The sequence below is a fragment of the Balaenoptera physalus genome, assembly GCF_965194825.1.
Source record: "Balaenoptera physalus genome assembly, chromosome: 15".
NCBI lineage: Eukaryota > Metazoa > Chordata > Mammalia > Artiodactyla > Balaenopteridae > Balaenoptera > Balaenoptera physalus.
The window spans coordinates 93,659,735-93,731,823 of NC_138894.1; the positions used below are offsets into that span (position 1 = coordinate 93,659,735).

The following is a 72,089-nucleotide window of genomic DNA, read 5'->3' on the forward strand; positions in this document are numbered from 1 at the left end:
TTATAGATATAAAATTAAATAAATAGAAAAATGTTTTTCCTTGTGATGAGAACTCCTAGGAGTTGCTCTCTGGACAACTTTCATTTATAACGTACAGAAGTGTTAATTATATTTATCGTGTTGTACGTCACATCCCTAGCACTTACGTATCTTACAGCTGGGAGTTTGTACCTTTTTACCACCTTTATCCTATTGCCCTCCCCCTCCCCTGCCTCTGGTAGCCACAGATCTGATGGCGGCCACTCTTTCAATGAAAAGACGTATCATCTTCCGCTTTTATGTGCATAAGTATAAGTGAGGTAATGAGTGAAAGCACTTCTGGCTGTAAGCGGACGTAGGTGTCATTCCCAACTGGGTGGATCTGTGACCGTGGGAAAGTTACTCTCTCTGTTTGCAAAGCAAAACCGTCAGGCTGGAAGAGGACCAAGGGCCCTCCACTTCCAGTGGCCATAGTTTCATAATTGCATAATGAATGGAATTCACCTATGACCCTAAATCCCTTATAATTTTTAACAGGATTGTAACACAGGGTGTGTTTTGTTTTGGTTTTTTTTAAATAGCTACTTTATTTATTTATTTATTTATTTATTTTTAGCTGTGTTGGGTCTTCGTTTCGTGCGAGGGCTTTCTCTAGTTGCGGCAAGCGAGGGCCACTCTTCATCGCGGTGCGCAGGCCTCTCACTATCGCGGCCCCTCCCGTTGCGGGGCACAGGCTCCAGACGCGCAGGCTCAGCAGTTGTGGCTCACGGGCCCAGTTGCTCCGCGGCATGTGGGATCTTCCCCGACCAGGACTCGAACCTGTGTCCCCTGCATTGGCAGGCAGATTCTCAACCACTGCGCCACCAGGGAAGCCCGGGTGTGTTGTTTTTATACCATTCTGTTACTGTTTGAATAACTTGGGAAAGCCTGGTGTTGGTATGTAATGTGTTACATTATGTGCTGGTTCCCACAAAACGTCTAGGTAAATTAGTCTTCTGTAAAAAAAATTACCTTTAAGTTCCTTAGGGGAGTCTAGTGTGACTTACAGTGTGACTAACGAGGATGCAGCTGTCACTCCCGCTCAGTGGAACCTCTGTTTTCCTCCTAAGAACTGCGGCCGTAACCTCGACCCTGGTGTTTCTGCTGACACTCTGCTGCCCCCTATAGTCTGCTCTTTGTGCAGCACCCAGTGTGATCCTTAAAAGTCACCTTGTTCATCACACTCAGGGGTCTTCCTTTAGGTCTCTTTTTGGTATTTCTCCTAAAAGGCCTTCCACATTACTTGATCTGAAATACCTTTCATCATCCTCTTCCGCTTAGCGCTAACTCATGACTACCTGTCTCTCTCCATGTCTGTGTCCGTGCCTGTGTGTTTGTCTACACCTATCGCATTTATATCCATACCCATAACTATATATCTGTACTCATAACCATATCTCTTTCTATGTCCACGTCTACACTTATAGCTATATCTCTGTCTATAGTATGTGCGTGTTTATCTGTACTTCTGCACTAGAATATGCCCTCTATGAAGGCAGAGGCTTTCTTTTTCTTATTGCTTTAATCCCAGTGCCTAGAACAGTGCCTGGCATATAATAGATGCAAAATAAGTATTTGTCAAACCGAGGAACAAATCTCCCGCTTGTCAGGATTTGGGTTTTGGCTTTTATTAGCTCTGTGGACAAGTTACTTAACTTCAGTGTGACTTTATTTTCTCATTTCTCCATCAAGGACATCATCATTTCTCTCAAAGATCTGATGTGAGAATGAAATGAGATGATACAAGAAAGAGGAGCTGCCGGTCCTGGCCCAGAAAAGGCACCAAGTTAAGGTTAATTCCCTTTTTCCTCCTTCTGTCTTGTTGAGCACATTCTGACTTTCACAAATCTGTGGGCCTAAAGGGAAACACACCTATTAATATTCACTGCTGAGTCATTTCCAGAGCTGGCAGACTGAGCCTTTCCAGCTCTGGAAGATTATAAACATAAACACTATTTTCCACAGGAGAGACTGCCAAAACACAGAGCTGATTTGCCCACGAGTTTAAGCATGGCAATGGTAAATATATATAGGCATATAAAGTCAATAACAATGGCAGCTTATTATTTAATTTTATTAATAGACAAAAATTAAGAGTTAAGAGCTATACTTTTGCTATCTAGGTGACATGAGCATAAGCATTTACCCCATCACCCAGCACAAGAGATCATGTTTCAAAAATGAAAAACCTTCAGGAAAGCCTCTTTCCATTTGTATTTAAAAACCAAATGTTTCCAACAGAGAATTATCTCCCTTAGAAAGAGAAATGGCTTTAGTCAATAAAAATATTAACCCTAAACATCTGCTAAGAGTCTAACATGCATTATTGCACATATTGTTCACATTAAATCTATGAATCATAATACTGTTATAATCTTATATCTATTTAGAAGTGACTTAACCAGCCCGAGGTCACAGGGCTAGTTAACGGTGGAGCCAGGAATCATGCTATGTTTGCCTGACCCTGGAACCAGCGAGCGCCCCTAAGCACTGTACTTGGAGGCCTCAGGTGAAAGCAAAGCCAGTCCCAGTGACCGTTCAATCTAAATATATAATTAAATCAAAACCAAAAGATGAAAACTGAAAAACAAATATACCCAGATTTGTATAGCTTCGTATTTGTATAGCTCTTTGTTAGTTACAAATGGTCCCTTTATAAGTCATCTCAGTCCATCCTATGTAGGATTGAGTGAGACTTTATATCACTTTATAGATGAAGGAGGAGAGGTTACACAACTTCACTGAATGCCCCCAGGTAATAAGCAGTAGAGCCTGGACTCCACCTTCTGACTGTAGATCCTTGTTCTGTCCCCTGCTCTCCTTGACTTTCTAGGGGAAAACCTCCTCTTCCATAGTTAGAGACTTGTTACCCATTGACAGAGTATCTTCTAAGTGTCAGTTCCTCTGGTAGCTGTTGTGAGCACACAGGTCTTAGATAAACACAGACACTACCCCTCCTCTCTGGAGGAGAGACACGGATAAAAAACAAATAAATACATACGATGTTAGTGCCCTGGTGGTGTTCGTGCCACAGACAAAATTAAAATGTGTGAAGTAGATAGGGAGAACCAGGCTGGGGAGAGGGTTGAAGTTTTAACTTGGGTGGTGTGGGGAGATTGCTCCGTTAAAGAGATATTTGAACACCTGGAAGAAGTGAGAAGGCCAGCCGTGTGCTTATCAGGAGCGATGGGGCTCCAGACAGACACGACTGCACGTGCCAAGGCCCTGAGGTGACGGGAAGATTCTTGATGTGTATGAGGAGTAGGAAGGAGGCCATGGGAGCTGCATCAGCTGGGCAGCAGATGAGTGTACAACTCCGAGGGCTGAGTATACAACTCCAAGGGCTGTGTCTTCCGCCGTGGGGGCCAAGGACCGGTAAGTTCAGCAGATCCGAGGCTTTGGTGCTGACAGACAGGCACGTGGAGGGAACCGCCCTCAGCCGGTGGAGAAGGGCCCCTGGAGTAGCGGGAAATCAAAAGTGATTCAGGCACAGATTATGTCCAGCCTCTCCGTAAAGGAGCCAGTTCTGTATCGTAAATGTGCTGAGCGTTTGCGGAGGACGGTGAAGCCCAACGGGATGAGCACCAGTTACGAGCGTTTGAGGAAAAGCCTCAGCAGGAAACGGCCGTCTCTCTCCACAGATTGAAGCCTTCCTGGCAGAGACCACGCATTTTTATCACATTTCCCAGAAGAGCTCAGGTTCTCTGGGTCCGCATACATGAATTATCTAGAGTGAAGTCAAATGGGGCAAAGTCACGCGAGTCTCTTTAATTAATCGGATTCATAAGTGCCCACTGGAAGGCAGCACTATGGATCCCATTTTTTCCCTATTTGACATTTATGTAGCCCTCTTTACCATGTAAAATATCTTATCCCTTTTTATTGTCACAGCAAAACTGTGAAGTAGGGGAGTAGGAGCGATATCGTCTTTCTCTCTTTCCCTCCCTCCCTCCCATCCTCCTTCCCTCCCATCCTCCTTCCCTCCCATCCTCCTTCCCTCCCTTCCTCCCTCCCTCCCTTGAGGAAATGGAAAGTTAAATGGTATTTGATATGACCGGAAGTGCTAGAACTCCAGAGACCTCAGTGGCTTCCTCTGTGTGGCCTGGTCAGACCCCTCCAGAAGGGGACACGGTGCCAGGTCCGGCTGTGACAGTGTGGGGTGGGACAACAGGGGCCCTTCCGGAACCTGCAGGCCCTCTGTGCGGCCCTGTTGGCTCCCGGGCCACATGGGTGGTGGATGGAGAATCTGGAGACCAGGGTCCAGGGCCGGGAGGAACACTGAGCATCTGAACAAACTTGGGGACATCACGCTACCGCTTTAGCCTGCCCTTCTCTCATCTCTAAAGGGAGGAGTTAACGTTTCATTTATTTAAGTAATATTTCTTTAGCTCTTATTTCCGGCCGGTCGTGGTTATAAGCACTCTACAGACATTAACTTGTTTAATTCTGCAGGCAGCCCCCTGAGGAAGGTCATACTATTATCCGCATTTTACGGATGGGGAAAGGAAGCCACAGGAACGTGAAGCAGCTTGCTCAGGGCCGCAAGCTAGTGCCTGGCAGAGCCGGAATTCAAATCCGGGCAGGCTGGCTCCATCGTCTGGCTTTAAGCTCTCACTCTGCCGCCTCCCAGTGCAAGATCTGTACGTTCCCTCCTAGCCCTCCCATCTGACGAGTGTAATTTTATGAGCTGAGATTTCAGCCCATACGGGGAACGCGTGCTCTAATCCATGACATCAAACTGCACGCTCTGATCTGATCACCCGGCCTCCCCTTGAGGCAGTGTTGCCGCCGGAAACGTCCACTGTGTGAGCTGAATGGGATGCTGACTTACACAGAGGTGAGAACTCAGGGCCTCTGTGTACGCTGATCTCACCAATGATTTCTAGTTTTAAACTAGGAAACGGTAGGTGCTGATGTAGGTGAGGTGCCTGGCCCTGGGACCCCCTCTCCCTTCTCATGAGTTCACCCGCTCCCCTGACGGTTCCAATCACCCCTGCTGGGATGACCCCAAACTGTGTCGTGAGCGCTCACTCCCTTCAAGGGTAAGTTAGGTTAAGGAGGAGCCACAAGCATACCTCCTCTCCTGCTCCCCGCTGGCCCGCTCTCCTCCCCTGGACGCTGGAACCCGCTCACGGCGCCCCACAAAGAAGTAGAGCCCCCTGCACGTAAGTCTGCAACCCACACTGAGGCTGGACCTGCCGGGGGTTCCTTTCCAGCCCCTACTTCAATTCACCTCTCGAGGGGCCCACGGGAAGCTCCACCCCTCCTCTGGGGGACCTCTGGAGACAGTTCTTGGGGTTCTAAGGTTCCTTTTTTTCTTTTTGCAGACAAAAATACATCTTATTCCTGAACCGTAGCTGCAGATTTGAATTTCCTTTGTGCTGCCAGCCTCTTTCACCCGCAGCCCTGACACAGCTGAATCTCATCCTCACCTCCTCTCAGGTCGACTCAGGTCCACGTGGTCAACGGCCCCTCCGTCCTTGGAGTCCGGGATGCTTTGCCCGTGCGGTCCGGGATGTCCGTGATTATGGTCCCTGACGTTCCTCCTCTGAAGTGACCCCGTGTCTGTCTCTCACTCTCTGTCCCCTTGTCCTCTTTCCCGTGTTTTCCACGGGAAAACGAAGCCACTGTAGCCTCTTCCCAGTTACAGGAGTAATCTCTCCGAAAACAGCCTCGCTAGTTAAGAGCTCTCGTCAAAGCCCTTTTCTTTTTCCATGCATAAAATAGCTACACAGGGGTATGTATTCTGTTTTATGTTTGTTTTGCTAAAACCCATGGCAGCTTACAATGCATAGTTTTTTACACCTTGTTTTTCACAAGGTGAAAAATACATCTTGTAATTTTTTCACATGAGAACACAGATATCTACTTGGTTCGTTTTTACATCTGTATAGTGTTTTATTGTATACATAAATCATAATTTATTGAATGGATTCTTGATTGATGGAGAGTTGCTTCCCGTCATTAGCTATATTAATTGATGCAGCAAATGAACATGAGTGTGTGTGTGTATGCATGTGTATGTGTACGGGTGAATATACGTGTATACCTACCTATATTTGTGCAACTCTGTGAGTATATCTGTGGAATAAATGCATAACAAAGTAACCACTGAGTCAAAGAATACATTCATTTAACTCACTTTTAATTTGCTCAAAATCGATTCATTTGGCATCCAAAAAAGTTGCATCAATTTAGTCACCCAACAATGTTTAATATTCCCTCATTTTGTTTTTCAAGTTGCATAGGTAAACAATCTTATCACATTGTTTTAATTTGTATTTTTTTAAATATAAGTGATTCTAAGGATCAATTTATATTTCTAAGTCTTTTGTCTTTTTCTGTCTGTTCGCATACACTGTTGAGTACTCTGTTGGGTCTTTGTCTTTTTTGAATATTGATTTGTAAGATTTCTTTATATATTTAGGTGCTAGTCCTAGGTTATATGTATTGTCTTATGCTATTTTTTTTTCTGAAAATGTGTTAAAATTTTAGTGTCTTGAAATCTGTTCCTTAATAGCTTCTGTCTTTGTATTTTTTCTTAAAGGCATTATATTCTCAGAGAAGTTTTTGGTTCACAGCGATATTGAGAGGTGGGCACAGCAGCTGCTCACATAATCCTCCTGCCTCCACACAGGCACAGCCTCCGCCATCATCAGCATCCCCCGCCAGAGTGGTCCATTTGTGACAACCAAGGGGCCTCCGTCGACCATCATGATCACATCAAGTCCATAGTTTACATCAGGCTCCGTTCTTGGAGTTATACATTCCATGGGTTTGACAAATGTATGATGACACATATACACCGTCACAGTATCAATCGGAATAGTTTCACTGCCATAAAAATCCTGTGTTCTACCTCTTCATCTCCCCACCCCCTTCTACCCCGACTCCTGACAACTCCTGATCTTTTTTTCTGTCTCCACAGTTTTGTCTTTTCTAGAACGTCATACAGTTGGAATCATACAGTAGGTAGTCTTTCCATATTGGCTTCTTTCACTTGGTAATATGCGTTTAAGTTTCCTTCATGTAGTTTCATGGCTTGATAGATTATATCTCTTTAGTGTTGAAGAATATTTCATTGTGTGGTTGCACCACAGTTTACTTCTCCACTCACTTACTGCAGGACATCTTGGTTGCTTCCAAGTTTTTGCAATTATGAATAAAGCTGCTATAAACATCTGTGTGCTTCTGCCTTTCTTGTTTTGCTTTGAAAGTTTTTCTCATTTCCAAGATAAATTAAAAAAATTTTTAATATCCTAATTTTCTTCTAATTTGTGATTTTACTATTTGCTTCTATTTTATAATCCATTTGAAATTATTTTAGTGTTAGAATATATATTAATGTTTCTCTTCAGCTGTCTTTTGAGTTATTTTGATGGCAAGAGTTACATTTTGCACTTCTTTGAAATTTACCTAAGATGTACCAAAATGCTTGGCATGTACATAGCACTAAATACTTATTAGCTGTAATGATACATATTTGCTTTAATAAATATTAAGCAGTACCACTAACATGTAAAGGCTGCTAATATAGTAGTAATAGCTACCATTTATCGAGCAGTTGTTATGTGCTAGGTAGATTCTATAAACTTTACCCATTTTAAATCCAACAACCTGGCAAAGTATGTATTATTGTCTCTACTTTATACATAAGAGAACGGATGATCTTGAGATCACACATCTTAAAAGTAGCAAAGCTGGGGCTTGAACACAAGTTGATGTATCTTCAAAACACCAAGGTTTTCCAACACCTATTGCTGTCGACAACAGTGGAGAGAGGAGGTGAGTGATGTATGGAAATACAGAGTAACCTCTTTCTGGTCCACTAACTGGAATTTATAGTCCTAAAGATTTAGTCTTAACATCAAATATTTTATTGAACTGGATTTAAACCTCTTTACCATCTACTGAGCCCAATGAGGTAATACTTAGTAAATGCTACATGTTGGCTTCTGCCCCAGTGCAGGGGATATGAGCACTTTGCAGTGATAATTTTCTCCTAATTGCTTGTAACTAATGCACTGCCATTCTGGAATTTGTCACTTACCTAAATGTACCGTAGAAATGGACCATGGTCTCCACCTAAATGCACATTTACACACACTAGAAACAGCTTGGTGAGAGGCAAGTGGGCTGAAGAAGGATGTGCCTGAGTGGGCAGTAGGTGACCTGGTGGACCGCCACATTCTACGAAATCTCTTTTGGATGAGGAAGGATGGCTGGAAGAACAGGAATTGGGACTCGAGAGGCCAATGGAGAGGCAAGGCTGAGCCAAAGTCACTGTGTCTCCTGGGCTAGTCTTCCTTCTTCAGAGGCTTATTTTCTCAGAAGTAAAATGGAGAAGCTTGGTTAGATCTGCCACTTCAAGCTGTGCTCTGTGGAGGTTACTTGGGGTCATCGTAAGTAAGAAACGAGAGCCGGAGGGATCTGAGTTCTCTGCTCCCGCTCAGCCCCAGAGCTCTCTGCTTTGCCCATCTTACGGTTTCTGTGGTGAACAACATGCAAACCGCTGGAAGTGAGCCTGCCCCAGGATGGCTCCAGGGAGGATATTCTGAGAGCTTACCGCTTCTCTCCCGTCTCCAAGAGCCCCCAGTGCACGTGCTCTGATGAAGGTTGGCATGACGAGCACAGAGGACGCTGCCGGTGTGGCTTCCCAGGAACCCCCACCGGCCAGCGCACAACAGAAGGCAGGGAGGGTGGCAACAAAGAGAAGCCGGTGGAAGTAACCTGGGTTAGTCTCGGCCCCCATGGGAGCAGGTAGGCAAATGTTCACCAGTAGCCATCTGGTCCCCTGTGAAAGGAGCTAATGTAGTAGAGAGTGGTCAGGGCATCTGTGTCCCCATGAGGAGCTCCCAGGGCTGGCAGGGGTTGAGGACATGTGGAGTGCCCACCCACCTGCCCAGCTGACCCGCTTCAGGCAGTGCCAACTGCAGCCAGGGGCAGCTGTCCTGGGCCACGGGGACATCTGATTCCTGGAAGGACAGACCAGGAGCCTCAAAGGGAAGGCATACAAGACAGATCCAGGAATTGAGGTGACATGAAACTTTCAGAGGGAGAGGCACCTTTAGCTTTCTTTTTGTTAAAATATCAATGAACTCATCTCTCTGCATATCTAAGTCCCCCCCCTTCTTTCTCTGTCTCTGTCTCTGTCTCTCTTTCTCTCTGTCTCTCATCTGTATTCTTTTGAGCTGTGATTTTCAGTACTCCAGGGATCTTAAAGTTTCCACACCAACCGTAGTAAAATTGCGTAAGACGTCTTGATGGTAGTGTGAATTCTCACTGCCTTGGGGCCAGGCTGAAACCCACAAGCTTGAAAGATCTGGACTTTGTAGGAGAAGCAGAATTGGAGAGAGAGAGAGAGAGGAAACAAATGAATTCAGGAAGATCCACAAGGAACCTAATTTCTGTCTTTGTCGAGCTGGTGGGAAATTAGCAAATGACTTAACCTGTCTGAGTGTCATGTTCCACATCTGTTAAAAGAGAATTTAGATTAACTTTAGATTGCTAAAGCTAATAGTGCTATCTACCTTCCAAATTTATTTTGAGAATTATTAGGAAAGAGCTTGACTAGTCCAATATTTCCAAAATGAGCTCCGTAGATGGCAGCTGTAATTGTACACAGGTTAACACCAGCTCTGATGGCTGTCTTTGCCTGTGTGGCCCTGTGATCATGATTGTATTGTGTTCTGTTCCTTCTAAGCAGACGGAACCCACCATGCACATGTGGTATTGTGCCAGCATGTCGCTTTCTTGGGCTTGTTGAAAAGGTCAAAGAATACAAATTTGGAGAAAAAGTTAAAAGATTTAGTTAAGTCTGAAAAAGCAGTTGTCTACCTTCCAATTCTTATCTTTCCTCATTGCCTTTTCCACCAAAATTCCAGCCTTTCCAGGAAACCTTTCCAAATCAAGCAGAAGTCAGAAGTGTGTGCTGGTATCCCCAGAATGTGAGATCCAGAACCATCATTCATTTCTTGCCTGGTTTTGGGTACCACTTCCGGTCTGGACTGGCCACTTTCCTGTTCTGGAAATTCAGCCTATTGGACTTCATGGTTCTGAAGTCCATTCAACCCGGGTAAGTTCTGCGATACTCTCCCTCTTCATCCTGAGACCAGGGTTTCTACACTAAAATTCAGAGACCTGGTCTGATAACTCCAAAACTTGTGATGGAGGAATTAAAAGAATATTTTAATTTTAAAATATTGAATATTTTAATATTTGAAATTGAAATGGTTTGTGGTTGGCCCCTTCTCAGAATCTTTCTGATGAAATTTGATTATGTAGATCCAACATTTTATCAAAAATGAGGAATATTTTCTATTTTATTATTTTAGTTGGAAGCCCTTTGGCTCTAAGCATCGGAGGAAGTGAAGAAGGGACGTGAAGCTGTTACCAGGATGGACTGCATGAAATCTCATTAACTGAGAACACAAGGGACCAGGCAAAACAGATTTTGAATTAATTAGTTTGCAGTATGTGAAAGCATTGCTGAGAAATATAGGACATCTTATTGGCTAAGAAATTCCCATTCATTATATTACCCGATGCAATGTGAAGTCAAATGATAAATGGGAATGATGTTTCCTATATTTTTGGGCAAATGATAGGTGGTTTGGGAAATACCTTATTCGGTTCTCGGCTGACTGGATGAAATTTATCAGATTCTTGTTTATTGTCATAATTTTAGGTTGTATCCTGACAGGTCTCAAGTTCTGTTCTTTAATAACTTTTTTCCTTTCCATGTGAATCCCGAGTGATCTCATGGATAACCAGACATCCCATGTTTTGTTTTATTTATTTTAAAAAATATTTATTTATTTATTTATTTAGTTAGGCTGTGCCAGGTCTTAGTTGCGGCACGCGGGGTCTAGTTCCCTGACCAAGGATCGAAGCCGGGCCCCCAGCATTGGCGAGCGCAGAGTCTTACCCACTGGACCACTGGGGAAGTCCCCCCATGTTTTGTTTTAAATTTATTGATTCCTAAAGATTCAATACTATTTTTTCACTTAAGATCTTTCTTTTTTTCTTCAAGCGTGGCTCACAGTCATCAGAGAGAAGCTTGGCTTCTTCACCTTGTGTCTGGAGGCACTTGCGCTTTGCATTCCATTTCCAGCTCCGAGGTGCCCGGACCCTGGGCTGCCCCTGGCTGTGCTCTGGCCGCCTCAGCAGCGCGGCTCTCAGTGCGTTTTGGTTGCTGTCTCCTGACTCACGGCGTGTGTGGCGAGGTCTATGAGGAATTTCCACGTCTGTGCTTGTTAACCTTTCCTCCTTGTGTTAGAGTCGGCTTAACCCAGGGCCTTGAGAAGATGAGGCTGTAATGAAATACTCAGAGTAACAGGGAGGAGAGCGTCGCCCGGCTGGGCGTGGGGCAATGGGGCTGAGCGAACGGGCCGAGTGCGATGGGGATGTTTGGGGCGAGCCGGTGCGTGTCCCCCCAGCTCCTGTTAAGTCCCCTCCCTCCCTCTTGGGCGGGGCTTCCTCTCTTCCCTGCTCACCCTCCTCCTCCTGGCTAAGCCTCCACGTGGCCTGGGACTGAGCCGAGGCCCGGCTCAGGCTGCCCCCCTGCTCCGCCCAGCGCGGGGCTGGGCTTGCCGCCGGATGTCTCTCTGTCTCCCCACGAGAACCCCTGCTTCCCAGTTCCACAGCCCCCGGCCCTGGCTCCAGGCTTGAAAAGCACCTGCCAAATCCAGCCTGTGACCAGATGGGTAGGGAGGGGCATGGTGCTATCTCAGCAAGGAGACGCGTAGACGCAGACTTCCTTCTCTCCTTGACGGGCCCTGACTGCGTCTGCTCCTCTCTTCACAGCTGTTTCTTCCGGCCACGTGCCCCACACCTGGCTGTCTCTGCAGATGTGGACGAAGCCCTGAGAGGAGCAGCTGGGCCTCGGTCACCAGGACAAGCTGTCCGCAGAGCCGGTGAAGCTGGCTTTGGGGCCCCGCCTGCCCCAGGGCCTGGCCTCTCAGCTCCAGCCTCCTTGCCTGGGCTGCTCCTGATCTTCCCTCCTCTGACCATCTTTCTAGAATGAGAAGGAGGGAGAGGGTGACCAAGGCAGAATGGAAGGTGGTTGAGCTCCTTTTTCTTTTTTTTAATTAATTAATTTATTTATTTATTTATTTTTAGCTGTGTTGGGTCTTCGTGTCTCTGCAAGGGCTTTCTCTAGCTGCGGCAAGCGGGGGCCACTCTTCATCGCGGTGCGCGGGCCCCTCACTATCGTGGCCTCTCTTGTTGCGGAGCACAGGCTCCAGACGCGCAGGCTCAGTAGTTGTGGCTCACGGGCCTAGTTGCTCCGCGGCATGTGGGATCTTCCCAGACCAGGGCTCGAACCCATGTCCCCTGCATTGGCAGGCAGATTCTCAACCACTGCGCCACCAGGGAAACCCCGGGGTGGGATTGTTATAATGAATGGGGGAGGGACTCGGCTGGACAAGAAAAACATCTACTGTGTTCTGTTGTGTCAGGAGAGAAGGGACAAAAAAAAAATCATTATTCAGAGAAAATTTGTGTCAGGGCTTATGTTTCTTTATCTTATTTTAAAATCCAGGCCAGTTTATCATTTTATCCATTTCTCACTCACTCTCTTTTGAACACTTAAAACTATTTAAATTTTTGATTATTTCCTTGCTTTGGGTTAATGGCTCTCAACAACAGGTCACATGACCTGCCCTAGGACACCCTCTCACTGCTTTACCCTGGGCTGGAGAGGGAGGGGTTTTTCCCTCTAAATCTTCAACGGGTGCTGCGTGACCCAGTGGATTCAGAAACGGGAAAACTGATTGGCGTCTTAGCCTGAATGAACAGGATGTTTGATGTTGTTGCTAAAGAATACTGTATATTTAAATGCAAATTACCTATGATTTTTCACAGCCTAGAAATAATGTCTTCTGAAAGCAGAGAAAGAAAATCTATTAAGCTTTCTGAAAGATATTGATTAAATGGGCACATGCTCCAGCCCTCCCCGGGGGGGCAGGGGCAGGGAGGGCACTGAGGCCTCCTGGAAACTGCAGAGCAGGGGTTTAGTTTGGACGATGTCATCACTATATGTTGTGCCTCAGTTTCCCTCCTTTGTCAAGGGAGAGATGTACGTTCCGGGTGGGCTTGAATGGACAATGCTGTTTGCATGTCATCAACTGGATCATCTTAAGCCTCCTTACTGGCTCGAATCTAGTCTGTGTAGAACAAATAATCCTGAAATTTTCCAGAGCCCGTGACTGCTGGATGGGCAGGGACCCTCCCTCTGTGACACTGAGACAGCCTGTGCTCTTCCTCATCAATCCTCCTCCTCCTCCGAATCATTCTCGTCCCTGGCATCTTCAGCTCCATCAGCCTGTGACTGCAGCTGCAGCTCCCTGGAGTGGCCCCAGTTGCTGAGCAAACCACTCCAGCTACTAGAAAACCACGTACCGTGTCCCTCTCACCTGCTCGCCTCACTCTGTCAATGCCTGTTGCCATGGAGCTGTCTGAAGGACATTGCTCATTGCTGTCTTAGTATCAAGTCCTTGTGCAAAGAAGTCCAACGTTTGTGCAGATGTGCCAGTAGCCAGATGTGCACAAGCCACCAGAAGGAGGGTGTGGCAGGGAGGTGCTGGAACTGGCCCAAAGCAAAAGAATGACCGCTGTCCCAACCCAGCACCAGTCTTGGTTAGCTGGGATTCTAATTAGTTTTTGCTTGTGTCTAGACTCACAAGGTTTCTAGCAAAGACCTCTGTCTTTCCCTGGCTCTACCTCTGACCACATTGGGGCGAAGATATGCTCTGCCATATCTCTCAGCTACATCGTCTTCACTCCCAGCCCTCAGTTCAACCAAGACTCCTCTCTCTCTTTCCCACTATTACACAGATTCTCCCCTCTGCATCAGTGCCTGCCAACAGTCCCCAGTGGTGTTGCACTGTCTATACTAGCAGGTCCTGGAGGCTCTGAAGGCCTCTGCTGTACAAAGTCCTCTGGGCTCCTTGAATATGAACAAGTTGTTTTCTGAACAAACAATCAGGAAACCCGGGCAAACAAGTTTACTGATGGGACGAAGGGACAGACAATTTGTAATTAGGAGTCTCCAGAGAAATCCTGAAATCTGGGCTGATGCAGCTGAAAACTCTGCCCTCGGGAGGGAAATGGCTTAAAGCACGTTCGGAAAACAGGCTAAGCTTGGTCACGGGAAGCCCTCAGACGATGCCAATGACATGGACAAAATGCAAGCATCCCACTATGCGCCAGATGCTGTAGGAGGGGCTCGTGTATGTTACCTGATCTTCATAAAACCACAACAAAGGCAGGATCATCTTCACATGGAGATGACACCATTGCGTCTCCCCGAGGTGATCTGCCCAAACACACACGGCCAGCAGAGGGTGCAGACATAGCTCTAACCCAGTTGAGACAGGTTACGAAGCCAGATCTTGTCACACTGCCATGTGCCAGGGACACATCCGGTCATCCTGATCCCTTCTCTGGTCCAGGCCATCCCTTCCAAGGACCACACGGTCTGTACCCCATAAGAATCAGATTCAGATATATCAGCCCTCTTCATGGCAAGACTGCTGATTGCTCTTGCCTTTTTAACTTGGGATCTCATCTTGAGTTTCGTTTTCCAGATTTCCCTGACTTTGGGTTTGTGCTTTACCCTCTTACTCTTATACGAGAGGATACGTTTGTTTTCTTTGATCTGATGTTCTCTGATCCACCTGCATGAAGGTCTGAGCTCACCCTCGAAGCCTCTGGCTCTGACTGACCCAGCTCAGTCCTGGGACCTAACCTGTCACAGGACATCTTGACCCCCTGCCCCGTCTGCATTCTCTGCCATCCTGCAATGTCAGCAGGCGGTCAAGTGCGAGGTAGGATTCCTCCAAGAGGCACCTAGAAGAGGGAGAAAGTGGACACAGAGCGGCTAGAGCTGGGCTCGGAGGCCCCGAGGTGATGCGCTTGGCTGCGGAGTGAGAGGAGAGGAGGTCTGTCACACAGTGCGTCCCCGGCAGCCATCAAAGGGGAGCTCTACCCTTACTGGGACAGAGCCTGGGACATCTGGGCTGCAGATGTGCCTTTACTGACTGCTCGACCCACTGTTGCACATGGCCACCCACTGTCCCAGTCAGAGGCTTGTGGTATCTTGACCGGCCCTCGTGGGCTGACTGTCCTGGCATAGCCTGTGACGTTATGAATGGCTCACGTCGAATCTGACCTCTTAAGTGCTTCCAGCTTTTGTGATTTGCCTAATGGAAGCAGAGAAGACCAGCTATTTCAGAATATGCCAATAAAATTGCTCATGGATTGAAAGAACCACTGGACCTTTTGATTTATATCAACACACAATGCTGTTTGTCAAATGTGCTTGGAGGTTCTCCTCTTGAAATTTCAAGCTGTAAATAAGATAAGCATATTTGCCTGGGGAGTACCTGCCTCCATATACCCATTTTGATAATTAGTATAATAAAATCAATATGGTGGAAACTGATAGCCTGACAAGAGGGAGGAATGTTGTGGCTGGTGCTCTGAATTAAACCTGGCATATGCTGGATCAGGAGCTCTTAGATGGTGCGGTAGAGGTATTTTGACAGCTATTTGTAAAGAGTTGATCGATTATTATTTTAAGAAAAATTCAGGGAATACCCATGCTCTTTGTAGCTCCAAAGGGAAGAACTAAATCTTACTTTTGGGCAGTGGAGGGTACAAATTTCAGCTCACTATAAGCTTCATTCAACAATGGAGAGTTCTATTTTGAAATGAGTTAACCATCACTGGACTATCGCGTCCTAAGTATATCGTGGGTTGTTGTGTTTGGATAAGATGACCTCAAATGTCACTTTGAACTCTGAGATACCGTGATTGTTTTCTAGACACATTCAACAGAAGAGGAGAAGACAGAAGGCAAGGTGTGAGGAGGTATATTTCTTTTCGTTTTCCCACAATTTTTATCAAGGAAAGCAGACCACTCTGAGTAAGGAGAAAACAAAATTTTAAAAATGTATATAGTTAATAATTCACACCATAAATAAAAATTTCAACATCTCCCATAATCTCACCATCCTCACATAACCACTATTTTCACTGCTTTGTAGTCACAGGAAACATACAATTTTCAGGGTTTGTGATTTTTGTGCAGTTGTAATCATGGCACAAAGAAGATTGGGTAAAAATCAAGTTTTTTGAGCTTCCCTTCAGATAATTAGGAATAGAATCATTCCTTAGTCTCATTTTATGTGGGAACTAATAATATTACAAATCATAATATTTATTAATAAATGTATATCAATAATGGAATTTTGTACACAGTTATGAATAAATAATATTCCTCTTTAGATATGTCTGTTTCCTGCTAGCGATTGTTTTTGGTTTCATGTTATCTACAGCATATTTTTATAGACTAGGAGTCCCTGGATGGGCCTCAGAGGGACTGCAAACCCCTTGAAGTTATATATAAGATTTGGCAAGAGTGTCTGTATGCTATTTTTTCCCCTGAGGGAGAGTTCGGCATGTTTTTCTCAGTCTTCCCAAGGTGTGTGTGTGGCCCCTTAAGCATCACTGCATCCAGAATGAAGTCCAAACTTCTTAGTGCCTTTTAGGAAGGACACACCCCCAAGCCCTCCACACACTGAGACCCTTCCTCTCATCCACTTTGCATTCCTCATCTGCCCTCCCCTCCTCTGGCACCTTGGTCTACAGCCTTGTCAAACTTCTCTGTTCCCCTGAAAGGTTAATATTTTTACAGAAGGTATGCTTTATGCCCTTGAAAAAGCCGCTGCCTTTGCCTTGGACAAATGCTTCCTCTGCTGAGATGCCTTTTCAGCATCCTTAGGCAGAGGGCGTGCCTGCCCCGGTGCCTCTGAGAGGACCTATCTGTGATGCTTGGGCTGACTCTGATCTACCACAGGGCCGCCCCCTTGTCTATCATGGTGCATTACGGGCTCCAGCTGCATAATCAACATTGTGCAAGAGAGAGGGGAGCCAAGGATTCAGTCACAGCTGCCATCCTCTTAGTGCTCATATTGAAATATGTATCTCTTTACCTTGCCTATTACTAAACTACATAAATAAAACTGACCTCTATTTTTGAAGAGTGAGGGAAGCCAAGAGGAAAGCCTTCTCCCTTCTGTGAGTCTAAACCAGCGGTCCCCAACCTTTTTGGCCCCAGGGACTGGTTTCGTGTAAGACAGTTTTTCCACGGGCAGGGGTCGGGGTGATGGTTCAGGCAGTAATGCCAGCGATGGGGCGCGACGGGAGAGGCAGATGAGGCTTCGCTCACTCGCCCGCCCGCCGCTCACCTCCTGCTGTGAGGCCTGGTTCCTAACAGGATGTGGACCGCCACCGGTCCGTAACCTGGGGGTTGGGGACCCCAGGTCTAAACGACATTCTATCTCCCAATCTCTCTGTTTTCTATTTTGAAGTTTCATGAGGATGCTTTGATCAATCATTTTATAAGTTGATGTGTGCTATTTTCCATGATTTTGTACACCCTCAATCTGCTTTCTAGTTATCATTTGTTCAGATATATTCTATTGATTAGTAGGATTCAGAGCTCATCATCATGCCTCTTGAGAATAAGATATTACTTAACCATCGCACGATGGCACCCATCTTGATGGAATCCATTTGTTTGGAGACTGTGGTGTTTTGCTTTGGCATCCACAGGACATCCCCATTTCTTAATCTGGCAGAAACAGTTGACACGTCTTCTGCATGTACTCTTCTTTTTCTTTTTAAATTTTTAAATTTAATTTTATTTATTTATTTATTTTTTAATTAATTAATTTATTTATTTTTGGCTGTGTTGGGTCTTCGTTTCTGTGCGAGGGCTTTCTCTAGTTGTGGCAAGTGGGGGCCACTCTTCATCACGGTGCGTGGGCCTCTCACTATCGCGGTCTCTCTTGTTGCGGAGCACAGCTCCAGACGTGCAGGCTCAGTAGTTGTGGCTCACGGGCCTAGTTGCTCTGCGGCATGTGGGATCGTCCCAGACCAGGGCTCGAACTCGTGTCCCCTGCATCGGCAGGCAGATTCTCAACCACTGCGCCACCAGGGAAGCCCTATGCATGTACTCTTGATCTGGACTTGACAAGTATTCTCTGGGGATTGGATTTTGGAAAAGAAAAAATAAGTTTGACAGTGGGGAACTGGGCTTGCAGATGGCTGGTGTACAAAGTACAGCCTTAGAGAAAGAGATGAGGTCAAGTTTGCAAGATGAACCTACATGTAAAACAAGGACACTGTGATGAATGAGCGTGTGTGTGTGTGTGCACGCATGTGCACTTGTGCACACTGGTGGTAGAGTTGTGTGGAAGGGGATGAAAAATCAGAGCAAGATTGGGAGAATGCAATGGCTGTGTTTCAACTTTGGGTTTACCAGGACAGCAGCAATTTGCCTGACACATATTCCTGTGTATAAAGTTTGCTGAATTGATTTCATAGGTATAAACAAAATTCATAGGACAGAAATTAAAATCTAAAATTCTAATTGAAGAATTAAGGGAGATCACAGGTAAAGCACTTCATGGAGTGTTGACCACATGTCAGAGCTCGCGTCCCCAAGCTCCCCACTCTTCTTGGTGATGCTGACAGTTCAAAAAAGCCCTATCCTAGATAGGGTGTTTGTGGCTCTTCTTTCTTGGTGCCTAGTGCCTTTAAAAGGGCATTTCCTGTCCACAAAACCCCATTTAAGGAGCACGTGGAACCCAGCGGGGAGCTCACTGATGTGGCACAATTCTGGGTTTTGAAGTGAAAAGACCTGGGTGTCAATTCCAGCTCTACCATCTACAAGGGGTCCCTCAGTGCCTTCTCCCCATCTGTGCACAGGGATAATAGTCACTGCTTCATGAGGCCACCCTGAGGATTGTATGAGATGCTGTGATCTGCAAACTAAAGTGGAAGTGAGGTAGTTTTCTGGTTCAAATGCCTCAGGAAATTCCTTATGTTGAGACTTTGGGCAAATGCATCATTTCAAGCCAGAGTTTGCTCATCTGTAAAATAGGGATGATTTTATTCCCACTTGCCTCCCAAGGTGGTGACGATTAAACAGAATCAGACTCAACAGATTCAGATTCTTAAACAGAATTAAACTCATGTAAAGTGCATTAGGCAGAGGAGGCACTTAATAAGCAGCTGCTATTAGACTTGCTGAGAGACAGGGACCAGTTTAGTCACGTGACCTGGTATAGGATCATGATTCCAGGACCAGAAAAGCACCGAGAAACAGGAGCTGACTTCTCTACTGCCTGTGTCCCTAGAGCCTTCCCAGTGCACTTACTAAATCAACCAAAATATACGTAGAACCAAAGAGGCAGAGGGAGAACGAGCGCCAGACATACAGCCATCTTGAACCTGTGGTGGACCAAGCCCAGGCTCCTTCCGGGGCACAGAGACATGAACCAGACATGGGTGGTGATTGCCTGCAACGGCTCAAGGACAGCTTTGTGTTTATGCCCGACAGAAATACACCCAGTTACACATAGACATATATCCACTCTTTTTAGATTCTTTTCCCACATAGGTCATTACAGAGTATTGAGTAGAGTTCCCTGTGCTACACAGTAGGTCCTTATTAGTTATCTATTTTATACATAGTAGTGTGCATATGTCAATCCAGTCTCCCAATTTATCCACCTCTCCTCCCCACCTCCCCGGTAACCACCATAAGTTGGTTTTCTACATCTGTGACTCTATTTCTGTTTTGTAAATAAGTTCATTTGTACTATTTTTTTTAGATTCCACATATACGTGATATCCTATGATAAAATCAACTCTACTCCAATAAAAAAAAAGAAATACACCCAAGATGCATGTGGATGGCAGAAGGGCCTTTCGGGTGGGTCATGTGTTCTCTTTTCATCAGACACAGAATACAGAGATGTTTCTTCTCCACTGTGAAGTTTCATGATATTCAGTGAGCATGGTTGGTCTACTACCTCATACTTTGTAGCGTCAGAAATACTCAGGAGATCAGCCAAAGGAGAACATGAACAAAGTGGTGCGTACCTCCTGTGTGATCTCATGAGAGTTGCATGGTAGGGCTCTTGGGGAAAGGTGGATGGCTGTGTGGTGTTGGAGAACGTGCCCTTGGGGGTCACTGTGCCTTCACTGGATGTGAAATGATGACAAGCAGATGATCCCTGTGTGCTCCGATTTCCCCCATCCATTGATACCTGTAGGTCTGCTTTTGCTCTTCCCAGTTCCCTCTTGGATGGAGGAGGAAAGCCGGGTGGCACTAGTATTGGGTGCTCATGGAAACTCTGACCAGTCTGTCCAACTGCCACGACTGCTCCTTCGAGGCTGGTGTCATTCTCAGCACTTTAGCAACGAGAAAACTAAGACTCGGAAACCTTGATTTGTCCAGAGCCACAGATCAGGAGGCAGGAGAGACAACATTTAAATGCTGTGCTTTATTCATCGCAAATCAAAGCCCTTTCACAATCTATGAAACTCTCCTGCTTGGCTCACAAGCAATTGAGTTTTAATAATAGATAATGTTTATTGAGTCTTCACCCTGTACACTCACTATATATGCTGTACTCCTTCAATAATCTCACAAGGGAAGATTTATAATACACTAATGTGATGTCTGTCTTACAGATAATGGAATGGTGCCCCATAGCTGAGTTAAGTAACTTGCTTAAGACTACAACTCATCAGTGATGGAGTTAGCATTTGAACTAAGGGATGGGGCCATCTTTTTAACTACGAAGGTATGTAATCCCCCATTTTTCTTTGATTTTTGTCTCAAATCTTCTTGGTCTGTTCACAAGTTGCATCTCTATTGAAAAACTGAAACAATTACCCAGAGTTTCTGACCTGCATCCTTAATAATTCATGCACAACCTCAGTCTGTTACGGAGGATAACACATTTGTCACGTTGAACGTGAAGTAGGAGCCCATTCATTAAAAATATGAGCTCCTGAGAGCCAATCCCCAGTAATTCTGCAGGAATTGACACCAGAGGAGACCCTGTTTATAAACTTTGCTCATAGCTGTGTACTGCTCACACCTGTGGGATCCCTGGTTGAATGCAATTCCCAGATGGACTTGACTTCTTTCTCTTCACCGTTCCCAGTTCAAGGCAGACAGTGACAGCAACAATTGGAAAGATCCTCATCTCATGTAATTTAGAAACAGAGACAGTCTGAAGGGCTTGCTGATTTAATTACGCCGTGTAAAGTGGGCGATGCATGGCACACGACTGACAGCTGATGGGAACCTCGAGTGGATATCCTTGTTTTCATCTCCTGAAATCATGCTGACAAACCTCAGGGGGCGATTCTGATAGGACAATCGTAAACAGACACTCTTCTTTAACTTCCAAGGTAAATTACCTGGTAATTTTGGTGGAATCTTTTGTCAATATAACATGATCTCTCTTCCTGTCTTTCTTTCCTTCTTTTTTCCCCTTCTGTCTTTTCAAGGTTGTCTGCCTGCCAGTAGGATGATGAGAGGAACAGATGAGTTCTCTTTGATCAGGTATTTTTTGAGGATGCAGTTTCTCATTTATAGCCCGAAGCATTCTGAGCAGGGTGGTGATGAGTGCATGCCCCTCAAACCTGAAGACTTGCCCTGTGTGGGGAGTGATTGTCAAGCCAGAAAGGGAAACATGTCCCGGGCTTGCAGAGATGTCACCAGTCATGTTTTTAGTTTGGTGGCTGGTCATCCAGAAGATCTGATTCATGTTGGAAACCTATGGTAACTGTATTCTCTGTCTTTTATTTTGGCCTTTCAGATCATTGAAAAACAAAAGCACAAGACTTCATTCCACCCCACAGCAATCCCTCCTCCCATGCACACCTCTCCTAGCTCCCCTGACCTCATGCAGCACACCTGGACCACACATTCTGGCCCCACCAGGGGCTGCCGGCCGGTCCCTCCCCACCACACTGGGCTTGCTCTTGACCTTGGTTGGAGGGTTCCCTCAGCAGCTACAGGACTTAGTTCTTCAGCTGGAGCTTTGGATCTAGCCAGGAGGACACAGGTCTATGGATAACCCATAGATCAATGACTTCATGGGCAAGGGTAGTCACTGATGAAAGTGTCACTGAGGTCACCAGAGGAGAAGCACTGGAGTGACAGCAGAAGAGGAGCTGTGACAACCATTGGGATAGATGTCCTCATCTCCTTCTGCATTTTCTTTACAGAACCTCAAGTACAGCTGACTGACGCCCTTTGCTTCCTTCAGCTGCCTTCCTTCTGATCAGCTTAAACCTGAGCACGTAGCCCTTCTCTTCTCCTCCCACACACAGGTCCACCAAGGCTGCCTTCCCCGGGTCAGGGGGGTCAAGTCCTCTGTAATCCGGCCGCATCTCATTCCTCCTGTCAAGCTGCTCTGATGACATCACTGGTCATCTCACCCCATTGGCCTCCTGGGCCCTGCACTCCCTTCTGCCCTCAGGTGATGGTATCACAGCGGATGCATCCAAGGGTCCTTCATGATGGTTTGCTCTCCTGGAGGATAAACCCCATTACCTTTCTCATTCTTCAAGATGAGGTTGGAATCTTCCATCCTCCAGAAGCTCGCCTTGACCTCTCATCCCACAGTGGTACCAACAGCAATGGCCAACATTATCATTTTCTGTCCTCAGAGTAATGCTGTGACCTAGGTATTATTATTATTCCTACTTTGTGGATAAGATGATTGAGGCTCAAAATGGTTATGAGTTGCCTACATTTCAACTCAGTAATAGTAAAAATAACAAGCATTCATCACGTGTCTACTATGCACTCTACACTGACCTAATTCCTATGCATTTTATCTCATTTAAGTCTTGAGAAAACCCATGCAATAGACACTGCTTTAGCCCCATTTTACAGATGAGGAAAGTGAGGCAAAGGGAGAAGACCAGATGACCCTGTGGTGGAGCCAGGATTTGAACATTCATGATGATAGTCCAGCTGCCCACCTAGCTCCATAGTCCATATTCCCAGACTGTGTACTAAAATATTTCAGTAACTGGCAGCTGTTGTCTTTTTGTAAAAATTTGTTACAGGTATTGGGAAAAACTCCACCTTTTTCCCAATCTGGCCCCCAGACTTGTATCTTTCTTGTAAGGAAATCTACATAGACATGCATCAGAGGAGGCAGAGTCACATTTACAGCATTTCTCTGTGATGGGGCCATCGTAATGCATAACTTGTACAGGTGAATTCAGATCCAGAATTGACTAGACAATAGTTAAAATGGAAATAAATAAAATAATTTGTCTCACTTTATGTTTGCTAAATTGCCCCAGTCCACGTGTGAATGTGTAGCTAAAAATATAGCTTCTACCACCTCGTGTTCTGCATCTTGCTTCCCTGGTTCAGCTTTTTCTGCACCTAAGTAACTTTTACATACTTCAGTGCTTTAGAAATAGCTTTATCTGAGCTAATGACATGAAAATTGGAGTAATGTATACTCAGTTGTACATAATAGGGTTGTAATTCCATGGAGAGATGCCTGAGTGCTTTGCTAATGTCATGAGAAATTCAACACGGAATTCCAGGCTCCAGTTAACAGGCGTGATGGTTTGATGGGTTTGTCTGTGAGGCGATGTGAGCTGACTTCCCTTCAGGATGCTGCTTTCAGTGGGGTCCCTCTAAAGAACAAACCGAGTGGAGAAAGAGAGGCGGTGGTGGGGTCTACCAGCTCCTCGCATGGCATTAGAATACTCTGCTCCTGACATTGCCGTGTCTCCTGCTGGACTCCCACCCTGTCTGTGCAGAATACCACTCCAGAGTCCTTCCTGGGGTAAAAATAAAGTGTGTTCAATGGAGATAGACATTCTCCAATCATCATAACATGGTGTTATTTTCAATATGGGTCATTTGCCAAGATTTTTATTAGTGATAAGAAACCATGGGCTAGGCATCACACCTCAGTAGAACATCCCTATCTAACTTTTTAAAAAAATTTATTTATTATTTATTTATTTATTTTTGGCTGCGTTGGGTCTTTATTGCTATGAGCGGGCTTTCTCCAGTTGCGGTGAGTGAGAGCTCCTCTTCATTGCAGTGCGCGGGCTTCTCATTGTGTTGGCTTCTCTTGTTACGGAGCATGGGCTCTAGGCACGCGGGCTTCAGTAGTTGTGGCACTCAGGCTCAGTAGTTATGGCGCACGGGCTTAGTTGCTCCGCAACATGTGGGATCTTCCCGGACCAGGGCTCGAACCCGTGTCCCCTGCATTGGCAGGCGGATTCTTATCCACTGCACCACCAGGGAAGTCCCACATCCCTATCTAACTATTAACAGCCCTCTTCTTCTGCCACAATTGTACTCTACAAATACTAAATGACTGCAAGACTGCACGCCCAGCTGCAGTGGACATCTTGGTGTCCCCGCAGGCTAAGGGTTCCTCAAAGGAGCCCACTGTGAGTGCTGGTAGAGGGCTGGTAGATCTGAGAGGTTTCTTGATCGGAGGTGGCAGGGTCAGTGTTGCTGGATAGCAGGACCAAAATCATGGTCAGGAGGACCCAAGGTACTAGCCAGAAGCTTACGTGGAGTCTGGTGGGGAGTCTGGAGTGGAGCTGAAAGAACACGGAGCAAGGATGGGGGAGGAGAGGGTTGGAACCAGGATGAGATGTGATGCCTCGACTGGCAAGTCAAGGGAGAGTGGTTCAAGGCCAAAGGTGAGGATGGCCAGATTCTTGAAGTAGTAGAAATGCCCGTCCCCCCGAAAAAAGGCCCAAATGATACTTGATCTGGAGGAAGAGACTGACACGTGATTAGCTAAGCTGCCCTCACCCCAGAAGGCAGCAGGAGACACAGGGGTTCCAGCGCAGTGGAGGCAGGATGGGGAGAGAGGGCTGCAGGCAGTCTGCACCAGGAGATGGGAAAAGGGACTGCTGGGCTTTCTCACAGGGAAGGGTGGGGACCAGCACCTCTGAGGGCTTGCCGCGTGCCAGGCACGGGCCTTATTCACTCCCCAACACCGGAAGGGCATGTTCCATAGGTCCCCTCATCTTACAGAGGAAGAGTTGACCTCACGGAGCTCAAGGAGAAGACAGGAGCTCCCAGCTGTGCTGGAATCAAAGCCCACATCCTCCGGTTCTCAGGGGAAAGGCTGTAACTTCGAGGCAGAGGCCATGTTTGAATCGGGTCTCGCAGCTTCTTTAGGATTTGGGCGAGTAGGGAGGTGGAGTGGAGAGAGGGTCAGGGCAACACGGTGGAGGCGCTGCTGGGGGCTGTCATGGCAAAGCCCAGAGGTGGGAGGGGAGACCGCAGAGACCTAGGGGTCATTTGGTGGGATCGGGGCACAGAGAGGTGGCAATGGGTGGGGCTGCCCCTCTCTTTCCCTTCTGTTTTCTGCTTTGCTTCACCCTCAGCATCTCCTGAAAACACAGCTTTTCCTATTAGGTCTTCAGGCTTTTGGTCGTGAAGGAGGTGAGGGGTGTGTGTGGGGTGGGGACGGAGGAAGTGAGGGTACATCCCGGAGTCAGGACCCCTCCGTGTGTGGCCTCTTGTGCTCCCAGGGCTTGTCTCGCTGCGGAAGAAAGACCCCTCTGGGGTGGGACTGTCTAGGCAGTGCTGGCTGAGGGCCCCCGTGCAGAGCCCAAGGAAGAGCAGACACCCTCGCTCTGCACCTCAAGCCTTGGGCCCCCCTGGCCAGACCCTGCCATCCATTTCATCTTCACTGTACTCCCCTCACCTGCCCCGGATTACACTTCTTGATGCTCAGGGCTCAGCCAGCTCGAACCGTCATAAGCACCAGGAGTCCGTCCGCATTTGTCAAGTTCAAGGATTATGGCTCAAGTCTTCTAATTGCCTTTATCATTTTTTACTTCAATGCCTCAAAGTGTGACTTCCCAAGCTTTTCTGTTAAAGGAGGTTTCTTCAGAGGAAACATTCTTAACCTCATTGGCTTAATTTTCTTCTCAAAAGGTGTACTGTCCTTCTGAGATTTAGGCCACCATTTCAGCGAGTCCCTGCTGACATTTTAGAGTTCCTTCTGTGAGCTTTCGTGGGGAGGAGATTCCTGTCCCCTCTGTTGAGCTCCCCCTGGGCCTATTGTGCCGCAGCCTGGGAGGAAAGACCCTCCTCCTACGGCCCTCCGCATTTTTCAGTGTGTCAGGAGTCTCCCTGGGCAGAGGATGGGGAGTGGAGGAGAATCCAGCATGGGGGGACTTTGTGAAGGGGTGGGAAGAGCCTTGTGATGGGGGCTCTGTTTGCTACTCTGCCTGTGCGACTTCCATGCATGAGTTGATTTCACTTTCCTCCTGTGTAAAATTAAAATAAGACAATCCTACTGCCCTGAGCTGTAGCCAGGATTGAAAGAGATGCTGTTACATCAAACCCCAAGCCAAGAGGTGAAGGCACGCCCGGCACATTCAGGCATCACCACATCTGTGCGCGATCTTGTCCTGTCTTTTCGCTTGAGCTCAGCGGCACTTTCACTTTCTCACTCTCTTTTCTCTCTGCAGCTTGTCTTTGTTTGTTTCTGCATATCTGAGTAACAATGATAGTGTGGTCTACCGTTTCATCTAAATACAAAGACAGAAAATCAGTTTTAACAGCGGATATACTGATTTCTTCTGTTTGTTAAACATCGTACAATTTGGAAATGAGCTTCTTGTTGGTTATTATTACTTCAGCATTCATTCAACAGATATTTCATGTCTGGATCTCCCGTTCTGATTTTGTCCAGCAATATCTTTTGAAGTGTCAACATGAGGACTTTTCCTTCACAGGGGTGGATGCTGGGACCCAGGGTCTTACTCAAGGTCACAGCCGGGGTCTCTGGTTCTCTGTCCAGTGTTTCTTGGTGCCCAGCACACTGAATGAAGCTGGTTAGTGACAGAGATCGCCTTGGTCAGGAAATGAGGGGAAGCTAAGTGCGCTATAAAAAGCCTGGTGCCTCCTAAGGAGGGTTCTTCTCATTAGGATGATTTACAATGCGATTTTCATTCTAAAGAGCTGCCAGCACCTGAATGATATTTGTGAAATACTTAACCCTATGGGGGTTCCTTCGGATATGCAGAAAAAAGTACCATAAATCATTTTGTCTTATTTTTCAAATGCAAAGACATGAATTATGTCCTCATGAGGTGTGCCAAATTACACGCACAGGAAGCTGCACTTTTATTAATAATTTTAACTAAAGAATGCATTAGACTAATGAGGTTACTGATCCTGTCTGCCCAGTTTCCTGGAGAGGGGCTGGGGAAGACCAGGCTGGGCCATTGGCCAAGGAGACCAATTTCAGGCGGTTTCTGAGCAGGGTGCACAAGTGCCCATTGGCTGGTGGGGTGTGTGCCCAGGGGTGTAGATGCTCCGGGATGCGCCAGCACACACTTGCCATCAGATCAGTGCATCCACGTGTGCTCTCCCCCAAGGAACAAGCAGAGAGAAGAAAGCCTATGGAAAGTTAGGACCCTGGTGCCTGCAACAACTGTGCAAGAGGCAGGAACAAGGAAGAAGAAAAGCTGACCAGCCTCGGGTTCTTTCCCCGTGGAATGGCCTTCACTGCACACGGTTTGTCCAGTGGTCATGGTGGAACGTGATGGTATCTCACGAGCTCAGGATCTGGGACAATTGGAACTTTGGTGAGATGGGGCTTTGGCTGTTCCACAACCTGTCATCCTTCCTTCCCCGCCCCCATCCTGTGGGACGTTGAGCTCAGGGCAGCTGCTCCCACCAATGTACCTGCTCAGGTCAGCCCACTGCCAGGCAACTTGGGTCCACAGGGCTGCCCATCAGGCCATCTGGCCAGTCCCTCTGTGGGCTTTAAGGACACCAGAGCTTCCATAGGCTCTCTCCTGATGTCACCTGACTGGGAGGTAATGGAGGGAGAATCCATTTCATCATACCCCGTTGCCTAAAATAATGGGTTGGTTTGGGCAAGTGACTTAACTTCTCTGGGTCTCTGTTTTCTTTTTTCTAATATCCCTTCTCTAATAGCCTATGATTCTCAGTTCCAAAAAAGGACTCTTCCTGTGTGAGCTGCATCATAGCAGAGTGATTCAGCTGGAGTCTTCTTATGTCTGTGCTATAGAGGGGAGAAAGCACAGGCATACATGCTTGCACACACACCACACACACACCACATACACACACCATACACATACACACTACACACACTGTACACACACACCATACACATACACACACCATACACACAACATACCATACACACACACATCCACACTCATACCCACAAACCACACACCATACACACACACACGCCATGAACAGACAAACATGAAAGGAGAAGGGGCTGATACGGATTAAGTGCCTTTATGGCCACACTCTTTTCATATCTTATCTCAATTAATCCTCAGAACGATGTAGAGAGGCATTGATTCTATTTTCTGTAAGAGGAACCGAAACTAAGTCAAAGTGACTTCCTCAAATGCACACAGCCAGTGCCTGCCACCACGTGGGAAGATGCTGCCAAACTGGGCAGCAGCCAAAGACAGACATCTGCTTCAGCGGAGGGAAGTGCTGGGCGGGGTGAGAGTCCTTGTCAGGGCCAGCTCTTGGAAGCAGCTGGTTCCAGGTGTTGTTGCCTCTCTTGGAGCATCCTCTGGGAGCTGCTTCTGGTGGAGGCCACCCCTGATAGTGGCCACCAGGCAGCTGCAGTGGGAAAAACTGGTACCAGGAGCTGTTGTCTGTGAATCTCTAAGTGCCTCCACCAGGACCTGCCCCTTTTGTGAACTTTGCAGGAAATGTGCTCCTCAGAGCCACCACTGGTCACAGTAGGGAGGAGGTCAGGGTGGGTAGACCAGATGGCTCAAACATCTTTATCTCCTCACCTTGTTCAACTTTGCTGGTGGGTCTTTCTCTCCCTGGAGGAGGTGACAGCTCACTTGTCCTTCAATATACTTTTCTCTGAGGAGCCAGGGGCCCAGATTCCTATTAGGACATCTGGTGGAGCAGAATTAGGACGGGACACTCCAAGGGGAACTGTGCCAGCCAAGCACGATGGAAAGATTGAGGGCACTGGTGTCTGACAGCTGCAAAAGATGCATGACCTTCAGTCAATCTTTGATAACTCAGGGCTCCTTTCCCTCTGTCTAAAATAGGGATTCGAATGTCTGGCTCATAGGACTGTTGTGAGGATTAATTGAAATTATGCACATAAAGTGCCCCAGAGAACATCAATAGAGTTTCTGTTTCCTTGGTCTGGCACCCTCTTCCTACCCATCCTTCTGCTTTTCACTTGGGTGCCACTTTCTCTGATAAGCTCTTCTAGCTCCTTACATCCCATTTAGATGCCTGAATATGTTAGGGATGTTTTTGGCTGCAGATTGATGGAAGAGACAAGAAAGAAAGAAGTTAAGTTACACAGTCAGTTCTGTTACAACAGGATGCATATCTCCCTAAAAGTCACCAAACTATGCCAAATTGGGTAATCAATTAGTCAATTATGGGGAAAATGGATCTAGGGGCACAATGCTTGAACGAAATCTTTGTCAGTGACATAAAAAAAGGATAAGAACCTAATAAAAAGAGTCATACAGTTTTAAACTTTGTTAAATGATGAGGACGGGCATCAGTACTGCAGTAAACACGGCACTTAAACTTGAGAAAGGCCAGAGGTTTGCTTGAGGACGTGGGTGCTGAGGGATCCTCTTGTGAGCTGTGGTGGCTCGGAGGAAGGATGGAGATGTGGAAGGGGAGGGACAGTTCTAATGGAACGGTGGGTGTGGTTCGAGAGACACCTGGTGATGGGTGGTACCTGGGAGATGACGGAGGGGTGTGTGAGTGTGTGTATGTGAGTGCACATGTGTGCATGCTCCTAGGCTCAGATCGGCTGGGTGCAGTTTATCGCACTCACCTAGTGTTTCTTGCAGGAGAAATCATGCATCTGCAGGCACAACATCTGCATCATTCTCAAATTGTTCCTTAATATTTAACCTCGTTGAAACAAACGTGCGCGTCAGAACAAGCATTAGAGTGGAGCCGACTGTGCCCACATTCACGGCTGTCGGGGTGTGGGAGACCCTGGGGCTCTCTCTGTTGGGCGATGGACAGTCATGCAGGAGGAGTGGGCGATCTCCAGGGCAGAGGGTCTATGGCGGCACCACATGCACTCCCACATTTTAGGGTTTTGAGCGACTGTAGTTTACTTATCTCTGGTCAAGTGCATTTATTATAGATTATTTTGTCTAGTGTTAACTTTGCTAGCCCTTCAAAGTGAATAAATACATTAGAAGTATTCCTACAAAACCACGGATTGAAAATACTAGTATTGCAAGTACAAGTGAACAAAAAGGAAATAACAGAGCTGCTATATGTCCCATTCATGATTCAAGGGCTTCCTCTGTCATAACCAGATTAAAAGGGCGATAAGGTAATAAAATCTGAAAATAGCAAACACCAGTTTCAACATTATAAAAATGATTTGAAATGTAGATTTAAGTCCACCGTGATTAACCACGATCCTCACTTCTGGTGGGCCGAGAGCTGGTGCCTTGGCGTATTAACTCACAAAAGTGCAGTTCCATCAGAATTAGGAAGACATTGTACTCTAAGAATTCAAATATGAAGACAAGAATATATAACTCTTATGCTACAAGTTTTACATTATTTAGTCCTGTACTTTGCAAAATTCCATAAACTCAATGATAATTCTTTAGAAGTCTCTCTTGAGTTTTTTTTCCTTAGTGGGAAAAGATGAAAAGCCATATCCATTAAGAAGACAGCACTTCTCCTCCTTTGGTGAAAATGGCTGGAGCAGCAGAGAAAACAATATGTCATATATGAAATTGCACCCTTGTCTTTTTATTTATTTATTTATTTATTTATTTATTTATTTATTTATTTTTGGCTACGTTGGTCTTTGTTGCTGAGCGCGGGCTTTCTCTAGTTGCGGTGAGTGGGGGCTACTCTTCGTTGTGGTGCACGGGCTTCTCATTGCAGTGGCTTCTCTTGTTGCGATGCACGGGCTCTAAGCGTGTGGGCTTCAGTAGTTGTGATGCACGGGCTTAGTTGCTCTGTGGCATGTGGGATCTTCCCGGACCAGGGATCGAACCCGTGTCCCCTGCGTTGGCAGGCGGATTCTTAACCGCTGCACCACTAGGGAAGTCCCTGTACCCTTGTCTTCAAGTGCTTTTGGAAGATGCATAAAAATATTATGCAAGGTTGGAAGAAACCAATTTGTGATTAAATTAGTGTGGAAGGTGTGCTCTACAATTGGGTAAAATACAGATGTTTATAATATATCCAACTTTCTGGTACTTCCTAAATTCAGTTTCAATAATGAAATACACTAAGAAAAACTTCTTTGTGATCTGAACAGCACACAATTCCATTAACAAAATGAGAGTTCATGGAAAAAACTGATGTAAAGGTAACCAGGGTTGCTCTGCTTAACTGCCAATGACAAAGGATGCTGGCACACGCCTTTCACTCTCCACATTATTCCTAGTAAGGGATCCTTTAAAATGTTGCAACACTTTTTAAAAACATGGGAAATAAATACAAAAATCTTTAGTACACACGTTTACTGTTTATTACATTGCAAAGTTCTTAAGAGTTGTCAAATGTGAAATGGAGTTATAAAAATTATTTGTTCAAGTTATGCTTTGGAGGAGTAGTGGTAAGAATTAGCTGTCATGCAATGCTGCCAACCAGGTATTTTTTTAATGAAGAAATTGAAAATGAATAACTAAATGAGTAATCTTAAGTGTATACTGCAACCCATAGGTGTTTTTTAAACAATGAATGGGAAGGTAACTCCTTTTTGAGGGAAATTTACACTACAGAGAGCACGCAACTTGGAATTAGATATCTGGAAGTGATGCTCTTGTGCTGTGATTTTTATTATCAAAATATACGTCAACAATGACAACAAAACTCTTAAATCTGTGCATTGTAAAAACAACAAAAATATATATTTTAAGACATTTTCTAAAATGAAGTATAGAGCTGTGAACCACTTGGATGAAATTATAAAAATGACAACATGTAAGCCTGAAAGAACAATTCAGGAAAAAGGAAATTTAGTACCTGGATTCTAACACCCACCTTTGCCCCCTCAAGTCTCCATGTAATTGCTGAATGGGATTGAAACGTGGCACCCAAATTTAGAAAGCACGGCGCATGATTCATTTCCATTTGGATTTATGTACTTCCATGAAATATACTTTTCAACTATGGCAATAATTTAATATAAAAAATAAACTGAACTTAGAGCTTTATTGTATCACAAAGTGTCAAACCAACATAAAAATATAGCAAATCATATTTAATCATATTTCTTTCACTAAAATATAATCTTATTATTAATAAAATATTTCTTCTTGATGGTACAAAAGTTTTTGTTTATTTTTAAACGAAAATTTAGAGTTCATCCAAAACATTATTTGTTTTCTCTTATCTCACCTGTACTGTACACATCTTCTTCAGAAGTATGTGTATGTAATGAATAAGTACATAAATAGGCACAGATGCTTTTTAGTTTCTCAGATTGGTTTCCTAAATAGATGCATGATCAGAGAAAACAAAATTGGACAATGCTATTCCAGATAAGAAACGAGAGCTATCGTAATATACCTGAACCATAACAGAAGAGGATTGGGAGGAAAAAGAGCCAGTATAGAGGGAAGAACACTGAAGGCCATCAGACGTTCTTACCACTAACGAACCCGATTTTGTCAATATACAAACTCCTATGAAACGACTATGAAGTGTTAGCTGTCTGCAGATGTGCTTTCTAGAAACCATCTCAGTACGTATTTAGAGGAGATGATATTTACACTGCCTCACATTCTGACCTCCAGCATTTGTTAAAACTTTCCTTCACACTTTTACCTTTTTATTCTTAATACATTTTAATGTTGAAATGATTTCACATATGCCTGGCAAATACTAAGACAATGTTGTTCAATCCTCATAGACCCTGATAATCCAAGAAAGTAAAGACAATGGCGTGGCTGTTTCCTCAATCACCTTGGTACTAAAATGCCTGACAGAGAGAAGAAGCTCACTTAGGATCATCTAATTCTCCAGGAAAAGACATTTTAGTTATATCTTATAAAATTTCTCATATTTGATGATTTTAGCCCATACAAATAGCAACTTTACATGATTTAATCTACTAATTCTCAGCACTCACTAAATAACCTTTTCTGAAACAACTCACCATGGGAGATTATTAAAGGCTTCAGTAAGTAATGAGTTGAAAACTTCCAAAAACTAATACTATTATTTTTTCCAGTGCAACCTTTTGCTTTATAGATGGAAAAAACATTCTCAGAGGTTGTGACTGCTCAGTGACACAAAGAGATAAATCCAGTGATGGAGTTAGATTCTGGATCCAAAGATTTTGTCATTGTGCTTTCTGCCTCGAAATTCAGGCATTTTTAATATGAGAACCAACCTTTTCACCAATAAGGATTTTTAAGCATCCACTGTGTGGCTGAGGAACTGAGGGATAGAAAACGAGGATATCTGAGGAGACACAACCTGAGGACATGGATGGTCAGAAAGGAACTGAGTCGTGGACACTCGTGCACATGCTGGGAAGAGGTTTCCCGGGAGGAGGGCAGGATGGAGGTGAGACTTTCAGGTGAAGAAGAGAAAGCGTGAGGTCGAAGGAGAGGCAGAGCAGGAGGAAGGACATCAGGAATACGGGCAGGGATTTGAAAGGAAGCTTAGGGCTTCCCTGGTGGCACAGTGGTTGAGAATCTGCCTGCCAATGCAGGGCACACGGGTTCGAGCCCTGGTCTGGGAAGATCCCACATGCCGCGGAGCAGCTGGGCCCGTGAGCCACAACTACTGAGCCTGCGCGTCTGGAGCCTGTGCTCCGCAACAAGAGAGGCTGCGATGGTGAGAGGCCCGCGCACCGCGATGAAGAGTGGCCCCCACTTGCCCCAACTAGAGAAAGCCCTCGCATAGAAACGAAGACCCAACACAGCCATAAATAAACAAATAAAATTAAAAAAAATAATAATAAAGGAAGCTTAACCCCCATCGTATTGACTGCAGCATTCAGAATCACTGTCTCGAATGATTTCATTTCACAGATGTTCCATTTCACAGACGAGAAAACCAAAACACCAACAGCAAAGTGACTAATCTAAAGTCATCACCCATGTACCGTCCACATCAGGGCAGGAGTTTTATCTGCATCTGCCTGACTCCCGGTTCTCTGATACTTCTGTCCTCTTTTCCTGCTTTGGGGTGAAGGAGGTCCTCCCTGCACCCCGCCCAGCGAAGTTTCCGTTGTTCAGATCCTTGAATTGGATCGTGGTAGATAGCCACAAATTAATTAAGCAACTAAGTAAACGTATTTAATTTTATTTTCTTGTGGAATATGTAATTGCCAGGATAGCTGTTTGGGGGATGGGGGGGGTGGGGGAGGGAAGCGCAAAACAAAGCAACAGCAAAAAAAAAAACATTCCTCAGTTCTGTGCGCTCCTTTTTATGGGCATTCCCAGATTTTCCCATCAAGGTGGCTTTGAATCAGTCCCAGGCCTTCTTTCATGTGGATAACTATTTAAAGATGTGATGTTCAGGCCAACAGTTCATAGCAACTCATTTTCTCTCTGTCATCTCCCCGTTGGCGGCGACGGGGAGGAAGAGAGGGAGCTGCGAGGGGCGACCGCTTGGGGGCACCGTTGCTCCACGGAGGGCCGCCCCCGGCTCCCCGAGGACCGGCCAAGCTCAGCACAAAAGGTGGCCTTCCCAAGGTGTGCGCGGTGAGTGTCTTCATACATTTCCCTCTTCCGTGGAATCCTCCTTTCCAGGCATCTCCTCGCGTTGGAGGTCAATCTCTGACCCTGGACGCTTTTGAGCACCTGGGTCCAGTGTGGGTCCAACCAGCCTTCCCAGCTCTTCCGCCCGGAAGTACCGACTTCATGTGCCACCTGGGTGGCAGCCCTTACGACATCACTTAGAAGATTAAAAATAAATTGAAGCACATGCCACTTCAAAGGGAGCACAAAAAGGACATCGACATGATTTGATGCATTAATGAGAAAGAGGTGCTGGCTCTTGATTTGAACTGTATGGAGAGAGAGAGGATTTTGAAGCTTGTGAGTTGCTGGTATTTCCAAAGGAATGGTTAGATGTATTTTATTACTTAACTAAGGAAGCAGCTCCCTCCCCCATGTCTATACTTTAATCCTCCCTGGCTTTGACTTGGGGGATATGAATATGGTAGCACGGGGAGCCTGCCTTTCCACCCCACGCTGGAGGGCCCCCCCCCAAGAAGTGCAAGGAAGGTAGGAACAAGGACCCTAATTTCCCAGGCCAAGATGGGTGGGGTCCGCCGGCTGCAGGACTAACAGCTCCCTCTGGGCCAGGCCGGTTTTATCATCCAGGACTATCTGTGTGTCCAGGCCACCTACCGGAGGAGTGGCCTCGATCTGTAGACTCACCTAACAATCATCCACCTCCCGCTGGCCTTTTGTTTCGAAGACCCCTCTCCAGCAGCCTGGCCCCTCCAGAGACTGAAATCCCAGGCTCCTAGCAGCCACTTCCTGGCTAATGGGGGCCGAGCCCAGTCAATCTCGTTTTTCATGCCTTGTCAGGAGGCCTGAATGCAGAGGGGGGCTGGGATGAGGGCAGCTCCAGAGGAGCGAGGGTGGGCAGATGTCCTCATGAAAAATTTACAAGGAATAATCAGAGGCTCCTGTTCTTCCCCTCCGGGCAGAGTCCCCCTCGGCTCGTTGCCCAGGCCCCTGCAAGAATATTGGAAAATGCCCCATCGTTCCGAAGGAAATCTGGCTCTGGGCGGCTAATGCCTGGCATTTGATGCACTTGGCCGTCCTCCTGAGACCGGGTTGCAAATGTAGTTCAGGCGAAATTGATGAAGTATCAGTTAATCTGAGGCTGACAGTTTAGAGAGGTCACGGCTGCGAGGGGCTGCCAGGGTCTCACAGAGAACGGATGGAGAAGAGTTAAAGTGACAGGACCCGCAGGGAAGGGAGCTCGTCTTCTCCACGTGGGCGCCTCCCAAACCTCTGCGTGTTGCCAGGTTTCCCATCCTCCGCCACAGTAAGTGGTTCGAACCCGGACGATCACACCCCATCCCCCTCGCAAAAATCCAAACCCACATCCCTGAGGTTCCTCTCTTCTTCGGAAGGAAGGAGGAGAAAGCTGCTCTTCTCAATTGAAACAGGCAGTGAGAGCGCCTCATGCAAATTTCCTTTTTTAATTGGAGCTCTGAGTCATGTCTGCCCGGCCCTGCATTTCCTGCTGCAGGAAGGTTTGTCTAGGTAAATGGCATATCGCAGATGGTGGGCCAGGCACCGCTCAGGAGGAATTTTCTGGGAGTGGTAGCAACTCTGTGGAAGGAGATAAGAACAGATACAAATCCACGTTTATCCTGAGTTGTTTCATATGTGAAACCTAGGACTCCAGGACTCAGAGATGTTGCAGGATGGCTTTGTCATATGGGTGCCTTCTAAAGGACGCCGTGGCTTTTTAAGATTAGATTCACCAATAATTGGCTTTGATGGGATATGAAGCAGCAAGGGTTTTGGAGTCAAACAGCCTTGGGTTTGGATCTTGGCTCCCCTGTGCTTAGAGAAAGATTTCATCGTTGTCGCCATTTGCTTACAGGGAAATAGGGCAGGAGGTGATCATTGACTTTCTATGATTAAATGGCTAAGTAGGTCTCATAGTTGGGATTCTAACCCAGTTTTCCACGCTTCTCCGTATAGTCTCTTTCTTCTCATAGCAAGAGTAAAAGTAGTAATAGCAACAATGATAATACCGGCGTAGCCGAAGTCTCAGTATTTACAGCAAGCAAGCTCTCCTGAGCATAACATATGTAAGAACTCATTTATCGCTCCCTGCAAACTTTGGAGAAAGATCTCATCATGATCATGTTAGTATTATTATTACCATATTATCTCTTTTTAAAAGAAAGGGAAATTGAGGTTTGGCAAGTAGGTAGCAAGATCCACTCCCTCTGTTTCTGTTTGGCTGGGAAACTTTTCCTTTCCCTGGGGTGGGGTGGGGTGAGGGTCTGCTTGTCCAATGCTAAGGCTGCTGATTTACACATCAAAAAATATATAAATACCAGTGATTACAGCCAGATTGAAATTACCACTATTTTCAGTCAGTAAGAAAAAGTCTATGTATTAACAAGATTGCAAGTACTTTTCCCCAAAATTACATGGGGAAATTGTACGCCAAGAGAATAGCCTTTCTAGAGAGGAGATATTTTCTCTGAAACAGGAAATCATTGTATCTTCGATGCAATGTAAGCAGATTTCCAACGTGTCCGCCCCACTTGGAGGCGAGGGGCCAGGGCTCGTGCCTCCTGCCCCCAGGACAGCATCTCTCAGGCTGAGGGCAGAGCATCGCGCGTGCGTGAACTGGGCTGTGCAGGACGTGGAGGTGCGGGGTCCATCACGATGACGCAAGATGTGCTGCGTCCTACCTCCTAACTTGGGGAGGTGCCTTCCTGGACACACTTGGGGCAGCTGTGGAGGGGATGGCAGCCCCCCACTATCCTGTCTCCAGAGCCCTGCACGCCCTGCCCGAGGACCAGCGTCTGAAATTGCTGTTGCTGAGAACTTGTCTGGAGTTTTGATGGTTTCAGGTGGAAAGGTAAATCCAGTCACTCTGACTCCATCTTGGCCAGAAACAGAAGTCTCAATGCATTTTGATTTAACCAAAGAGAATCTAGTGGAACTCTTTATCATTTACACACACACACACACACACACGGAACGACACACACCCAAATATACTTCCCACACATACCCTTTTAAAAACAGTTCCTGGGACTTCCCTGATGGTGCAGTGGTTAAGAATCCACCTGCCAATACAGGGGACACGGGTTCGAGCCCTGGTCCGGGAAGATCCCACATGCCGTGGAGCAACTAAGCCCGTGCGCCACAACTACTGAGCCCGTGTGCCACAGCTACTGAAGCCTGCACACCTAGAGCCTGTGCTCCGCAACAAGAGAAGCCACCACAATGAGAAGCCCACGCACCGCAACGAAGAGTAGCCCCCGCTCGCTGCAACTAGAGAAAAGCCCACGCACAGCAATGAAGACCCAATGCAGCCATAAATACATAAATAAATTTATTTAAAAAAAATAGTTATTTTTCATATGTAAAATAATTGACATATATTAGCGGCTTATTAGTTGCCACAGGATAACTTAAATGGGTCTCATCCTGGAGGTTTTGGCCCTTGGAGAGTGTTTGGAAAAGTCGGGAGACGTTTTTGGTTATCACACCTGTCAGGGCTGGTGCTACTGGCGTCTAGCAGGAAGATGCCAGGATGCTCTAAACATCCTACGGTGCATAATGCCACTTCCCCCAACCAAAGACATCGCTGTCCCAAAGGTTCACAGTGCCCAGATTCAGAAACCCTTATATAGTTTCATAGTAAGGAGAAAAAAGGGACATAGTACCTAATAACTCCGATGAAATAGAACAAAACCATACATCTATGTATCTTCCTTCCCAGGACATCAGCCTGGAATGTGGTGACGCGGAATTCAGTCTGGTCCTCGAACTGATTTTCTTACCTGCCATTTGGAAAACGCTCTAACTTATTTGGCCTCAGTTTCCTTGTCTGTAAAAGAAATGTTTGGACTCTGTAGATGTGTTAGCATCAAGGGGCAGAGATGCTCTCTGCCGGCCCGCAGAAAGGGGAGAAGAGGGGAGAAAGTGATGTTGAGGGAGAGCCTCTGTGAGGGGGGGATCTCGAGGGAGGTGGGCCTCTGGGGTTCAGTTGTCAAGCCCTCCCCTAAGGAGACAGGTCAGTCAGCGGCCCTCTCTCTGAGTCTCTGAATCAGATCCCAGGGCTGAGAGCCCCCTTCTCACTAGTGGGGAAGCTGGGAGGCCGGTGGCACCAATGGTTAGATGAGATGTTTCACGGGGGCTCGATTGTCGTCAGAGCCCAGACCCCTCTCCTGCACCCCGCACTGCTTTTGCAGCTTCCTATCACCCTCTAAACTTTAACACTTACTTGCAGGAAAGAAAGAAAGAACCTGAGAATGACATCTCGAAGCATGGTTCTAAATGTGTAAGCTAAAATACGTAACTGTTGGTATGTTACATACTTAGTTCTGATCCTGCAGCAACATATCGTGCAGCTATCAGGAGAGAGACCTTCCTCCTGCACAGGGAACTGAGCCTCGCTTGGGTGTGAGAAGCGGCCTCCTGTTCCGGCCGAGGAGACCTGCGCACACAGGGTCGCTGGGAGCGTCACATGTGATTCCAGCTGGAAGTGGAAAGCATGCTGGGCTTTCGAGGGATCTCGTGTGCTTCCCTGGGTTTCTAAGGATGGAGAGGGAGACATCCCTGCACATTTTTGTCACGTGGTAGGTGGTCTTTGGAAAACCCCCTACTCTTACGGCTGCTCCCAGAAGCTGCACTATGGGAGGAGGACTAAGAAAATGTTCCCAGAGCTGCGGCCTCTCTCTGCCTGCGTGTGGTTTGGGGTATAAGGCAATACTATCATGACTGCACATGCCCCACGCTGCCTGCCTGCCACGGTATTGCTAAAAACAATATCTGTTCATGGTAGAAGATGCTTCTGATAAGTAAAGATACGTTCCTGACTTTAGGAACCTTACTTAGGCTTTAGAGAACTCTCTTCAAAAAGGGAAAAAATCAGAAAACCCCTAAAGTGACTCCTAATGATGTTAAGTTAGTGTTGGAATTAGATAGACACACAACACTAGTGATTCTCAAAGTGTGGGCCCCGGACCAACAACACCACCTGGAACTTGTCAGAAGTGCAGATTCTTGGTCACGTTCAGACCTACTTTTAAATATTACAACTTCTCCCACAGTTTCAACCTCTAGCACACCTAGTTTTTTTGTTTGGTTTTGCTTTGCTTAATTTTTACAAGAATACAGTCAGAAGTTCAATGAGATACAAAGAGAAAAGCAGGAACTCTAATTCGATTTCAAAGGACTTAAGACCCTACAACTTTGCATCCATCACTGTCAGTACCTAAGTGCCATTCTGGTTTTCTCTAAATGAAAGTGATAATTAGTTAGCATTACGCAAGATATGAACATTTAAAAAATATTTAAAATCCCCTAATCTTACAGATATGATATAAATATAAATATTTACAAATAAATAAATATAAATATAAATTGAGGCCAAGAGAGGTCCTGGGGGTTCTCCTGGGATCCCCGAGGAAAGCCAAGCAGATATGCACCCAGGTCTGTTGATTCCCCTTCCAGAGCTGTTTTCCCATCACAGCATGTTGCCCTTCTTCCTACCGCAATGTTTAAAATTATCAAAAGAGTGGGAATTAGATATGACGAATAGCATCATAAAATATTTCCAAAGAAATTTCATAGACATTGAAGATCAGCATTTGCTTTATTTCACCTTAGAGAGACCTGACCATTTTCCGCAACTAATACATTTGTATATTTCCCTCATTGAGGACATATCGATCTTAAAGTTTTTAAAAATGATTTCATAAGGTTGGGTTCTTTCTCAACCTACCCAGTTTTGACAGATGTTTGAAAACCAACTCTGATGAAAATAGGCTTCACAACTTGGTCACAGGAAGTCTGAAGTCACACGATGCTGCTAGTTGCTGCCTTTCGAGGAGGCACTGAAACAGGAAAGTCAGGCGACCTCAATGGACAAGGGCAATTTGCCTGAAGGCATTTAACAGACTGCTTAGGGGCTGCTCTCCCTGCCCCAAGGCCTGGCACTGGAATGGAGTTTGGTCCAAGCCTCCTTGGGACACACCTTTCTGAAGTGACAGGACTTGTGATGGGCACAGCCTTACTGCCATCATGGAACCAGATTTTTCATCATAATTGGTCTAATGTATAAACTCTAAAACACAGATCTTCAAGTGTCAGTCATCTGAGCAGGACATAAACAGTGATATTTGGGTGTCTGGTAATGAAAATGCTGCAGGGGAACCTTGTCAGCAGGTGTGCACGTTGGCTTGATCGACTCTGCTCGATGATACACAGCTGGACATTTTAATGCAGAAATCAGAGGCTCCCGACCCCAAAGATGTCTTTAAGGCAGTGATTTCTTTTAAAAGAAAGATAAATAGCTTCAAAACATACTTTGCATGTGAATAAACTTATAAAGTACATTAGCCTATATTACTAAGTTGGATTCAAGCATATCCATTTCAGGGAGTAAATTTTTAACATGTGTTCAGGGGTGATAAGACTTGTGCTTAGTCGCTGATTTCTCTGTGTACATAAATTACAGAATAGTCAGGTATTGACATGTAGATCAGGGACAGAGCAAGCATAGTTCCATCACTGATTCATTTACATGTCAATGCCAGACGAGGGCTCTTGTATGAGCTCCCAGAACAAATAAAAACAGATAGACATATTTGCGGCTCTAGAATATCTTTTGTTCAGTTGTGTGTGTGTGTATGTATCTGTGAGTATGTATATGTATATATATTTTTCAACACATAATAATATGAGAATATGAGATTCTGGAATTCTTTTCTTATTTTATCATGCATTTTATGTAGTAATAACCGTAACAATGGTTTCCCACTTGGATAGCAACGTGAACTAATTAAAAAATTGTCCGTGAGGTCTCTTGTAGAATGTCTTAAGTGTTATTTATCGGTTCTGAAGGAAAATATCAAAACTATTTCAGCAGGCTGGATTCTTTTTAAGCCAAATCTTATGTCCCTACTGCCTCCACCTAACGAAATTAACTCAAGAACAGCCTCTATTGGAGGCTGCTGTCTTTGCATATTAACGCCCCAGGAGAAGAGAATCTACTTTTCAGCTGGAATTGTTGTCACTATTAAAATTTACTTGGTAGCAAGTGAGAAGACTGAATTGTCCTTTGATTGGACATGCATTTGTTGACAGGATAATGCATTTGCTGGCTGTCTGCAGTGGACAGCTGGTGCTTCCTCCACTCCCATCCCTCCCGGTCTTTTGCTGGAAAGAGGACCTCCTTCCTCTGGGGAGTGTAGCCCCTCCTCTCCATGGGAGTCCAGGATGGGTCACTCCTTATTCTCTGTTCTGTCCCAAGTGGTCAACAAAGGGGTGACATAGGTCCCAGGGAGACGATCCTGTGAATTTCCTATGTGGACTCCAGGAGGAAGATTCTGTCCTTGTTCTAGATGCCTGAGGCCGAGATATTGGATACCTGCATCTTTCTGGTGTCATACCTCACTGTCCCCTGACACAGAGAGACGGACGATGACAATGTCCATTACCAGGGAATGATGTCGACAGATGGAAGGACTAATGCTGAGAGACACAGGGAGAGAATTCTGACTGTATCCGAACTTGGGTCCCTGGGATTCTGGACTCAGCCCCAGTCCAACTTCTTACTGAATGTGAGTGAACAATTTCCAGTTTTTGCTTCAGCAACTTTGAATCGTGTCAGGCACTTGTTACTGAAAGAGCGCGGAACAATGGACTACCTTACAGTACCATTTATCTTTGTGTATACAGTATTTGTAATACTAATTATGTCAAATCATTAGTTCTAGAACATTACGGAAATTTATGGAAACCTTTAAAAGCAATCAATAGCAACTTCCCCTCACGCTTTTTCTCCTGGACAATACCCCACAGCTGAATGTGAGAGCCCTGGATCTTTCAATACTCAACTACTTCTCTTTGATGATGTCATTTCCTTCCTCCCTGGACCCTAATTTTTTTTTTTTTTTTTTTTTTTTTACAGCGTTGAGACTGTCCAGAGAGTCCATTCCCTTTCTTGGAAGCTCTTCTCCACCTCCTTTGCTATTTCATCCTCCTTCTCTTATTCCTAAAGGATGAAGTCACTCATTATCAAAAAGAAAACAAATAAGTGTTGGCAGGGCTCTGGAGAAAAGGTAAACCTTGTGCACTGTTGGTGGGAATGTAAATTGGTGCAGCCACTATGGAGAACAGTATGGAGGAGCCTCAAAAAACTAAATAGAACTACTGTATGATCTAGCAATTCCACTTATGGGTATTTATAAGCAGAAAACAAAAACAGTAATTTAAATAAGCACAAAATTTAATAATTCAAAAAGAAATATGCCCCCCATGTTCATTGCAGCATTATTCACAATAGCCAAGATATAGAAACAACCAAAGTGTCCATAGATGGATAAATGGATAAAGAAGATGTGATACACACACACACACACACACAATGAAATTATACTCAGTCATAAAAGGAATGAAACCTTGCCACTTGTAACAATATGGATGGACCTTAAAAGTATTATGCTAAGCGAAATAAGTTAGACACAGACAAATACCATATGATCTCACTTATATATGGAATCTAAAAAACAAACAAACAAACAAAATAAAACAAATCCAAACTCATATATACAGAGAACAAATTGGTAGTTTTCAGCAGGGAGGAGTAGTAGGGGTGAGTGAAGGGGGTCAAGAGGTAGAAACTTCCAGTCATAAAATAAATAAGTCATGGAGATGTAACATACAGCATGGTGACTATAGTCAATAATATTGCACTGCATACTTTGTAAGTTTGTATGGCGATAAAGGGTAACTTAGACTTTATGGTGGTGCTCATTTTTTTCAGTGTATACAAATATCAAATCTTTATGTTGTACACCTGAACCTAAAATAATGTTTTATGGCAATTATATCTCAGTGATAAAAAGCAACCTTCTCCAAGTAGAAAAAAAAAGGATGGAGTCGCTCAGTTTGGCCCTGCAGCTTTCTCTCTATGCTTTCTTTTTGGTGATTACATGCAAGACTGCAAACTTAAATGGGTTCAAAGGGTGACTCACACACTTTCATCTCCAGATCTCACTTGGAACTCCAGGCTCCCATCTCCAGCTGCCTTCTTCACACCTCCACCTCACCGTGGGTCTCCAAGGTCACGATGCCGATTTCCCAGACCCCAAGCTGGACACCTACCTTGTCATCATCAACTCTATCGCAGAACCATGGTCTGCTACTTCCACCATCAAAATGAATCCCACATTAGAAATGTATCTCCACCTCTGCTACAGGCATCCTAGTCAAAGCTACTATCCTTTCCTGCCTGGCAGCTGCAGTAGCATAGCAATTAGTGCCCCTCTTTTCACTTTGTTTCTACTCTTTCTTTTTTTTTTTTTTCTTTTTTATATGATTTTAAAAAAATTTTATTTAATTTATTTTTTTATACAGCAGGTTATTATTAGTTATCCATTTTATACATATTAATGTATATATGACAATCCCAATCTCCCAATTCATCACAACACCACCACCCCCCTCTGCCACTTGGTGTCCATACGTTTGTTCTCTACATCTGTGTCTCAATTTCTGCCCTACAAACCTGTTCATCTGTACCATTTTTCTAGGTTCCACACATATGCGTGAATATATGATATTTGTTTTTCTCTTTCTGACTTACTTCACTCTGTATGAGAGTCTCTAGATTCATCCACGTCTCTACAAATGACCCAATTTCATTCCTTTTTATGGCTGAGTAATATTCCATTGTATATATGTACCACAACTTCTTTATCCATTCGTCTGTCGATGGGCATTTAGGTTGCTTCCATGACCTGGCTATTGTAAATAGTGTTGCAGTGAACATTGGGGTGCATGTGTCTTTTTGAATTATGGTTTTCTCTGGGTATATGCCCAGTAGTGGGATTGCTGGGTAATATGGTAATTCTATTTTTAGTTTTTTAAGGAACCTCCATACTGTTCTCTATAGTGGCTGTATCAATTTACATTCCCAGCAACAGTGCAAGAGGGTTCCCTTTTCTCCACACCCTCTCCAGTATTTGTTGTTTGTAGATTTTCTGATGATCCCCATTCTAACTGGTGTGAGGTGATACCTCATTGTAGTTTTGATTTGCATTTCTCTAATAATTAGTGATGTTGAGCAGCTTTTCATGTGTTCTTGGCCATCTGTATGTCTTCTTTGGAGAAACGTCTATTTATGTCTTCTGCCCATTTTTGGATTGGGTTGTTTGTTTCTTTAATATTGAGCTAAATGAGCTGTTTATATATTTTGGAGATTAATCCTTTGTCTGTTGATTCATTTGCAAATATTTTCTCCCATTCTGAGGGTTGTCTTTTCGTCTTGTTTGTAGTTTCCTTTGCTTTGCAAAAGCTTTTAAGTTTCATTAGGTCTCATTTTTTAATTTTTGTTTTTATTTCCATTACTCTAGGAGGTGGATCAGAAAAGATCTTGCTGTGATTTATGTCAAAGAGTGTTCTTCCTATGTTTTCCTCTAAGAGTTTTATAGTGTCTGGTTTTACATTTAGGTCTCTAATCCATTTTGAGTTAATTTTTGTGTATGGTGTTAGAGAGTGTTCTAATTTCATTCTTTTACATGTAGCTGTCCAGTTTTCCCAGCACCACTTATTGAAGAGACTGTCTTTTCTCCATTGTATATCCTTGCCTCCTTGTCATAGATTAGTTGACCATAGGTGCGTGGGTTTATCTCTGGGCGTTCTATCCTGTTCCATTGATCTATATCTCTGTTTTTGTGCCAGTACCATATTGTCTTGATTACTGTAACTTTGTAGTTTGGTCTAAAGTCAGGGAGTCTGATTCCTCCAGCTCTGTTTTTTTTCCCCCAAGGCTGCTTTGGTTATTCGGGGTCTTTTGTGTCTCCATACAAATTTTAAGATGTTTTTTTCTAGTTCTGTAAAAAATGCCATTGGTAGTTTGATAGGGATTGCACTGAATCTGTAGATTGCTTTGGGTAGTATAGTCATTTTCACAATATTGATTCTTCCAATCCAAGTACATGGTACACCTCTCCATCTGTTTGTATCATCTTTAATTTCTTTCATCATTGTCTTAGTGTTTTCTGCATACAGGTCTTTTGTCTCCCTAGGTAGGTTTATTCCTAGATATTTTATTCTTTTTGTTGCAATGGTAAATGGGAGTGTATCCTTAATTTCTCTTTCAGTTTTTTCATCGTTAGTGTATAGGAATGCAAGAGATTTCTGTGCATTAATTTTGTATCCTGCAACTTTACCAAATTCATTGATTAGCTCTAGGAGTTTTCTGGTGGCATCTTTAGGATTCTCTATGTATAGTATCGTGTCATCTGCAAACAGTGACAGTTTTACTTCTTCTTTTCCAATTTGTATTCCTTTTATTTCTTTTTCTTCTCTAATTGCCATGGCTAGGACTTCCAAAACTATGTTGAATAATAGTGGTGAGAGTGGACATCCTTGTCTTGTTCCTGATCTTAGAGGAAATGCTTTCAGTTTTTGACCATTGAGAATGATGTTTGCTGGGGGTTTGTCATAGATGGCCTTTATTATGTTGAGGTAGGTTCCCTCTATGCCCACTTTCTGGAGAGTTTTTTATCATAAATGGTGTTGAATTTTGTCAAAAGCTTTTTCTGCATCTATTGAGATGATCATATGGTTTTTATTCTTCAATTTGTTAATATGGTGTATCACATTGATTGATTTGTGTATATTGAAGAATCCTTGCATCCCTGGGATAAATCCCACTTGACCATGGTGTATGATCCTTTTAATGTGTTGTTGGATTCTGTTTGCTAGTATTTTGTTGAGGATTTTTGCATCTATATTCATCAGTGATATTGGTCTGTAATTTTCTTTTTTTGCAGTATCTTTGTCTGGTTTTAGTATCAGGGTGATGGCGGCCTCACAGAATGAGTTTGGGAGTATTCCCTCCTCTACAATATTTTGGAAAAGTTTGAGAAGGATGAGTGTTAGCTCTTCTCTAAATGTTTGATAGAATTCACCCATGAAGCCATCTGGTCCTGGACTTTTGTTTGTTGGAAGATTTTTTAATCACAGTTTCAATTTCATTACTTGTGATTGGTCTGTTCATATTTTCTATTTCTTCCTGGTTCAGTCTTGGAAGGTTATACCTTTCTAAGAATTTGTCCATTTCTTCCAGGTTGTCCATTTTATTGACACAGAGTTGCTTGTAGTAGTCTCTTAGGATGCTTTGTATTTCTGTGGTGTCTGTTGTAACTTCTCCTTTTTCATTTCTAATTTTATTGATTTGAGTCCTCTCCCTCTTTTTCTTGATGAGTGTGGCTAATGGTTTATCAATTTTGTTTATTTTCTCAAAGAACCAGCTTTTAGTTTTATTGATCATTGCTATTGTTTTGTTTCTATTTCATTTATTTCTGTTCTGGTCTTTATGATTTCTTTCCTTCTACTAACTTTGGGTTTTGTTTGTTCTTCTTTCTCTAGTTCCTTTAGGTGTAAGGTTAGATTGCTATTTGAGATTTTTCTTCTTTCTTGAGGGAGGCTTGTATTGCTATAAACTTCCCTCTTAGAACTGCTTTTGCTGCATCCCATAGATTTTGGATTGTCGTGCTTTCATTGTCATTTGTCTCTAGGTATTTTTTCATTTCCTCTTCGATTTCTTCAGTGATCTCTTGGTTATTTAGTAACGTATTGTTTAGCCTCCATGTGTTTGTGTTTTTTACTTTTTTCCCCCTGTAATTGATTTCTAATCTGATAGTGTTGTGGTCAGAAAAGATGCTTGAAATGATTTCAGTTTTCCTAAATTTACTGAGGCTTGACTTGTGACCCAAGATGTGATCTATCCTGGAGAATGTTCTGTGTGCACTTGAGAAGAAAGTATAATCTGTTGTTTTTGGATGGAATGTCCTATAAATATCAATTAAATCTATCTGGTCTATTTTATCATTTAAAGCTTCTGTTTCCCTATTAATTTTCTGTTTGGATGATCTTTCCATTGGTGTAAGTGTGGTGTTAAAGTCCCCCACTATTACTGTGTTACTGTTGATTTCCTCTTTTATAGCTGTTAGCAGTTGCCTTATGCATTGAGGTGCTCCTCTGTTGGGTGCGTATATACTTATAATTGTTATATCTTCTTCTTGGATTGATCACTTGATCATTATGTAGTGTCCTTCTTTGTCTCTTGTAACATTCTTTATTTTAAAGTCTATTTTATGTGATATGAGTATTGCTACTCCAGCTTTCTTTTGATTTCCATTTGCATGGAATATCTTTTTCTGCCCCCTCAGTTTCAGTCTGTATGTGTCCCTAGGTCTGAAGTGGGTCTCTTGTAGACAGCATATAGATGGGTCTTGTTTTTGTATCCATTCAGACAGCTTGTGTCTTTTGGTTGGAGCATTTAATCCATTCATGTTTAAGGTAATTATCGATACATATGTTCCTGTTACCATTTTCTTAATTGTTTTGGGTTTGTTTTTGTAGGACCTTTTCTTCTCTTGTGTTTCCCACTTAGAGAAGTTCCTTTAGCATTTGTTGTAGAGCTGCTTTGGTGGTGCTGAATTCTCTTAGCTTTTGCTTGTCTGTAAAGCTTTTGATTTCTTCATCAAATCTGAATGAGATCCTTGTTGGGTAGAGTAATCTTGGTAGTAGGTTCTTCCCTTTCATCACTTTAAATATATCGTGCCATTCTGTTCTGGCTTGTAGAATTTCTGCTGAGAAATCAGCTGTTAACCTTATGGGAGTTCCCTTGTATGTTATTTGTCATTTTTCCCTTGCCGCTTTCAATAATTTTTGCCAATTTGATTACTTTGTGTCTCGGCGTGTTTCTCCTTGGGTTTATCCTGTATGGGACTCTCTGCACTTCCTGGACTTGGGTGGCTATTTCTTTTCCCATATTATGGAAGTTTTCGACTATAGTCCATTCAAATATTTTCTCGGGTCGTTTCTCTCTCTCTTCTCCTTCTGGGACCCCTATAATTTGAATGTTGTTACGTTTAATGTTGTCCCAGAGGTCTCTTAGGCTGTCTTCATTTCTTTTCATTCTTTATTCGGTTCCGCAGCAGTGAATTCCACCATTCTGTCTTCCAGGTCACTTATCCATTCTTCTGTCTCAGTTATTCTGCTATTGATTCCTTGTAGTGTATTTTTCATTTCAGTTATTGTATTGCTCATCTCTATTTGTTTGTTCTTTAATTCTTCCAGGTCTTTGTTAAACATTTCTTGCATCTTCTCTATCTTTGCCTCCATTCTTTTTCTGAGGTCCTGGATCATCTTCACTATCATTATTCTGAATTCTTTTTCTCGAAGGTTGCCTATCTCCACTTCATTTAGTTGTTTTTCTGGAGTTTTATCTTGTTCCTTCATCTGGTACATAGCCCTCTGCCTTTTCATCTTGTGTATCTTTCTGTGACTGTGGTTTTTGTTCCACAGGCTGCAGGATTGTAGTTCTTCTTGTTTCTGCTGTTTGCCCTCTGGTGGATGAGGCTATCTTCTACTCTTTCTTACTCCCAACATGCTCGACCTCACTTTCCTGGATATATTAGATGAAATAATCTCTTTTTAAATACAAAGAGTCATATCACATCACTTCCATCCAAGCCCTCTGGTGGCTTCTATTGCAATCGGACCAAAAGCTAAATGCCTCGATGTGGTCCACAAACACACTGTCTTCTGTCTTCTTGGCCAAGCTCTGCCTCTGTCCTGGTTTCCTGCACATCCTCCAGGACCCCTTTATAGCCCAAGCTTGTTAACATCTCAGGCCTTTAGAGGAGATGTTCTCCTGGCCCCCAAAACTCTGCATCTACTTTTTTTTTTTTTTTTTCAGTTCTCAGATTAAAGTATCCATTGCCCAGAAAGCCCTCTTGACCTATACACCCCACCCCCATTTCTAATTTGATCTAATGCTATCTCCTCCATCCCCATCTGTTATGCTTTCACTTCTTTACTTCATTTGTCAACATAGGGAATGATCTTCTTGATTTATTTAGGTATTAGTTCATTATCTGTTCTCCCACAGAAATATAAGATCTGTCAACACAGAATCCATGTCTGTCTTACTCACTGTTGTATCTTGGAACCTTGCCTGACACAAGCCTGGCTTTCAAATGCATGGGGGAATGAATTAGTGAATGAACGAGTGAAAAGAATAAAATTGTGGAGTTGGATGATCTCTAAAAGCCTACACAGCACATATAGTGCATGCATGTGTGTGTACACATACACACACACACACTCACAGCTGTCATTTCTTCATTAAAATGAGATGTTGTGTCTTTAGTACAGTTTTCCTTTCACACTGCTGGTGTGACACATCTAGATAGGAGTGCTTCAGTACCACAAAATCTGTTGACAGATTGGAGGGGGCTTAAAGAAGAACGTAGGATGAAGGGACCAAAGAGATTAATTTATGAGCCAGATTACACATGCTGAATGCATCCTACTTGCCTACAGCACTGTGAAGCAGGGGCAGGAGATACTGTGTAAAGTTTGGAAAATTCACAGTTAGAACAGAGATGAATTATTTGTCTTCATGCTTGGATTTGTCATTAGACGACAGAGGCTGAACAGAACCTTGACTGTAGATTGGGGAAATGTCCTCGTGGGACTGTCATGGTGGTCCTTGTATCACTGGACAGGAAATGCTACCAAAGAAAACATGAGAATTAAGGTTTTCTCCTTCCAGCACTTCCTAATGAGGTCAATACTCTAAAAGTCTTTGAATGAGAGGAAGAACATTCTGGAAAAGTGTCATCACTTTTTATGTTCATTCTAATTCCTTAGCAACTGTCTGTCTCAAACTCAAATTTGTATGAAGCTCAAGGTCAGCATAAATGATCCCAAGTTCAGATTAAATAAAGTTTTTCAGGGGATGAAGTGTGAGTGGGTAGTTTCTCCACTTGTTTTATATGTATATAATATATATACATTGTTTTATATATGTTGTTATGTATATATATTGTTTATATATATGTACACTATATGTATATACACATTATTGCTACTGTAACAAATTACCACAAAAATTTAGCAGCTTAACAACACAAATTTAAAGTCTGTAGGGTAGAAATATGGCACAAGTTTCTCTGGGCTAAAGTCAGTGTGTGGGCAGGGCTCTGTTCCTTTCTGGAGCTCTGGGGTGAACCCTTTTTCTTGCCTTTTCCAGCTGCTGGTGGCTTCCTGCATCCCTTTTCTCATGAGACATCTTCAAAGTCAACAAGGTTGATCTGTCTTGCCTTTCTTCAGTGGTCTCTTTTCCCTCTAATTCCTCTCTTCTGCCTCACTCGTCCACTTTTAAGGACCTTTGTGATGACAATAGACTCGTTTGGGTAATCCAGGAAAAACCTCCTTATTTTCAGGTCAGCCGTTGAGCACCACTGGTTCCAACTGAAACCATCCTTTTGCTTTGCCACGTCACACAGCATATTCACAAGTTCTGGGAATTAGGACGTGGGCGTCTTTGGGTGGGTTTCTGCTGACCACACACATTGAGAAGTCTGTGGAGATGAGGTGGGTGGGCAGGGGAAGCAGAGGCTGAAGGGCGTCCTTCACAAGCTCCACAATCTGGCTTTTCCATGGACAGATTTCACTTTAAACCATGTGGAGCACATATTAGTGCTATATGCCAGCCACAGTGCTCAAGAATTTGCATACATTCTATTACTTTATTTCAGACACATACTCACACACATTAAACAATACAAAAACAAACTATGGGGCAGTTGTTATCTGTCAGGGTCCCAGAGGAAACAAGGGCACGCTTAAATTAGGAGTTTAACAGGCAGACCTCATTTTGTTGTGCTTTACTTCATTGCATTTTGAAAATTGTGTTTTTTACAAATTGAAGGTATGAGGCAACCCTGTGTTGAACAAGTCTATTGGTGTCGTTTTTCCAACAGCATTTGCTCACTCACTTTGTGTCCTTGTGTCACATTTTGATAATTCTTGCAATATTTCAAACTTTTTCATTATTATTATTATCTTTGTTAGGGTGATCTGTGATCAATGATCTTTGATGCTATTATTTCAAAAAGATTATAACTCACTGAAGGCTCAGATGATGGTTAGCATTTATAGTGTAGACATAACTTTTATATGCACTGGGAAACCAAAATATTTGTGTGAATATCTTTATTGTGATGTTCACTTTATTGCAGTGGTCTGGAACTGAATCTGAGATATCTCCAAGGTGTGCCTGTATTTACAAAGGGAGTGATCATACATCTGCTGTTAGGTGGAAGTTTGTAGGTCTAGAAGCAGCTGTGCTGCCACCACCTGAAAGGGTGACATATACACACTATTATATATAAGATAGATAACTAGTAAGGACCTACCATATAGCACAGGGAACTCTTCTCAATACTCTGTAATGATCTATATGGGAAAAGAGTCTACAAAAGAGTGGATATATGTATATGTGTAACTGACTCACTTTGCTGTACAGCAGAAACTAACACAACATTGTAAATCAACTATCCTCCAATAAAAATTTTAAAAAAGAGTGAGGCTGGTACAGCCTACTTGGCGTCGTAAGGACGGAAAGTCTTACAACACCGGAGGGCTTGAGTCTAACAAGGACTTTCTGTGGAGAGATGATTTAGCCCAAAGAAACCTCAGAGTTTCTTCTGGAAGGAGCCAGAAAAACAAATACCCAGACACCCCTCTTTCTCACTCTCTCTCTGACCTGCCAAGTCCTACCAGGAGCCAGGGGCACGGATGGCCTGGGAGGGACCTCCAAGGGACACAGGTGGGGAGGGGACCTGAAGAGCGTCCTGCACACCAACTTAATGTGTGAGGTAAGGAACCTGAGGGGGGGAGATTCAAGTCAGTTGTCCATGTTCACTAACCAGTGAGCTTTGGAGCTGGGGTTAGAACCCAGGCACTTGAATTCCAGAGCTTTATTTGCGGTTATATCTTATTAGCCATGATATGTGCGTCCTCTTGGCCAACCATGACCACACAGAGAGGGAGACAGTGAGGGGGCTGGAAGCCTAGCCCCCTGAGGCAGATGGATCGATGCTGAGTGAGAGCCAGAACCAGGGATGTGACATGAAGAGACAGGTGAGGAAGATCATGTCTCCTGGAACTGCAGTTTTTGGAAAGTGATAAAAGGGAGCATGTAATGCTCATGTTCCCAGTGCAGTGGCAGCGAATGGTGAGAGAGGAAATCAGTTCTATGGCTTTGTGGGACAGCCACCAGCCCAGGCATTACAGGATGCAGTTTGCTTCTCTGAGACATAGTGTTCATGGCACAGGATACAGGATGGCTGGTGGGGGTGACTGGGGCTGAGGCCCCATGAAGAAGGGACTCCCTTCCCTAAAACAGACCCTAGCAGTGCCCTTGACTTAGATCCCATGTAACAACTGTGTGAGGGCACAGAACATATATGAATTCCACTGGTAGCAAAGTAGGAATCGCTTATGATGATTTGAGATTCTAATATATTTACATTTCCTTTAAATGGATTAAAGCTCCCAAAAAACCTCCTACAACCACATACCATGTTAATAAAATTATATCTTGATTACCAATTAAAGATGCTTTTTGATTGAAAAGCTCTGAATAATCCTCCATCATGGCCTGATTTGTTGTGAAATTACCAGCTGTGATTTGTCTGGGTAAATATCACCTCTAGCTCTTGCATCTTCACTTCAATCTTGATAAAATCAGAACTTAATTATTTCAAATCTTGTACTTCTGTCATGGATGTCAAATTAAAAATTTCAACATTACAAATCTGCAAGGCAACATTTAAAACTGTGGAGCGTTTTCTTCTTCCAGCTCGTTGCATGAATGTACATTCCATAATGAACAGAAAATATCATGTTCCTATAACAACAATAATCTTCCTGTGTATTTTGTTTTGTTCTTGAGCCTGTTTGTTTTGATGGAAGGTGTTTCTAATAAGTTGTGTTTGATACGAATTTTGGAAGGGATCAATCCAACTTATCTTCTGCATTAAAGTTCTACATACATGCTCTCCCTTCTAGTGTAGAAAGCAATGTAGGTATTTTCCCGGAGTAATCAATAAAATGAAATCTTAAAAAAAAAGAAAAAAATTATGAAGATCTTTTTGTTCAGCTGCTGTAGGCAGATGACTTTTCTTACATAAAGAGAACATTCCTGGAAACAGATTTCATTCATTTCAAACAGCAAATGCAGCATTTTTTAAAAGAAAAAAAAAAGATAATGTTACCCACCCAAGCCAACAACACTACAGCACTAGGTTATTCATAAGATAGTAGATCTAGTTATTCCAATGAGCATCACAAAATCTAATATAAGGTGTTATTGCTACTTAAGTTATAAAAGAGTGCATGCGCCATCAGGCATGGGGATTGTCTGAGACTACAAGATGCACGACCTCTGTTTCCTTTAAAAGAAATCACTTTCAATATATCTTAAGATTTCAAAAGAATAAAATGCAAAAATGGCTCACATTTCAAGGTGAAAGGTCTCTGTTGACTAAAGATGCTTCCATTTTTATTGCAGTTGAGGTTCTTGCTTTTTTTTTTTTTTTTTTTGGTAAGCTTTTTTCCATCACAAGCTGATGTATGGATATATTTATAGTTCAGTTTCATTTAACTATGTTCATTTGTACTGTTCTGTGACGGATTTATATGATCATAGATCCCTGGTGTCACTGTTGTATTATTTATATTTCTATAAATTAAGGCCATTATTATCCAAGATGGCTCCCGACAATAGGATGCAGTAGTTGGAAACAGCATTTAATTTTTCCTCAGTCCTGATGAATTCTCTATGGATTGCATCCTGACGCAGACTAAGAAATCATTGTCTTTGCTGGAAAAAGGGAGGTCTTGTGTAATAATAATGTCACTAATGAAAGACAAAAATTTCAGGACTATTTGTAGACTCTGGTGTTTAATCTTCCTAATGATAGCCCTGATGATAAATAGATGAGAGAGATAATACGAGGCTGATAAGCTGATAACACCAGCAGACCAGGCTTCTCTTCCTCCCGCTGCATGTGATTAGCCTCTAGGACAGATTCACATCATGCATTTTAAATCTTCCTTTTATCTCTGTATTGGAGGATGACGTCTCCACCAAGCGATTTTTAAGCAAGGGTTTTATGACAGATGGGGGTAGATGAGGGCCTTTCTCTCCCCAGCACCAATAAAACAAACTTAATTGGTGACTTCAACATAAAACAGTTTATTTCTGGCTCTAGGATACAGCAAATTAATAATCAGATATAGAGGATGGGCACAGAAAAAATGATGGGAAAACTGTTGCCTCAGATTGCTTTGAAAGATCTCTTTATAGAACCAATCTGGTTGTACAAGCTCCTTTTCTATCTGTGAAACTGAGGTGCTTATGTCACAGAACGTGAGGCTTAAATGCGATAAATTAAATGGATATAGGTTAAATTAAGATTGCTAAAATATATAAATTTGCCAGTTGTCTGTCGAGCACATAGTAACATAATGAGCGTTTATTATGTGAAAGTTAGGATATGGAACTTGGAGTGTGTTTGCTCCTGGTCACTAACATGATCATATCTTAGGAAAGGAATCTCTGTATATTATCTGTGTGTGTGTTTTTTAAATTTGCATTTCCCTAACGACTATTGAGGTTGAGCATCTTTTCATGTGCTTATTGACCATTTGTAGATCTTCTTTGGAGAAATGTTTATCCAAGTCCTTTGCCCATTTTCAAATTGGGTTGTTTCTTTTTTGTGTTGTTGAGTTGCAGGAGTTTTAAAAAAATATATTCTGGCTATTAATCCCTTATCAGATATATGATTTGCAAATTTTTTTTTTCCATTTTCTAGGTTGCCTTTTCACTCTTGTTTTAAATTGAAGTAGTTAATTTACAATGTTGTATTACTTTCTGGTATATAGCAAAGTGATTCAGTTACATATATATATGTATATATATGTGGATATATATATATATATATATATATATATATATATATATATATATATATACACTTTTTCTTAGTCTTTTCCACTATAATTTATCACAGGATATTGAATATAGTTCCCTGCACTGTACAGTAGGACCTTGTTGTTTATCTATTATTGTTTTGTTTTTTTCCTATTCAGGTTAAGCTACTTGAGCAACAGTTCATTAACAGTTGGCAATGCTCTCTGGTTTAAATGTTGAAAACATCACAACTCCATAAATAAGGGAAAAAAAAACTACTTTTATGCACTTTGTGTTTATTAAAGTACCACAAACCATTAAATGAATTTCAAACACAAGATGTGTGCACCAAATGGGTCAAACTGCTCTGAGTTGATAAAGCAAAGATTGATGACGGTGCAGGTGCTTGTGGCCAAGAGGTCAGGGAGGAGACAGGAAACATCAGGAGGTGTTGGGGTCAGGTATGACTGCATCTTACCCCAGTTCTGCCTTCTTGAGCCCTATGACCCTGGGGATGTTATTTAGCTTTTTCAAGCCTTGGTCTCCTTATTAATGAAATGGGAGCAGTTATAGTTGCTGGAGAGTGTTGAGTGGGAGCACAGGTGTGAGACCCTTTGTGCAGGGCCAGCCCTACAGGGGGTCCATTCTCCAGGGATTCCCCTCCCCACCCCATGACTTGAGAAGTTTCCTGGAGTCATAGAAAATCGAGAAGGAACAATTAACTCACTGCAAAGGGAAAGAGTCAAGAGGTAAGGGAGACTCCAGCATCCCCAGAGCATTGCCCGTGTCTCACCCTCACCTGGTTCCAGGTGTTGTCCCAGACTTAAGGTGACATCTCAGGGGTACCCCAAGCTCAGAATGGAAAGACTGATATAAGGGGAGAGGCAGCCCTATTGACGTCTCTCTCTAAGGGGTTTCGATTCTCACTTGGGAATTAAGAGAGGAAGTGGAATTTATGTTGAAACATTCTTATCATGGAAATCTGGACCCATCCATTGTGACTGTTTGGAACATCAGCAGAGGACGTGGAGGGTCTCTCTGGTGGCAGCTCCTCTTCTCAGAAACTTCTGTTCTCTCTACTGCAGGAAATTGCCTGCACTCAACTGCCTTTCCACTACAAAAATGGCAATTTCATTCAGATAAAACATGTTTGAAGTATTAAAATGTCTTGGAAAATAGTCCCTATAACTAGTTTTCATCTTTAAGTATAAAGTTTATTTTTCCCTTATATTCTTCACAATCTAAGATTTCTCTCCCTATTTGGTTGTTGGTCACAATCTACTAAGGTTTAACCCTCTGGGGGGATACATGAGAATTTAGAGGCAGAGGTTAGTAGGAAAAGTGTAAAGATGTTGGAAACTTGCATTTAAGAATTAGCTTTAGAAAAGTGGATACATCCAAAATTAAAAAGTAAATCATATATATTATTTCAATAATCCCATTCTGCTGTAGAGGCTGATCACTGTATAGTGTTTCTGCCTAAGAATTTATCCATAAAAGCTGATGTGGAATTTGCATTATAATTATACTCAGAGCCTCATGGATCCCTGTGGGTTAACTGGAAATGCAAAGAACATCTAGTTAGTGAGGGGCTGGGGGCAAACCATCTGGCTTGTACCTACCTTGGTTAAAAATATGATCTTGCAAAAAATGTGCAAGATATTCTGTGTCAGGCCACTGGGGAAGAAAACCTGAGATCCAGCATATGGCGCCGCATGAACTGGTGAAACCAGTATGATCCTGGTCCACACCCCCTCCCTGCAGTACAACCTCGACTCTCTATTTTTGACAGCTTCCAATCTCATCCTCCTGCATCTGGTATGCTCTTCAGAAGCAGGCTTTGGACCTCCTCCTGGGGCGTCCATGGAGTGCACGTGCCTCTCACTCTTGTCTTGTCCTGCTCTCCCTCCCCTGCCATCCTTTTTTGATTCAGGACCCTGGTCACTGCAGCTCCTGCTCTGACCATTGTAACTGTCAGCACCTCATCTTTCCAGGGTTTGAAACTCAGTTTGAACAACCGGGCTTTGGCTTGCTTCACCCTGGATGAATTAACATCCTTTGCAGCCTTAGGAGTCTGCATCTCCCGATCCCCGACAGGGACCTTGCCAGCCCCCAAGGGGAGCAGCAGTTGGAAAGTATAACGGGCAAGTGAAATATGAACTTATGTAACCTCTCCCTTTACTGCAGCATCCTTTAATCAGAATGGTCGCCATCACTTTCTGAAGATGTTGGCTCTTTGGAGAACACTTTTCACAAGCTAAACTCACAGAAACTGTCCAGCTATACTCCTCCTTGAGATTTTCTTTCCTGGATTGCAGTCCACTTCCCTAAAGGAAGTTATTCAGGAAGATGTAAAACAAAATCAACTTTTAAAATAGTGCAGAGCGAGCCTTAATTTCTCATCTCTGTTTTTATAAATTCTTTCACAAGGATTTATTCTACTAGTTTTTTTAGGGGGGGCACTAGGTTGGGAATTACAGCTTGAGGGAAAAAAACCCTGAAAATAATTTGACTTTAAATCAATAATGCATGTAGAAACATCAATTGCACATTTTTTGCTCGTTTTAACTACTTCATTTTTGCTTTACTTCTTTTTATTTAATCATCACTTTTCTTAACATCGAAGAGTTAAATAAGATATAAGAACTTATCCGTTAGGAGAAAACTACCACGTAGGATCCTGAGATGTTAAGTGTGAGAATGGCCTTAGAGCGAAGCCCGTGCTGGGGGCCCAGCTCCAGGGTGGACACCCCATCAGAGGCTCATGGGGAGCAGTGATGCTTTGCTGTCACATGTTGTATGAGTGAGGACCTCCTCCCCAACCCGCCCACACCAGGCATCAAGTCCACAGCTTTCACTGGAATTTCAGAGCAACCTATGACCCGCAAAGTTTAAAAACCACTGATCTAAAACTTTGGACTTGCAGTTGAAGGCTCTGGGACACAGAAGCATTAAGTGGAGGTAGGACTGGGGTCTGTCTCTGGGCTTGTCAATATGCCATCAACCCAAGGACGTGTGCTCAAGTAGCAAACCTACAGCATATAGGGAGGTAGAAGGATCTGTGCTCTGTCTCTCCATTTTAGCTGGTTAATGTCGGGCAAATTCACTTAAAAGCCTTAGCCCAAGTCTCTTTACTGTGTAAATGAAGATAATAATGATAACACCCCCTTTAAAGAGCTGTTCTGAGGATCAAGGAGATACTGTGTGTGAAAACGAACTAGGAGCTTCTAACCCTCCAGGAAAGAATCATCTTATGAATCATCTTGGTTTTCAAACCCCATTTAGATATGAGAAAACTGAGGTCAGAGGCTACATAACCAGGCCCTATGCCTTCTAAGTCCTGAACCCCGGGCCTTGGCAGGCAGCTCTCAGCCTTCCCGGCTTATTTCATTCGTTTCTGTTTCCTGAGGAGCTTCTCTTGTTCACATCATTAGAGAATGGAGGAAGGATGCTGGCTCATGGATACTCTTTAACATGTGTTTTTGTCCTTATCTTATTGACTCAACCTGCAGATATCTCTGCCAGAAACATCCAATTGCTTCTTTGTCTAGAGACAATTTTATATTGATTTTAATCTAATTAGCTGGTTTGAACTACAGTTTGTGTCAAGATTCCTGTCTTGATCTAATTAGGTACTGTAGTTGAAGCTGTGTGGATCTGAAATCATAATTGCTGGTGTGCAGAAGCCTTTCCTGTCGGGGTCGGAGCGCTGGATGGAGATGTTTCTTAACATTGCACACCACTGATGGTGTAAATACGTCTGCTACCTTGGCTCCAAAATCTTCTAGAAATGCCACTGGACTTGAAGCCAGAAATACCCATGACCTCAAACCTTGGCTCCTCACTTTCAAGCTGTGTGTCCTTAGGCCAGTGAGTTAATCTCTTTAAACCTCATTTTCCTTACCTGCAAAATAGGCATGGTTCTGAGGATTAAGTGATGGGAGAGCAAGCTAGGTAGCTACTACAGATAGAGCCCTGGTTTAGTACCTGGCACATGGTGGCTTGAACTTTCTTCTCTTTCCTTTTCTCACTTGCCTATTCTTTTCAAGTTAGGCTGAGAAAACAGATTTCGGCCTTCCCTCCCTCCCTTCCTTCCTTCTTTCTTTCAGTTTTCAATCTCACACATGATTCCCTGAAGTATATTCACCAAACATGGTCAGCAAATGCCAAACAGGGCTGGACACACAGTCACATTTATGAGGAAGGTCAAAGTGGGTGATGTTCCAGTCTGAGAAGAGCGAAAGCAAGGCCAGAGGATTGTCTAAAGCCTGGACTTGAAGAAACAGTAGAGAACATAGGGCCCAATATGGGTGAGCTGGTGAATCTCGGTCAGTGAGGCGAGTGTGAGTAGGACCCTTAAGGGCCGTGTGGCAGGTGTGGGTTCTGGATATCCCACCTCCTCCGCACCTTCCCCATGGGCACAATTCTCCCTGGGGAGAATTGTAGTGACTTAAAACTTGGCTGGTCAGACAACTCTTCCTTATTCGTTATTATACACAGTGAGCATTTTGCCTGAATTCATTTTCTTCTCTCCTGCGCTACTCTTCTGCCCTGGGCCCTAGAGCCTTATAGTTAATTAATGGTTAGTGTTGCCCTTTGAATTCCGACTAGCTTTCCAGCCGGTTGCCTCTGTAGAGATAGAGAACACTTTCTCTTTTTTTCTTTCTTCCTTCTTTGATTTTTTTTCTATATTGCTTTATCATCAGGTCTTGAAAATAGCAGGTTGGCATTTATTTTCTAGCTTCGAAGGTTGGTTTTGAACTTCGGTTTACTTTTCCATGGAACGCTGAAGGTTTTGCAGATATGAGGAGCGATGCCATGATGTTGTAGAATCCCAGTTTTGAATTCTGGCAAGTTTGTGAACAGAGCCCATAGCTATTAACTCGTCATGAAAACTCCTGCCTTGAGAAAGTCCCCTCATCTCCTTCTGCAGATGTAGGATGCTATTATATTGATTTTTGGGAACTATAAGTGTTATTTCTTAAGATCATAATTAGGGTAAACGTTAATGTCAGTGTCATTAACCACTCCCATCTTTACCCTAAGATAAATGAAATGTTTGGTGTAGTTGAATTTATTGGATGTAATCAATTGATAACAACATAATCAAGACATATAAGTTGACATTTTAAAAAATGTTAAACATTTTGACAACTGACTTCCAAAATCTTCAGAGCTAGAAAAGTTGTAGAATTAAAATCAAAAACAAGCAGAAAAAAGCAAACTAAAAGCACAGGTATCCCAACATACAGATTTGTCTTCTTTTCAGTAATCTGTGTTATTGCTATTATAACCACGTAGCGCCTATATAGCTCATGTGACATCTAAAAAGCCTAAAGTTAGCAGGGAGTGAAATTTTGGGAGGGAGGCACAGCTCACTTGCCTCAAAGTAGTTCCATGCATTAGAAATCACCACCATTAACAGCCTTCTTTGTATTAATGCATTGTCTCCAGGAGGTCACAGATATACCAACACATTAGAACCAAGGTCCATCAAATTCCCTAGGAGACTGGACCAAGGTGGGAGAGAATACCATGGCCAAACTCTCTCCCACCCCAAACCTTTTGAAATGACAAAAATGTAGTATTTTTAAAAGAACAGATTACTGCATTTACATAGAAACAAGAGGCAGAAAACCACAGTCCAAAACACACCGCAGGTGACATGTTGCATGCCTTATTCCAATGCCGTGGATAGAAACACTTCTGGCACTTTGGTGTAAGCTCCTGGTGTAGGCTGTGTAATTATCTGCTTCCGTGTTTCCCCTCCATTTCCGAATCCCCCATCTGGTGCCTTAAGTAAGCAGTGCTCCAAACACTTCTTCACATTTTGCCCAGAGCTGCCCTGGGGACTAGCCTCGGTCCTTTACCCCAGAAACTAACTTTACAATGAGTTTTCTCCTCGGCCCATCCTTGGTCTACAAGGATCTCCTCCTGAGTCTGTAATTCCTAAGTATTCACTAACTTACCTTGTCCCTGCATTGGCTACTGGGACTTTGGGTGTGAGATGTCCTTGGGAATCCCAAAGCTAATAAAGAAGCACAATACAGAGAACCTGCCAGAGTGGGGTTAATCTCACTCTGAAACAGGTATCAATAAACTCCCTGGTTCTGCAAAGGAGCTGATACGGCCCTCCGAGTTTGGGAGCCTCGGTTAGTTTTGCAAAATGTGTCTCTGGTTGTTCATTATCTGTGGTTGTCCAGCACGTGCCGTGAGGCTGGTAATGTGCTGGCCGGAAAGAAATCAACTGCTGCCGAGCGAAGGCTGGTCTGCTCTGTAACTGCGGAGGCTACAAGTTCCGTGGACGGTTCAGCATCATTGCAGCTCCGTGGGCTCTCCACCATCTCCAAGTTCCAGTGCCCCCTTGACTCACGCACGCATGCGCAGCCTGCCCTTCTGGCCCATCAGTATCACGTTGATCATGGCACTGCACCCAGCCTGCCCTCTGGCCATCATCCTAGATTCTCTTCTCTGCCTTTGTCCTCTCTTCAGCCAGTCTTCAAACTACTGCTCAGGCCTCTGCTAAACCCCTTCTTCTTTTCCCATCTACCACATCCTTGGATCAGAGGACATCTCTTCTCACATGATTTCAAAGCCAGGTAACTGCTTCCATGCCTTTCTTCTTTCCCCTTAAATTAATTGCCCAAACTGCATTCAGGATAATCTTCCTAAAAGGCAGATTGACTTAAAATCTTGCAGTGGCCCTCTATTGCCCTCAAAGCTGAGTGTTTGGTTTCATCCCATCTCCTGCAGTAGCCCAGATCAAGTTTCACACTGGAGTAATACTAAGGGTAGCTTCCTGTGCATACACACACACAGACACACACACACACACACACACACACACTCTTCCATGTGCCTGTATCTGGCTCACGTTGTTCCCTTTATTTAGACCCCCTTCCCTGTCCCCCACTACCTTCCCCTGACCAAAAAAACCAAAAAACAAAAAACACACATTTATAATCTATTTCCTCCTTTGAGACTCCAATAAGTTGTTCTGTCCTCCAGGAAGTCTTCCCTGAACCCCATGGGATGAGATCCCTTTGAGTTTTCATAGCACTGTGTTTATTTATGAATGTAACACATGCTATTTTATAAGTGAATTATTTGTTGACACATTTGTGTACTGTGAGCTCCTCCGGGTCAAGTTGTATTTCAGATACTTTGGAATTTCCAGAACCGATCATAGTGGCTGGATGGAAGATACTCTGAATATTTTGCTGAAGTGAAGCAAAAGAAATTTTTTTTTAACCAGTCTTCTGCATGGTAACATTTTGTTTTATAATGTTGGAGGTTAAGAAGTGAGTAAAATCTCTTACAGGGATTATTTCACTTGATCATCATACAATCCTGTGAAGTAGAACGACCTGAGAATCCAGGAGCAAACATGGAGATTTTAGCACCAATCTGTGCCAGACACCAGGCTGTGTACTTGACATCTGCCGTCTCTAATCTTCAGGATAAGCCAGTGAGGTCATTTCCTGTTGTTCAGGGAGGAAACTGAGGTGCAACCTTACCCGAAGCCACCAAACTCGTGAACGCCAAAGCCAGCTGTCACTCACAGCTCTTCTGACTCCTGCCACTATGCCCTTTGTCTCACCAATATTGTGCATTTCACTCCATTTCTCTCTCATTCAGCGCGCTTAGGGAAAATTCTTAACCGGTTCATCCACGTGATGAAAGCCAGTAAGTCTGATTGAGTTTGTGTTACTTTGTGGCTAATAAGCCAAATAAAAGATGGGTTACAATGGATAAGAAGCCAGGCAGCAAGGAGAAAGTACATGTTTTGATTTCTCCCACAAAGAGTCATTTCCCAGGGTATGTGACAGCTAGCTCACGGACAGGATGCCGGCCCCTCCCATTGATGGATTCCTCCCATAGGCAATAAATAATCTTTCCAGGACATCCCAATAATATCTGAAGCATGTGGCATGTCATTATGCATATTGCCACTGGTCTCCAAATGCTGGGATGGAAAGTGATGTGTAATTCCATTAATCAGGGGTTTACTGGTATCTGTTAGCAGGGTTAGAACTGAGAAAAAGAAAATTTTCCCCATAATCAAGAAGCACTGAATTGAAGACCAAGCTGTGCATAGAACTATACCAGGAACAGAGTGGAAGAGTTGAGTGAAAGCATGTCTACGATCACTAGCTTAGCACTTGTTCAGGATAGGCATCACTAATCCAGGTGACCGTATAGAGAATTTATCAATAAATCAATAACAAAACACACATTCTGAATACTGAACGCGTTAGATAGCAATCCTGGATTTACTGTATACTTGTAAGAAGCCCACATTTGAGATTGGGGAATGTCCTGTAAATGTTTAATGGAGATGCAAAGTGCAACCATGGAGCTGTACACATAGCAGTTTCCTCTGCTGGCCCGGCATGTCTTACTTGTACAGGGTACCTCTACATGTATTGCCTCGCTGGATTCTCATAAGGGTCTTGAGATACGGGGAGGACATAAACTATCACCCCCTCTTTCCAAATGATAAAAATAAAGCCCTAGCAGTGGTTGAATTATTTGCCAAACCTGCAGACAGGTGAGTGATGGAGTTGTGTTGAGAGCTATGGCTTGTGTCTCCTCTCAGCGTACCTTTTCAGCTTCCACAGGTTGCCTCCCACAAGGAATAAGCTGCTCTCAGGCAGTTAGGGCAGCGCGACATTATGGGACACAGAAGTGTTTGGATTGTGGAAGATGCCTGGTGCGTTTGTGAGGAGTGGGAGGCTTCAGAGAGGGTCTTCTCCCCATTTCCATGTGGAACCAACACACCTCTGGAACCTCAAGGGATGGCCATGCTGGAGCATCAGGAGATGTCACTCTTGTCAGGGATGTGGGAGACGGGCACCTTTGGAGTCACCTGTGGAGGGAGTGTCTCCTTCTGGGAACCCGAGAAGCCCCAGACACCAATTTCAGGGAATTAGAGGTCAAAGAAGCAACATGGCAGCCAGATGTGGGCAGTGATGCAGAGAAAGACCAGAGTCCCTAGACTTAGATTATAACTATGACTATTTTCTCAAAAATTTGATACAGGAAAAATGTGTGAAAAGTGCCACCAGCCAGAGCTGGGTGATCCTAAGTCTCCTTTCTAAACCCATTGATCCTCTTTTACACACGAGGATTGCACCAGAGCTCCCCACCCACCTCTTCCAGGATTGCTTTACGATTCAGAGGGAAAGAACTGAACAAGCTTCAAATAGGCAGTCTGAAAGGAAAAACGGATGATACAAATATAAAAATATATTAAAATACATTTGAAAACAAGGAAACTCACAATATTCAGAAAACCTAAGGGAAATATGGCCTTAAATGGTCATATTTGTTCAAGAAGTAAGCTATTATTACATTTTTCTTTTTTTTTGGGTAAGCTTCATTTTTACCTTTTAAAATATGTGGCATGATAAAAAGAAACAAAATTGAGTTATTTGTAGTGAGGTGGATGGACATAGAGTCTGTCATACAGAGTGAAGTAAGTCAGAAACAGAAAAACAAATACCTGTATGCTAACACATATATATGGAATCTAAAAAAAAAAATGCTTCTGAAGAACCCAGGGGCAGGACAGGAATAAAGATGCAGAGGTAGAGAATGGACTTGAGGACATGGTTGAGGGGGTAAGGGGAAACTGGGACGAAGTGAGAGAAGCATCAACATATATACACTACCAAATGTAAAATAGATAGCTAGTGGGAAGCAGGTGCATAGCACAGGGAGATCAGCTCTGTGCTTTGTGACCAACTAGAAGGGTGGGATAGGGAGGGTGGGAGGGAGATGCAAGAGGGAGGGGATATGGGTATATATGTATACATATAGCTGGTTCACTTTGTGATACAGCGGAAACTAATACAACATTGTAAAGCAATTATACTCCAATAAAGATGTAAAAATAAATAAATAAATAAATAACAAGAAAAAAATAAAATATATGGCATGAAAGTCTATTGATTCTGAAATTTTGATTTTCCATTAGTAACTATTGGCAACAGATATCTTTGAATTTTTGCTGTTTTGTTTTGTTTTGTTTTACACACCTCTATGTGACTCCAGAAAACCTGAGAGTCCTTAGAGAAGACTGCACAGGCAGATACCCTATGAGTGCCTACAGGGCAGCAACATAAACTCTGGTTAATCATTGCTACTATGATTTTATTTGTGCTGATATCATAGTAAGGTTTTGGATAAAAAAATATATGTGTGTATGTATGTAAATAAATATATACATATGTGTGTGTATATATACATGCATATAATATATAGTTTTATGTAAAGTTGTGTATATGCACATACACACATACATGTATAAACACACTTATATATATACCTATATATGATGTGTGTGTATAAATATAGGTATGTGCTTATTTTAGAAATATTTGTGTTATGTTTTCTTTAAACTAATATTTTCAATAAATACTTTCCCAACATCATCAAAAAATTCCAAAACATTTGAATATATACCATAACCAATTTACATGTTTTTAATCCTGTCACCTTATTTCATGGTGATTTTTATGCATTCTTATTATTTCTTCTATTTTATTTTTTGCTTTATAAACTATGTATTGATTGCTTTATTTTACCTTATAATTGGGAAGACTCAAGTATCATCTGAATTACTACTAGGAGTTATATTTAAATTTCCCTGAAATTTCTGAAGGTATATTTCTGTTATAAGTAAAATTCAAAATGAAATTTTATTTCAAATTCCCTAATGAATTTGGGAATTAGATAATGAATTAGATAATTAATTGGGTATCCTTAGTGTCCTCCTTCCACTTATACGTTCTACTAATAGGGTTTGGTATTTTGAACTCATGTTAATACTATTAGTTATTATTTCCATATATTTTATAAGAATAAATTCTGGGCAATTACAGTTATGTTTATAACCAGATCCAAAACTCTTAGATTTATATTTAACTATTTTCAATGCTTAAAGAAATTCTTATCATTTTAATTTTCCATTCTTAAGTCCTTAATTTGTATATTTATTTTGTGATTAAAATGTCTTTAAATAGGGCTTCCCTGGTGGTGCAGTGGTTGAGAATCTGTCTGCCAATGCAGGGGACAAGGGTTCGAGCCCTGGTCTGGGAAGATCCCACATGCCACGGAGCAACTGGGCCCGTGAGCCACAATTACTGAGCCTGCGCGTCTGGAGCCTGTGCTCCGCAATAACAGAGGCCGCGATAGTGAGAGGCCCGCGCACTGCGATGAAGAGTGGCCCCCGCTTGCCACAACTAGAGAAAGCCCTCGCACAGAAACGAAGACCCAACACAGCCATTAAAAAAAAAAAAAAAAAAAAAAAAAAAATTCAAATTCTCCAGAGAATTCCCCTCTCAATTGCTGTTAGTTAGGGTAACACTAGCTGCAAAAACAAACAAACCCAAAATAATAAAACAGCTCAAACACAATAGAATTAAAAAAAAAAAAAATGTCTTTAAGTAATTTTAAAGAACAGTATAGTGTTATTTGTTTGAGCTCTGGAATAGCGTAACAAGTTTTCCTGTTGCTTGGGTATGTGATTTTCATTGTTTATAATTAACCTGGTTCTTGAAAGATGAGAAGTTTGAACAGATAGACCATGGAGGCAGAGGGAAGAATGTCTACAAAGGAAAGAGGTGGGAAGGAAGCGTGGTCTTGTGGACAATGGCAAGAGGTTGGTGTGAGCAAATCATTTCAGGGCACTCAGAAAGGAAGGCTGCCATTTGAGGACAGAATTGTTTGTGGTGTTTTTTACACAGGGTGAAAGGATTTGGACTTCAGCTTTTACATTTATTTCCCTTTAATTTCTCTGCTTTTTTTTTTTGTAGTTTTATAGTATATATTATATGTATATACTAGTAAATGTCTAATTTTTTAAAAAAATATTTATTTATTTATTTATTTTTGGCTGCATTGGGTCTTCATTGATGTTTGCGGTCTTTCTCTAGTAGCAGAGAGCGGGGGCTACTCTTCATTGTGGTACGCAGGCTTCTCATTGCGGTGGCTTCTCTTGTTGCGGAGCATGGGCTCTAGTTGTGTGGGCTCTAGTAGTTGTGGCCCACGGGCTTAGTTGCTCTGCGGCATGTGGGATCTTCCCGGACCAGGGATCGAACCTGTGTCCCCTTCATTGGCAGGCAGATTCTTAACCACTGTGCCACCAGGGAAGCCCTAAATGTCTAATTTATAAAAAGATATAAATGCACGTATTATGTATGCTCAAAAAATATGTTTAACAACAGTGACACCAAATTTTAAAAACACTGTTGTAAATGATGAAACTCAGGATCAGGAATGACATGACAACCCTGTGGGAGGAACACACCCTCCAGCAGCTCTTTGGAGGATGAAACAGTCAGGGAGGAAGACCAGAGGCCAGGAGATGTACTGGGAAGTCTTTGGAGGAGAGTCACGGGTTCACATGATTTCCCTAGCAGGAGCTGACTTGCAGCTGGGTCAGCCCTGTTGCAGCATTTCAAAGAGATAGTTAAGTCTGTAACAATTAAAAATAAAACCTGGGGTAGCCTTAAGGGGCTACATGACACCTTCAGAAGCCTGTTCCTCCCAGTGGCCATCACACAAGCCAGAGTGCATCTTCCTTCCGCTTTGCAGGGTGACCTTGTGGAGGGCGCCCTCTAAGGAGTTTCTGGAAGCCTGGTCCTGAGCATGGTAATGAAAGTGAGCTGCAGCCATGAATTATGTGAAGTTTGAGGGAAGCCATATAAAAGGCTATATCAAGCCACAAATCAGGTTGGATGGCTAAGGGTGATTTGCTCTGCTCCGGCCGCCCCTGCCCCTTTCTGGCAAGACCCTCTGTGGGGCATGCCACCAGCCATTCTGCCCAGGACATTCTTTCCATGGCCCCTGAAGCTGCACATCTGCAAAGACTTCTGCCTAGCACCTGCAGAAGTCTCCTTGCAAGGCGCTCATCCAGCCGGTGCTGGAATGTGGCGGCGTCGTACCCTGCCTACCGCCCTGGTGACAGTTCCTGCTTTGGGGTGATTATAGCACAGGCCCTCTTCCTTAGATCTGAGTGCTATTTGCCTGTGCTGCTGGTGGAGGCATAGAGTGGTCTAAATAAAGATTTTGAAAAAATAGAAGCAGCTGATTGCTTTTCTATGGCTGCTGTAACAAAGAAGACTGGGTGGCTTAAACAATAAAAATGTATTTCTTCACACTTTCGGAGGCCAGAAGTCCAAAATCAGGGTGTTGATGGGAGCAGTTTCTCCTGAGGCCTCTCTCCTTGGCTTGCAGATGGCTGCCTTCTTGCTGTGATCTCACAGGGTCTTCCTTCTGTGTGTGTCTGTTTGTCCTGATCTCCTGTTCTTATCAGGACACAGGTCAGATAAGATTAGAACCCACCCTAATGACCTCATTTTAATTAATTAACTTTTTAAAGACCGATAAAGTTACATTGAGGGTTAGGACTTTCAGACCATATGAGGACACAATCCAGCCCCTAAAAATAGCTATTTAAAGCTTAAAGATAGTCATACCTCCTGTCACTCAGGCTCTGACTCTTCATGTTCCCATAGTCCCAAACCACTATCACCCACAAGCAAGTGAGGCTGCTCCCGACTTCCCTGGCTCTGCCTATCCTCTTTCTAGTCCATGAGGTAATAAATAGAATATTTCAAACCCAGATCAGATAGAATACCCTCCGGGAAGCTTTCATAGCCTACCAGAGAGAATGAATGTTCTTTTTTGTAGCATGTAGCACATAGCATGGCAATTTCTTGGCTGGTGTATCTGTCTGCCTTGTGACAGAATCTTCCTAAAGAGTGGGGCAGGGAATCTTGACCTTGCAAGGAGGCTGGCATATATGAGCTTCGCAGGAGAGTTTAATGAATACATTAATACAACCAAAGAATATTTGATCCTGGGCCTGCCATTTATTGGCACTGTGAGTTTGGAAATCTTCACAACATTCCTGAAATCTACTCTCTTCCTTCATAAAACAGAGATAACAGCAATACCTTCATGTACAGTTATTTTGAATATTAAGTTAATTGTTTTCTTTAAAGAATACTTTCTAAATTATGTTTATAATCATGCAGTAACATTTTCCATGTTTTTCTTTCTCAGCTGGGGTTGATAATTATAAAGAGGCTGACAGAATCTAATGATTTTCATTTTAAATGAATTTCTAGGCTATGCACGTAAGAACATGTCGATATGGCCGAAGGTCATCTTATACCCTTGGACATATTAATAATATACTCCTCAAGAAGAAGCATTTTCTTACATAAAGTGGTAAGTGGTGCTTGAAACCAGAAAGATCAAGAAAATGTTGGAACCGGGCAGCAATCATGGCGTCTCTGCCCTCATGTCAGTAGATGAATCCTGAAGTCTGCCGATCTTCTAAAAGCCAGGAGTTCTGTTCCTGCATCTAAAAACCTGAGCTCTTCGAAAACAATAAATGTAGGAAAAAAAGCAAAACTGCCAAAAAGGGTACTGGAAACAGCCAGACTGGCCTGTAAAAGCACATAATTCTTTTGCTACCACACTCTGGGCCAACAGGGTAAGTAGTTTAGAACCTCTAACCTCTCTGAAAGGTCTCATGATAAAGTGATCTTCTTATTTGTATAGAAGTCACAATTCAAACAGTTTGGGCCATTTGTGTGCCTTACAATAATATACGTAATCGTGTCACAAAGAGGAATCTGAAATATGTACCTGAGCTAAATTCAGTGAGAGAGTTCTCAAGTGTGAGAGGTATGTTTTATTTGCTGAATGTTGAAAATATAGCCTCGAACTAGATAATGAAAGGGTTTTATTTAGAACAGTGCAGAGTTGATATCACACATTTATCAAGGGAAATATGCTTGAAGGTTATCCTTATGTTTACCTCAAACTATTAGATTAAAAAATAGTCATTACTAAAAGCTCTCAGATACACAGAATTATCCAATGTAAAATTTCCCAATATAAAAATGTATCTATTAGATTTGTAATTACCACCTCAGAGCACTATTCACACAATGTAAAAAGTCAATCTTCGCCCCACAGAGATTCCAGCAATCGAGTCTTTGGATGTTGGAAGGGGAAGAGAATTCCAGTATGAAAAATGAAGCATGGAAAATATACTGTCCCTTGAGCCTCAGAGCTAGGGTCTATGATCACCTGTGAGTCTCAGATCTAAATTGCCATGACAATCTTGTTTCTTATACATTACCTTGAAGTAACCAGGATTCAAACTTAATGGGATTTACAGGTTGAAACCATCACCTCATATTAACCCAGAAATAAATTGCTAGGTAGTGTGGAAAGAGCTTGGCCGTTCAACAGTGAATGTTGTGGTGTCTAAGGCCCTCAACACAATCTCGGTGTGGCAGGCATTGCCCTCCAGAAGCCTGTGTTTCAAGCATAAGTGTGTCTCAAAATAAACTCTCAGTGTTTGCCTCCACGAATTGCTGTCACCTACAGCTGGCATGGGACTTGCATGCCTCTGCATATACCCAAAGTGCTTACCATTTGCTGACCGTGTCCAAGCATTTGACAGGTGTTCTCTCTGCCTCTCACAGAAGCCCTGCAGGAACTTAGCAGCTGAGGAAATTGAGCCCCAGAATGTAAGCAACTTACCCAAGGCCACAGGGCTCAAAGCCAGCTTCTCAGAGGACATTGCATTGCCTTGTCTACATGGTAAGACTTCCACCTCTGGGGCTGTACAAAGAGGTCCCAGGTCTGCTGGATCCCCAGGACCCCTGGGATGTATTCATGTTCAGTGAAACACTTGAGTTCATTAATGGGGCCCCTCCTCCTGATTTTCTGAAAACTACCAGGGTTTTTTTTTTTTTTTTTTTTTTTTTGCCTCGCTGTGTGGATTATGGAACCTTAGTTCCTAGACCAGGGATCAAACCCAAGCCCACTGAAGTGAAAGTGCCGAGTCCTCACCACTGGACCGCCAGGGAATTCCCCTACTGGGTTTTGAATCCGTAGGTTTCACCTTCCACGGGTCACATTTCGTTCTGTGCATGAGCTCCTTGCTTCAATCCTGTTTGCTTACCTCTGATCACCGCCTGCACCTGGGTCACCTGCCACCTTCTCCAGGGGCCTCAGGGATGCCTGGTGGGAAGGAAAGATGCTCTTTCCCGTGACCTCATCTCAAGTGTGGATGCAGACCTGTCTTCTCATTCTGCTCAGCAATGCGGAGGAGCTACAAAGGTTAATGAAGCTGTACTTAATAGCTGGCTTCAAAAATTAAAAAACAAAAACCAAAAAACCTAAATCTGTTGACCATGATCTTTCCTCAGAGGTACCCAATGGCTGACATTCCCCTTGGCCATCCACCTCTTGCTTGGATTCCTTGTCAGAACAGAGCTCCCACTTCTGGCTTTGCTCTTTCCCTAGTTCCAGGTCCCTCATACACCTTCTCTTAGATCTACCAGAAGAAGAAAGGAAAATCCTTAAAGACCAAAATAGAATCTCTACCATGATGTGTCTTCCCACTCCTACCCCTCAGGAAAGAGTGATCTGTAAAATAATTGCCCAGGGTAATCTCTCTCTTTTTTCTTCAATTTCCTTCTACACTTGGCGCAGTTACTCAAGATCTTTACATAACCAAAGGCCCTTAAAGTATTTTCGCAAATGAAGGAGGAGTCCTCCTACTAAAGTAAATCATATTGTCACCCCTTAAATGCAGACACTGACATTTAAAAAATAGCTGGTTTTAATATAATATTCCTATAGTTTTGTA

The 72,089-nt window shown here is 43.4% G+C and overlaps 1 protein-coding gene across 1 annotated transcript; it reads left to right on the forward strand.

Moving 5' to 3' along the window:
• Positions 1-860: 860 nt before the first annotated feature.
• Positions 861-15,288, forward strand: LOC309644132 (uncharacterized protein). The gene is made up of 5 exons (XM_082427587.1): positions 861-7,803; positions 9,903-10,093; positions 11,051-11,198; positions 11,824-11,933; positions 13,071-15,288. The coding sequence occupies exons 1-4, from the start codon at positions 7,683-7,685 to the stop codon at positions 11,883-11,885; spliced, it is 522 nt and encodes a 173-aa protein (XP_082283713.1). The 5' UTR covers positions 861-7,682; the 3' UTR covers positions 11,886-11,933; positions 13,071-15,288.
• The last annotated feature ends 56,801 nt before the right edge of the window (positions 15,289-72,089 follow it).

Bases quoted from the DNA above. Each gene is read 5' to 3' on its own strand.
- LOC309644132 (XM_082427587.1), top strand. From the start codon at position 7,683: ATGATCTTGAGATCACACATCTTAAAAGTAGCAAAGCTGGGGCTTGAA. The intron at 7,804-9,902 runs GTGAGTGATGTA...CCAAAATTCCAG, and splicing joins GACAACAGTGGAGAGAGGAG to CCTTTCCAGGAAACCTTTCC. The intron at 10,094-11,050 runs GTAAGTTCTGCG...TTTTTCTTCAAG, and splicing joins CTGAAGTCCATTCAACCCGG to CGTGGCTCACAGTCATCAGA.